Source organism: Thunnus albacares, chromosome 18 (assembly GCF_914725855.1).
Source record: "Thunnus albacares chromosome 18, fThuAlb1.1, whole genome shotgun sequence".
In the NCBI taxonomy this organism is placed as follows: Eukaryota; Metazoa; Chordata; class Actinopteri; order Scombriformes; family Scombridae; genus Thunnus; species Thunnus albacares.
The window spans coordinates 26,304,047-26,360,913 of record NC_058123.1 but is presented as its reverse complement, the minus strand read 5'-3'; the positions used below and the strand labels follow the sequence as shown (position 1 = coordinate 26,360,913).

Sequence of the window (56,867 nt, the reverse complement as noted above, 5' to 3'; positions counted from 1 at the left end):
TCCACGTAGTCTGCCATGTTATACTGCCATGTCTCTACAGCAGCCCAGAACGGACAAACCAAACACTGGCTCTAGAGAGGGCCTTTGCGTTTTTCACAAGTATCGTGGCCATCGTAGGTTCTTCTACATGCTTGGAAGGGGAAGGGGAGGGATATTCAGTTGGTTTCAATCTGCAACCTTAACACTAGATGCCACTAAATCCTACAAACTAGTCCTTTAAGCTAAAATAACAATTACTACAAATATGAGGTATATTTCTAATATTTTCTAAGCTTACAGTAGTGTGACAGCACTGACAGTTTAATCAGTGTCATGGAGGCTAATACATACCAGTAATGTGCTTTATTTACAATAGACCTGTCAAAAATGTATTATACTTACAGTTTTCCTGTACCTTTAATCCGATTATTCTGCTGAACATCTCTCACCAGATTCATTTGTGTTTTTATACGCATCTTTGATTTATTGGGAACATGACTGATTGCTTACATGCTTTTATTGTAGAGACAATATTGCCACATTTCCGGTATGCTACTTGATGATTGTGGTTCGCTTGACGCACAGCGTTATCTCAGTATGACGTCACAACTACGATGGTCTAAAAGGGACGATAACCCCGCCCCCGTCCGTGCTGGACACGCCCACACCGGAGACTGCGTGTGTGTGTGTGTGTGTGCGCGCGCGTGTGTGTGTTCATAGATAAAGTACTTTATCGGTAATACTGTTACAAACATACACTGTTTACCTCCGGCTTTAGCGATGTGTTACCTCCTTACCTCAAATCTGGCTTTAAAAGGAAACTACCTGCAAGTAATCAGATTAGATCAGATTAACTAAATGAATTAACACTATAATACCCCACTCTACCCACAAATTATATATATTTATGGTGGTCTAAAATACAAAATGTGCAATAAATTTCACTCACTACTGTATATGTGAACAGGCTGTATATACTGTGCTGTATATAGTCATTCCTTGTATATATTTCTGAAGATTGTTGTGTTGTTATTCTGTGTAAGTACATTGAGAGCCACAAAACCGAGTCAGATTCCTTTTATTAGACATAAAAGGAATCTGACTCTGACATACTCGGCCAACAAAGATGACTCTGATTCTGATAAGAATTCAAAGTGTAAAGGAAGATAAAATTAAATTAAATTAAATTAGATATAAATGAACTAATCCAGCCCCTTTTGGGCAGATTTTAAAACACTACTGAAGCTATACTAATACTGTATATATGACAATGTTTGCTCAAATAAAAAAACTTTAAAAAATACTGTATGATGTTGGCAAGCAGGCTGATGACTTTCTGAAAATAAAGCAGTACTTCAAGGACTTCAATTCACCCATGTGACTGTCTGAGTTCACAAAACAGCTTCTTTGAAAAAAGACATTGTGAGTCTTCCTGGAAAACATTTGTTCACACAGTTTCTTTACAAAGGGTGTTGTTTTTAAACTGCTCACATTTCTTTTAAATGGTACCAGTTATTCTAGATGCCTTTCCTTCTTCCTTTTAAACTCATTTTGAAAGAATAAAGCCAAAGAGGAACCAGGAAATATATGTAGCAGACACACACACACATACACACATACACACACACACAAATTACCAGAAGCAAAGAAAATATGTGAAACAAAGTGTTTATATGTAAATTTGAGGACCAGGTTTCAATGACATTTGGAGAAAAGTTTGGCCATGAGCCGAAAGAACACGTTTTAACTTTTAGTGTTCATTTGGAAATTAAAAAAAAATACATAAAAAGTATAAAAATGTACAAAAATGTAAGATTTTCTCACAAACTACCGCACTTGAATGACAAAACTCTGGCACATATCCCAGTATGTCTATCATATGTACTTTACTACTGTCTACTATTATTTTACTACTATAAAACAAATATTATAATAATTTAACAGATTGAACACAGTTTTTTGTTTTCATTTTTGGCTCAAACACTCAACACTAAAATTCACTGCACCGACAGTGTGGTTCCATTGTGTCTGTGGTTGAGGGGATGGGGGTTTCCCATTAACGTTGCCTCAGTCAGTGTTCTTGGAGTACCGTCTAGTGGCCAATAGAGGAACTGCAGCTGAGTACTCAGGTGCTGATTGGTCACTGCTGGTAATGATAATACAGCCAAGAGCTAACAGCTAGCTGTGCAACCTCATCAGTTTTTAAAGACGAATGATAATAAGGCTAACATGATTTAGGAATAAATGTATCATTTTTTCCTGTAATTCCCCTATAAATATTATTAATTTCTCTTTTATTACCAAAATAAAAATTGTTTTTCTGTACTAATTTTATACTTTTATGGTAGCATATCATTCATATTCATCAATTATGAAACATATTATTTACTTTCTTACAGTTATGAGATACTAAGTCATAATGATGTGAAACAAATTTTGGTCAATGCAATCTATTAGCTGACAATGCAAATTGTAGAAGCAAAGCGAGAAGAGCTAATGATAAAGTGATATAGTAGTATTCAAATTTTTGCAAAGCACATTTACAAGTCAACATAAATTGTATTTAACCATTTTAATTATATGTACCTGTATTAATACATAAATAAAAATATTGATTAACCTAAGTACTGTTAAAAACATTGTTTATTAGTGTATTTAATGTTTTATGGGCCGATTATGACATGTTCACTTCAACTTTATGTACGGCACACTGAAGTATACTAATTGAAAGTATGCTATTTAAAAATATACTTTTAGATAAATTTAAGAATATTTTTCAAAACTGTTCATTCCTGCATTACATTAACTTGACTACAACTTTATAAAACTGAGTTGTTCTCTACTTTTGTAAAACACCCACACTAAATGATTAAAAGGAAAAGCAAATGTTTGGAACAAAGATGTAAAACACCCAACCTGAAGAAAAACCCTCTGACAACCATCTGTTTGAATCAGGTTTTATTTAAGTGCAGCTTGAGTTGAGAAGTTTTTTTCAGAAGACACAGCGGAACAACCAGATGAGAATCAGAGCCTACACATCATAGTTCTAAACCACCGATGACGACCATATGATGGACAGACCGCCGCCCACGTCTTTGTATCCATCTTTGATTTCCTGAGCCAACTCTTTTTCCTTTTATGAAAGAAGTTACATATTCCAGAATACATGAAAAGTGCACAAAAGCGGCATTGTTGTTTTTGTGATTGGAGTTTGATCCAAACATTGACAGAAATAAGCTTTAGCCAGCCGCCTCGAGAGTTAGAATGATGGTCATACAGTACAGTGAAGAGAGTATCTGTGTGGCAGCGCTGTAGTAATCATGATACAGAGCAGAACATGTTGAAACTTGTGCTTGTGTGATTTGTCGATACAACTTTGGCACTGCATTTTTTTTGACTATAATTACGACTGATCTTTTTAAAGCTAATGACAAGAGAAGAAATGCCAATTACTGGGAAAAAAACAAATACTGAAGTAGTGGTATATATTTAATGTGGCTGCTGGACAGTGTAGCAAGATTTTTCTTCATTCAACTTATTTATTTTTGTTTAATTGTATGTTCTATAATTTTCCATGTGTTAACTATATTTCTAGGGTATTGTCTACCAATTCCTATGGACAATTTGAATATAATAAACAATACACTGGGAGAAAAGAGACTTTTAATTTAAGGTGGAAAAGGTTATTTAACAGCATGTAAGACCACATTTGAGACATTCTTATATTTTTCATAACAGGAAACTGCAGTGTTTTTATTACTGGTTAGATTATTAAGAGCACGAGCAGAGGCGGAAATGATCAGATTTAGTTTTGAAGCGACAGAACGAGTGAGTGGGACAGGAGCTGAGCTTCAGAATAGAGGTCTATTACAGTAAATGAAGCTGCAAAAGGTAGCAATATTGAATTAAGGGTTATATGATTTCATATTGTAGTTTTCTATTACTTTTATTTTGAAATATATGATGGCTCAAAGAGCGCTGCCACATGTCAGGTCCAGATGTGCTGATAGCATGTGTGTGTGTTCAGGGTCGGCAGCGCTGGATGAATCTTGGGTACAGGCAGACGTCTCTGATGTGATGTCTGTTCAGCAGCCAGGTGAGGAAACGCTCCAGACCCAGACCGTAACCACCGTGAGGGCATGTGCCGTATTTCCTCTGAAACACACACAAACACACACACACAGAGCCGCCTGTTAATACACACCGCTACACAAACACAGCAACACATCAAGGCCAAGTTCTCATCCATGAATCCACAGGTCAGCAGGGTCTCTTCGACGCCCCGCTGTTATCAAGATTCAAACATTCTCTGCGTCTTTTTTCAATTTTTCATATTTTCATTTCAACACCTCACTCAGGCATCTTGTACAGCTCATCTCTATATCATCATCTGTACATCGCGACATATGTCATTCTTAAAAAGGAGATGAAAAAGAAGACTTGCTGGTCTGTTACCTGGTCAGTATACCAGTAGTACGGGGTTGAGTCAATTCCCTCTCTCTTGTAACCATCCAGCAGCTCCTCAGCGTCCCAGATACGCATTGAGCCTCCGACGATCTCACCGACATTTGGCATCAGCACGTCGACCTGCAGATACACACACACACACACACACCAGCCGAGTCGGTCAGTTAGCCTCACACTCACACACCGAGGCAGCGAGTTAATGTCAGTCAGTTATTCAGATAACAACCTCAGGGCTTCCTGCACGGCTTTTAAGTGATAATCCGTCCAAAATACATGGCCGCACTCCACTAATCCACTAATACACCTCCTGATTTTGTGGCCAAAGTCGAACTAGATTCGAGTTTGATCTCTGAGGTTCGTACCGACTCGGTGAGGCGTTTGTCCTCGGGGCAGCGCTGCATGTAGAAGGATTTGATCTCAGCGGGGAAACGACACAGCAGGATGGTCTCGTTGATGGTGTCGGTCATCAGCCTCTCCGGAGCCTCAGGAATGTCCTGAGACAACAAGGAAAAAAAAGAAGAAAAGAAGAAAAAAAAAATGTAAAAACAGAATTAACTATCAAACTGAGGACAATAATTAAAAGGGGAGTTCATGGATTAAAAAAAATAAAAACATAAAACCAATTTTATAGGTTGAGCAATAAAGATTTGGGGAGCTTGCAGACGTCCTCTCCTTCTCCATTGTAAATGCTCCTTTAAATTGGATGTAATCTGGACCGGACAGCATATTCAATGGAGGTGAACTGTGGGCTGCCGGTTCAGTAAGGAGTCGAGAGCTCTGGAGAATGTGTGTTTTTAGATATTCTGATGGATGTGTCTCGTTCAGTCGTCACCTCTCCAAACTCGTAGAAGGTGCCGTCCTCCTTCTTGATGTTGTGCGCTTTGAGCCACTCGATGGCATCGGTGTAGTTCATCCTCTTGAATGGCCTCTTGGGAGGTTTGAAGGTCTGGAAAAATACATTAAAAAGAAAATATTAACTATCAAATATAAAATATCTACTCCTAGTGAAGATCATGCAATCAAAAGGCTTCAGAATAGATACACAATGGACCATGAGAAGAGATGGTTTAATCAACTGCTGTTTCCACGGTCAAGAATGAACTTAAAAGCTTGCGTTTATCAATCATTAAAAAAAAAAAAAATGTAAAAGACACCCAGACACACCAAACTGTCTGTTCTGTGAAACAAATCAAGTGTGACGTACGGGGTTGATGTCATACAGCAGCTCAGCGGCGGGAGATTTGAGCACTCTGTCCACCACGTCACACACCAGGTCCTCCAGTCTGTTCAGCAGATCATCAAAACTAATGAAGGGACACTCGGCCTCGATGTGAGTGTACCTGAACACAGACAATTAATTCATTAGACATCGATAAATAATTATCAGAATGTGGGAGGGTTACATGTTCAGGAGATAAAGGGGGGGGGCAGTGTAGAGCTGTCTCAAATTGTAATAGATTTGGCCAAACATTACTGTACTACTTGTAATTTAATATGCTGCTAAACGTTTTCATATATTAAACCCCAATTTCCCCCCAATATTTAGAAATTTTCTAAATGTCGGTATGATACATGTGTAGCGAATGAACCCGCCGGCAACGGTCAAAAGGGAAATTTCCTTTTGTCGCTCTGTGCTACAAGCACATCAATGTATCACTTATTAATCTGAATCAGGTCAAGATTAAGTGAGGAGAAAGTTTATGATCATAGTAATAAGGTCACAAGATTATAAAGACATAAAAGCTAAGATGCAGTAAAATACATTGATGTTGCCAGATCGTATTATATTTCTCTATCACTGCTTCCCGCACTGTTCTTTACAAAGCAGGTGAAAATATCACTTTCCTGATGTTTTGATTCAGTACTTGTTGGATTTTTACTCACACGGGATTTATTACACATACAGTAATGAGCACAGTTGTAGTCAAATCGAGGAAAATGTTTAACATTTTTTCCACTTCACCTAGTTCGCGCTCCACCGTGGGTGTGTGTGTGTGTGTGTGTGTGTGTGTGTGTGTGTGTTGCACTGCTTCAGTATAAAACACTGTGTGTAAAACAATGTCCTAAGTGCATATTCAGGTCATTGCCGTCCACACTGAAACACAGTGATCACCTCCAACCACTAATTATATAGTGTAGTAAAACCTGATGGGTGCCTCTAAACATGATTACCAGTCCCACCAGTTTACCCAGAGCATAGCTGACCCGATTGACAACTACGTCTGTTCTGTCCTCTGTAAAGTTTTGTAGTGATGTACTGACAGTGGTGTGTGCTTAATCCCATTAATTACAATATTAAACAACATTTGGACCTGATCAAACTAACAGTTATACAACAGTTCCCATATTTTATTTGCCAGTGATCCACGCAAAGTCATGCTAGCTTCTAGCATCTTCGCCACTGTCACCAGATTCAGGTTGGGTACGTTTAAAAAAAAAAAAAAAAAAACACGCAGATATTTTGGCCTGAATTTCCTTAATATCACACTATTAAATAAGAAGAATTTTCCTCTGGGTTTAACTATATTTGTCAACTTTCACTGATGCCTGAAGTGAGGTTTCTCTGCCGCTTCTCTGCTAGTTAAACCACACTGGGACATCACAAGAGCTAAAAACCTAAGAGTAGAATAGCATGCTCACTCAGACAGGTGCCTGCGGGTGCGGGACTGCTCAGCCCGGTACGACTGTGCAATGCTGAAGGTGTCACCCAGTGCAGGTATGCAGGTCTCCAGGTAAAGCTGGGAGGACTGCGTCAGGTATGCCTGTTCCCCAAAGTAGTTGAGGTTAAACAGCGTGGAACCGCCCTCCACCTGAGTCTGCACCAGGGTCGGAGGAGTGATCTACATCCGGAAAAAAAAAAAAAAAAAAAAAAACAAAACCCAAAAAGCTAGGTTAGAGGGCCTGTGAGGACAACATTGTGTGTGTCTGCAATCAGATTCAACCTTTGGGTTCTATAGTTGGTAAAATAATTACCCTCAACTCTAATGAATCTTCTTATCTAATCTCTTATCCCTCCTAGTGATTTGTAGGCTTTTAATTGGCTATCTTTACTTTCACTTTCAAATTAAACTTCATCAACTCTCAACTTTTGATGCAAGGACACCATTGGCTGATAAGTTACAGGAAACACTTCCTTCTGCCGGACATTGATAGCATTCCGCCGGAAAACAGGGTGTGGATTCTATTGTGAAGCTTACAGAACGTTTGTTGTGGTATTAAACCCAACTTCCTGTTACCACGCTATCAACTGCGACCGAAATCCTGAGAATTAATAACTAACTTTTACCTAGATATGTTCTATAAGGGATTTAGCTTTTATAAGCAGATCTGGTCATAGGTTCAGGTTTGATATTTACTACTGTTTACTCTTTCAAAGACATCAGATGAGACGATAAGCTCGAGACTACAAACATAGATGAGCTTAGAGAATCTCGTTATTTAAATCAACCTGAAACTGAATCCAACATGGAACCAAACCCCAACGACTTTTTTTTTTTCTTTCTTTCTAAAAGTTAAAAACAATATTCACAATAAATCTGCAAATCACTGAGGGCTGAAAGTGCTTCACCTCATAGTATCCACGGGCGAAGAGGTGGTCTCTGAAGCACTGCGTCACAGTGGATCGCACTCTGAGGATCTTGGAGACGTTCTCTCCTCTGATCATCATGTGTCGGTTGTTCAGCTGGACGTCGACGTCGGACTCTTCGTTCACCAGGTTGTCGGCGCCGCCTGCTGGAGCTAAGCCAACCAGCTCCCAGAAGTCACAGTTCAGCTCGTGGCCTCCGGGCGCCTGAGAGAGGAAGATGAGAACATGTGCTGTTAGATCCATTAACGGGTTGCTGTCTGATTTCTGCTGTAATATTGTTTCTTAAATGTGGGGCAAAGATGAAACTTTGTTTCTGTGATCATGTTAGAAGATTAGAGAAACCTGATTTCTCCAGCTACGTTTCTGCAGGAGAACACAGATTTCTTGGTCATGTATACGTGTAACCAAGTTTCTAATCAGCTCTCCATAGACTGTATAAAAATATGGACGTGGTTACCGTGACGTCACCCGTTGCTTGACGTCAGCCGCTCCGGCCGTCGCCAGTACGTGACTCTGCCTAACTCCCAGCCAATCAAAAATGGGCAAAGAGGCGGGCCGAATGGCTGAAACAAGCCACCTAGCGGCTGGCGGACCTGTCACTCAAAGCAGCCATGTCCTTCATTATGCAGAACTTTACGGCTTCATAAAATATAAACGGGTGAGTTATAAAAAAAATTCACCCCCGTACAGTTGTTATGAAAGGGGAAATTAGCTATAGCAACATGGAGGTCTATGGGTTTGACTCGCTTTTGGAGCCTCAAGTGGCCATTCATGGAACTGCAGTTCTTGGCACTTCCGCATCGGCTTCATTTTTTCAGCCCCGGAGGTTGCCGCTTGATGTCATTAAATTCAAAGATTTATAAAATTCTAAACACATTTATTTGCCATATAATAACTTGTATCACTAAAATACATCATATAAATTGTTAGCCATGGTTCCAATAATATCATTTAAGTGAGAAATGATTTCTGAGCTGCTGCATGTATACATGGATTTTACAATAAGCAGGTTACTTCAATGTCTGTAAACATGTCTGATTTCTTGGAGGAACTTGGTTTCTTGTTTGCATGTACATGTACCGCAGGTGTGTTTACCTGTTTTCCCTCAGGAACCTCAGTAACAGTCCCGTACAGACCTACGGTACTCTCCGTGGACAACACCATGCCATTGTAGCACTGGCACTGAGGACAAGAACAAGAAAGGAAGTCAGTGGTACTGTACGTGGCATCGGAAAGAATGCGACCGTTACATTTGTCTTTGTATGATCGACAATTTCAACTTCGACAGATGTGATTCCCTCTTGTAGCTGTACATCACTCAGATATTCCGTTTCACTGGACAATATGTCACAGTACAGAAGCTGAAGACGCTAACTTCCGTTTCACTGGGACTTCAAGTGCTCCACACTCAACTCATGAGTGGAATACACAACAAAAACTGAATTGCTTTTCCTGTCAGTACTTCAGAATAAAATTACTCAGAAGCTTTGAGTTGTTTTATAAAATTAAAAAAAAACAGAAAATTTAAAACTTATTTATACCTTCACATATATACACTTAGAGCTGCAACCTATTAGTCAATTAGTTGCCAACTATTAAATTAATCACCATGATCGATTAATAACTTAATTTTTTTGTAAGAAAAAAAAAATGCCAACGTGCTCTGATTCCAGCTTCTCAAATGTTAAAATATTCTGGTTTATTTCTATGATGGGACACTGAGTATCTTTGGATTATGGTCAAAACAAGACATTTGAACCTTAACCTTAACCACGGGAAACAGTGATGGACATTTTTCACCATTTTCTGCAACCAAGCAACTAATCAATTAATCAAGAAAATAATCAACAGATTAATTGATGATGAAAATAACAGTTAGTTGCAGGCCTAGTTCTCACAGCTTAATTTTTATATAACATGACTAGAGACTAAAAATAACAGCACAGCAATAGTTGTAACAGTCAGATTAATGATAAAGTTATAAAACTGTACCAGTTTATCAGACAGGACACACTGGAGGAAACCAGTTCCATCTCTCAAAACAAGGAACATCAGATTCTTCCCTGCAGACAGAAAATATATAGTGTTCAAAAATAAGAGTTAACATTTCTGTGGATTCTTAAAAAAAAAAAAAAAAAATTAAGTTTTATTTTCCCGTATCAGACTCCTCACCCTGTCTTCTGAGGCGATGAACCCATCCGAACACTTTGACTCTCTGACCTCTCTTTGATGCCAGTTCATGGATTTTAACCTGTATGAACACAGTCAACACTTCACATCAGTCAGACAAACCCACCCTTGTAATAAAGATGCCCTTCGGAGCTTCTTACAGCTCAAAACTGTCTCCATTCCTATGCTAAGCCATACGAAGCTATGGAAAGTTTTATTGGTTATTTGAAGAAACATGCAATGAGTGTGTCGAGACTACTTTGCTGGTAGAAACAATGAAAGATGTGAGAGACGGACCGGTTTAGGTTCAGGCAGGCTGGCGTCCTTCTCAATGATGATCTTCTTGGCTTCTTCCAGGTTCTTCTCTCTCCTCTCGATGTCCTCTGCCTGCACAACAAACATGGAGCAAACATTTAAAAAAAACACTACAACTGCCCTCTTTGTCATACAGACTTATGAAACTGAGCTGAACTAGAACATACTGTAAAATTCAAACATCCTGGAGTGAGTTTTGATGACTCAAGAAAAAACAGACAGTGAGACACACACACCTCCCTTTTGTCCTTGGAATCAGTCTTCATCTGCTCGCGGTTAAAGGCCTTCTTTGTGTTCTTCATCTGCGTCTTAGAGATCACTGCCCAACGCTGACGAAGAGAAAGACGAGCAAATACGAAGAGACAAAAGACAAATCAGGTGAATTCGTGTTATATGAAGACAAAATGTTAACCAGGTTCTGACCTGACAGAGTGTCTGTTTTTTTCTCGGGCATCCAGAGTCAAGTCATCGTTTTTTTAATTTATCAGTCAGGGTTTTCTACTGTTTTATCTACTGTATTGAGCAGCACCGATTCTGCAGGTTTGTACTGCAGCAGCTGACCACTGTGAGATGATAAACTAATAAGTGAAAACAGATCCTGAAGCTTGACGAGCTAATTTCCTGCGTATAAAGGAATGAAATATGATGAATATGAAAGTAAAAAATAAAGATTTTAACTAACCTCTCCTTCGTTCGGTGAGTCTACATAGATGGTGGGGAACGGCTCCTTCCCGGCGAACACCAGAGCCTGTAAAGATTTGATCGTAAACACAAGACAGACATTTCAGTGCGACTGGATCAACCAATGGAGCAAATATCAATTATATCCCTGCTACTATTTCAACTACTAACAATGAGTCCTGTAGCGCAAAACATTTTGAACAAGATATGCTTGAATATGATTAAAGTAAAACAACAGAGGTACTTTAAGCGACATGACCGCTCACCTTGAGGGCAGTTTTGAAGGGTTTCTGCTGCGAGCCGTCTCCATCCTGGTCGCTGCCACATTTCTCCGAAACATAGAGCTCACCTGAGAAACAGAAGCTCAGTGAGATGCAGCAATCCCTCCCAGCATGTACAAAATATGTGTGGGAACCCTGGATTTTGAGTATTTACTATTGATACGTTTGATAAGTTACTAAGTAATGTTCGTGAAAAACTACCGTTTCCAGCTAAGTCCGTCATGATATCTACTTTTGTTGGACGATGTATTGTCCTAGAATAAGTTACCAGGCTAACTGTTAGCTGCTAGTTATTATATATTTTATAACTCAGTGTAAATATTAAATATAGATTCAGGAATCAGTGTGGTGATTAAAAACAGGAAGACAGATTATTTGCCTCCCATAGATAGACACACAATAAATTATGCTGTTTATTCTGTTATCCTGTTAGCGACATTCTTATGTAAAGACAATGGGCAATACCGAGGTCAGCAAAACAATTGAGGTCATGTCCGTATATCGTACGATAAATCAATAACGTAATTATCAGGACAGACCGATTTCCAACTGTTTTAGAAAATTATTGAGCCTTTTCAAAATATTTGTGAGCCGTTTTCAAAAAGATTCACGCCTCCAGTAGCAACCAATGGGTTTGGTGCTGAGTGTCATCGACAGTGTTAAGAAACTGCCTTGATCAGAGTAGTCAATGATTTACTAATTATTGTTGATTTTTAATTTAAAATCAAGACTGAAAACCTACCTTTAGTCACTTCATTACAGCCTATGCTAGACCTTAGTCAGGTCCATCACTTTTTTACCATCCCTTTAACATCACTGGTTGGAAGTTTTTAAATGCAGTTGTTTGATTTTAATTATTTTATTTGCTTGCTATATATTATGTCCTATGTATTATTTCTAATTGTAAAGTGTATTGGGACCATGCTGCATGGTGATTCGGCATTTTAAATAAAATTGATTGACTGATTGATTGAAGAGACAGACTAACACATTGTTGGTTTTGGTAGAAAAGGGTTCCCGTAAGGTCACTCTTGATGGGCATAGTGGCAAGACAAGTGAAAGTAAAAGTCCAGAAATTTCCAGTTCTCCATTTGAGTGTGGTTTTGAACTCTGTTTTGCCTACTGAAGTGCTTTCTCATCAACATCTGCAGCGTGACCGGACTAGACATAGATAGTCATAAATGTAGCTTAACTTAACATCAATGTGATGTTGGCGATGACACCCACAGGTTTCAGCAGGGAAGGCTTGAAGGTGAAAGTTTGAGTTTACTGCTCATTACCATTTCTGTCTGCTGTTGGAGCCAAAAACTCCACATTTTTTCAAAGTGCCAAAAGGTTACACCGGTCAATCTAGGCAAACACACCCAAAAACATAAACTACACATTCAAAACTATGTAGACAGGTAGTGTGGCGTATTTTACCATTACTTTATGGAGCTGGCTTTGTGCACTGGGGCATTGTTGAACAGAGGCAGGAAAGGACCTTCCCAAAACAATTTCCACAAAGTACACTGTTATCTAACATATTATTGTATGCCATAGCATTAGAATCTCCAAATCCCATCTGAAAAACCCTACAGGGAGTATTTTTTTTTCCACCCAGTTATCCAGCAAAGACTGAAAAATGTTTGCTTGGGGTGAAACTAATGTTTAAATTCAACATTTCCACAGACTCCACTATTTATCAGAAATTCTGGATCTAAACACTGGTTTCCTCCTAGGAAAACCAAATCACTGAGGAATAAGCAAAAGTATGTAGACAAAGATGCCCACAATTTTTGGTCATAGAGTGTACCCCTCTTTAAATCTTAAGATCTTTGTAAAGACAGCATTAAATCACCACCAATATTAGCAGAAACTTTAATAATTGCTGGACTATCTTGACCTTACATATGTGTCCACATTAAACAAAAGTGAAACCACCTTCTGCTTATATAACAGATCACAATTGATTACAAGGTGTGGCCCTGCTGCCTATTTTATATGGTCAGTTCCTGAATAAACACTGAAATCAGAAAACATTTGTTTCATACACCAAGGAAACTGAATGACATAGCCCCTTAACTGACAGCTGTCATAGCTAAATATAAGCCTACAGTTCTCTTCTCATGGCTCACATTTTTATTTTTGACTTTCATTCAAAGTCACACATAAGTTTAGTGGCTGTCTAAACCTGCTCCGTATATGAATGGATATCAACATTTTCGCAGACTCCACTGTGCTCTTCTTCTTCGCTGTGCTAGTTATGGCAGGCACGCTTTGAAGAAATATTGGATGTAACCACTGGTTTCTTCCTAAGAAAACATTATTCTAGGAAGACTGTAAATGTCTGTGGGAGTGCAAACATACATTTCAGTTAACAATCTCCTGCTGATAATCTGTAAGTATGTAAGCAAACGTGTCCACATATTTTTGGCCATAGAGTGTATCCCTCTGTAAATCTTAAGGTCTTTGTAAAGACACCACAAAATCACCAATATTGGCAGAAACTTTAATAATAGCTACTGAATCAAAGTTAATTTGTTTTGCATTTTTGTTCATTGCAGTCAGAGTTTTAGGGAGGCAGCACCTATCAGACATTTGAAAAACTGAAGCTCGTCACATTTCAGCTTTAAGTTGGTACATAGACATCTAAAGGCCGAAAAACGCCCCTTAGCTGTAATATAATCAAAATATACCCCGGCCAGTCGTTAGATATTGATTAAATATACCCAATTGGTGTCTCTGGGTGGATCCAGACTACTTTGATCTTACACATGAGGCCAAGTCGAGAGACGAAAGTGAAACCACTTTCCGCTTTTCCTAACGGATCACAAATGATAGAAATCTCGGTTACAGGATGTGACCGTGCTGCCTATTTGACGTGATGTTTCTCTAAAAACACTAAAATCATAAAACGAGGTCGGTTTCATAGACCAGGTTCACTGAATGACGCAGCCCTTCGACTGACAGCTGTCGAAGATAAATCTTAGCCTACAGTTCTCTTTTCATGGCTCACATTTTTATTTTTGACTTTCATTCAAAGTCGCACGTAAATTTAGTGCCTGTCTAAATCTGCTCCAAATGAATGGATATCTACCCAGCGTCACAACCCAGTGTTAGCTCGCATGCTAACATCGTCCCTGCAACTGATGCAATATGCGAGACACACATGTCTTTGGGAGCTAACGTTACAGCTAGCTGAGCTAAAGCTAGCTGGCTTTAATTCATTTCTTCCTTACCAACTGAGACTTGTTCCACACCTTTAGTTATATCCGTCGCCATTATCAGTCCAGGTGCCGCTGCGCAGGGTAGACTTGAGACTTTGATTCAAAACTAGGTATTAAACCCAAGATGCGTCTGCCGGTGCTGTATATTTGGACTCGGACACGCAGACTTGCATCAGCCCTTTTTCAATGATCTGGACGTGAACACCGTGAACCGCATAAGAGGAGGCGGTGATTCGCATGGTAGATCACCAGCGCTGATTGGCTGGTATGGAAACGTCACTTCCTCAAGAGCGAATCCCATTGGTTCTTCTTTTTCTTACTTGGTGGCGGTTGGCGTGCAAAATATCGCATTACCGCCATCTACTGGATTAATCTAAAACCTCCAAATGAAATAATGATAACCACTTCCCACCCATTTCCCACTCTGCTGTAATTTCTCTAGCTATATTTCTGTTGTTTGTTGAGCTTTTCTCAACAGCTGCCTCTCACCCTCTCCAGAAACTCCCACAACACCCAGAAATCTCCTTTCAATTTTCTCTCTTCTCTTTAAATCTCCTTGCATCAACTCTGTGAGAGACTCCATCAACAACACTTTTTATTGGTGCTTTCTTGGTGAGCAGAAAACATGTTCAACCCAGTCGCCAGAGGAAAACGTTGGCATTGAACGTTGCTGCAAACCTAAGAAACATTGAACATGCCGACGATTGAGCCGATGTCTCACTAAAAAAGCCGGTTTTCTCGCCAGAAAAACGGCTGCAAAAGTCGTGACGTCCCGCTTTTGCCAGTTGAAACGGAAAGCGGACATTAGTTTCGGTTTCGAGGTGGTCAAACTTACTAGCCATCCACCTGCCCCTCTTCCTCCTAATAGGAAAGTCAGCTCATATAGCTTGCATGTGAATTACGTCACTTTAAAAATGTTGAGATGATACGTATTTTGGAAATGTTGATAATAATACGTTTTGTTGAAATGTTGACATAATACGTTTTATTGACATTTTCATATGATACGTATTGTTGAAATGTTAATATGCTACTTTTTGTGGAAATGTTGATATGATACGTATTGTTGAAACGTTAATATGCTACGGATTTCACGTGTTGAAACGTAGATATTCAACGTTTCTGTGGATTGCAGAAACATACAATGCCAACGTTTTATCCTGGCGACCAGGCTGACATGTTACTGGGTACATATCCATCCCAGAAGCCAACATCAAGATATTCAAGGCTTTTTCCATCTGTGTCTTTGACATACACTCAACGACTATCAAGTTTAACTTTGCTTAATCCATCTTGCCACAGTGTGCTTTTCTGACAAAGCTCCACATCCAGCACTTTCTTTCAAACCCCGAATCCTCATTCCAACCATATAGGTTTCTTTTTTATGTTCATTCTCACTATGACTCGATGAATCAACTTTCTGTTTCTTTTTCTTCCCTGAGGCTCCCACCTTCCATTTCCCATGTTCATTCTCCATTTTGCAACTCCATCCCTCCATATCCAAATCCCATTGGTTTTCTTCCATGACAGTAAAAACATGGGTATGCCCCAGTCAATTAAAAAAAAAATGCTCAATCAAATCAATTGGCACTTCAGACAAATCTGTTTTTAAGCTAAACAACAACAAAAAAGGAATGTGGAAGTGAGGTGTTACAAATGCAGAAATGTATTGTTTCATTATCTGTTGAAGTGAATGATTATATTTTTTTCAAACAGACAGAACTGTAGATTACTAGGAATGACTCCTCTTCACTCCTTTATCTTTTGAATTTATGTAGGCCTACTTCTTTCAAAAGAGACTTGCAAAACATATTCAGTTTTACACTGATACACGACACACAAACACTAAAAATACAGTGCTGGCAAAAAACCTTTGTATAAAATGCAAATGATAACCTCAATCCAAGGAAAAATATTTGGATCAGTGTTTATTCAACTGTTGAGCAATGAACAGTAATATACAATATATAAATGTCATATATATTATGTGTAGGCATGTCACATCCTGAGGGAAAACTATATGAGTAACACATGAAATGGTAATGAAATTATTCAAATTCAGACTCCACTTTTTGATTTTCTGGTTCTCATTACATTACATTGTATCTCATATCATATATATTCTTTTCTTTTCCAAATAATTAGTTTGTGACAATTTATTCTCCCTTACATTGGGTATACTATGTAATATATTAAAATAGTTGTATAGTGTAAGGTTATGTATTGTTGTATAGTGTATACTGTATTATTTAATAAGATGCATACCATTTGATGTTTTAGATACATTCAGAATTATCATGATTACATTGTAAACCCTGCACAACATGCTTTGACAATCAAAATGATTTGAATTTAGTGATAATATGTAGCACTTATAGTACATATTAAGTGAGTAAATATAGCAGCAGCAAAGTAGTATAGAGCTATGGACTTGAATCAGAGTTATGAGGACTTGGTCTCTTCCATTGTGAGACTGAACTTCAGATCTGAAAACAAAAAGTCAGTAATTTGTCAGCAGCAGGTGGGATAGTTAGAGGCCTGTGACCATGTCACATACCTAAAACTATTAGTCTGAAAGAGATGAACACATAACTCACTCAGTGGTGGTCCAACCCATTGAGGGACCCTAAACAGGATTTGATAATAAACAATTTATAAAATGAACCTCGCTCAAAAAAGGTCATTTTCATGGAGACTGCAAATGGTGAATAAAAAAAAAAAACCCAACAACTTTAAGATACTTCCTCTGCTTTGATGCCAAAACATTCTATATCACCTACCATACTCAGTCTTGTCATAGCAGCCCCAAACCTGAAAATTTGGTGTAGCATCCATGAAATTTGTTCTTTAATGCAAAGTGTGTTACACTGACCCTCAAAATTTACAACATTTCATTTTACAGGTAAAGAAACAAAGAGATATTTTGGTAAGAGTTTAGCTGTTTTCAGTTAAGCAATTGTTGATTTCCAGAGGATTTTCTTCAAAGAACTGCTCACTTTTATTTCTTCATATTTCAACTACAGTTGGAAATTTGCATATATTAATAACATATTTATATAATTTCATATATGTTGAAGTCTGTGCTTGTCTGTAGACAAATTTACATTTTTGCATGCCCAGCTGACCTGTGCTGCATAGACTGAAGAACTCCGTAGGTCACCTTATCAATTAAAATGAATTGGAATTAATTAATTGAAGATGTACGTTTCCATTTCATTAGTACTAATGACAGTAGTTCTTTCTGGGACAATAATGTACAATAATGATTTATTTTATTACATCTTTATGAACACATTTACAAAGTAACAGGATCAAACTCAACATATGATCAGCTTTTCAGTTGTGATGAAGAGAAGACTTACAGTATGGTGCTGATCCATTAAGTCACATGCAGAAAAATGGCAACAGAAAATATTACAGGAACTATACAAATGTATATCAGACAACAGAAAAACAATTTTATTCATACAACATGTTTTAGGTAAAATGGTGAAACCAAAATTGTTACAACAGGCAAGTGTTATTTCAAAGAAATCTATATGATCATATTAATTGGGATCAAATTATTTTCCAACAAATACCCAATAATCCAACAAAGTCAGACAAGTCAGTTTTCATATTGTATTTATCCTGTCCAGTGCTAAATATATGATTTTTAATCCCATACTGCTTTCCTTCAAATAACAGAGGCCTCACAATCCTTGGATCCACATGGATTTAAAACAAGACTTAACATACCTACTTTTTTACTTCCTTTATCATTATCCCTGACATGTTTTTCAGGTTATCTACTTGTATTTTTCAGTTCTGTTGATTCCTGTGCAACTGTTTACCAAGTATAACAAGTTTTAGTCTAAAGAGTAATTAATAAAACAAGAAAAAGAAAAAAGATGAAAACTCTTAAATCATCATGAGCAATGATTGACACCATGGCTGAAAAGAGAAAGATCACTACATATAGAACGTCTAAATAAGTTGTCGCATGTGTGGTGGTTTGTCTCTGTAGCTTTTAAACTTTGATACGGGTCTGTGATGTCTATGTATCTGCGATACAGATTTCAGCTGAGGCTCTATCACCATACAAACCGAGTCCAGGACAGAGCGGCTGAGTGAATGTGGTCTGGACTCTGTGGAGGAGAGTCATGGTTTCAGAGACTCTGTAGAAGGACAGAAGACCTGCTCTGTGATCCAGGTACACTCCTACTCTGGATGACTGAGGGCCTGAGATGGAAGTTCTGATTTTGTTATGTCTGAATTCATAACTATCATCTGAACATTGTATTGCCCAAGAATGATCATTTTGTCCAAATATACTTTCATATCCTGTTCTGCTAATATTCTTGTATGCAACTGCTACAAAAACTTGTCCATGACTCTTCACCTCCCAGTAACAACGTCCAGTCAGACTTTCTCTACACAAAACCTGAAACCAGTCAGTGAATCTGTCTGGGTGAAACAGAGTCAAAGATAAGGGACCGTTATAGTGCCTCAAAGATACTGTTCTTATATCATCGACACTTAAGCATTTGTGTGTAGTGTTTCGATCCAGGGTGATTTTACGTGAATATTTCAGGAATTCTGCTCTGGTTCTGGGCTCTGGCTGTGGCAGTAAAGCATCCACTTCAATCTCTGTGAGTGAGATCTTGGTCCATCTCTCACCAAGAATGCCCTCTAGTTTATCTCTGACCTCTGAGACAGCTGCTGTCATGACCTCAGTGTACCTCAGAGGACGGATATTGATGCTGGCTGAGTCTGTAGATTCACTAAGACGTGCCAGCAAGGTGTAAATGCGTAGAAACTGAGTGTGATCCTCTGTGTGTGACAGCTGCTTCAACTCCATGTATTTCCTCCTCAGCTCAGCGATCTCTTGCTCCAGCTCAACCTGAAGCTTGTTGACATGAGTCACTTCAGTTTTCTGATGAGATCTGATCTGCTGCTTCACATCTGTGCAGATCTTCTCACTGTCTCTCACGGCTTTATCAGCAGAGCAATTGATATTCTCCACCTCGTGCTGAAGCATCTTCACGACTTTCTCTCTGTCATGGATTCTCTGCTGGATTTTTTTCTGACTCACCCCAAGCTCTCTCTGCTTCTCAGTCATCTCTGCTGCAGCAGAAACTGTGTCATGGCCTTTATGTTCATCCATTGAGCACAGATAACAGATACATTTTTGATCAGTGCGGCAGAAAATCTTCATCACCTCATTGTGACGAGAGCAGACGTTCTCCTGAAACTTCTTGGAGGGGTCGACCAGCTTGTGTTTTGCAAAGGCAGGAGATTCATAGTGAGGCTGGAGGTGTTGCTCACAGTAAGAGACCAGACACTGCAGACAGGACTTGAGAGCTTTCAGTTTTCTCCCAGTACAGACATCACATGTCATGTCTTCAGGTCCGGCATAGCAGTGATCAGGTGGAGCAGCTTGGATTCTTGTCTTCTTCAGCTCCTCCACTAAATCTGCTAACATGGTGTTTTTCACCAGGACAGGCCTCGGTCTGAAAATTTGTCTGCACTGAGGACAGCTGTTGATTTCCATCTGATTCTCTTCATCCCAGTAGCTTTTAATACAGTTCATACAGTAGCTGTGTCCACAGGGAATAGTCACTGGATCCTTCAGTAGATCCAAACAGATCGAACAGCAGAGTTTTTCCTGGTCCATTCTTTGCTGTGCCATTTTACCTCTCAGAGACAGTGATAAATGTAGCCCTCTGATCCAAACTAAAACTCAGTTAATTCATATACACTTGCTGATCTGCAGTGTATGGGGCTTGCTAGCTCTTGCACATAGCAGCATGTTGATTACACCCATCTGTACACTGCCAGATCTGTGGAGGCGGAAGTAAGCAAGCAACACGTGGTCTAGCTTTGTTTGAGAGCAGGAAGAAGAGGGAGGGGTTATCAGGGTTTGACTCCTTCTAGGGAGAGGAGCGATTTCAACAAGGCAGTGTGTGTTTTTAGCCATCGCATAGTTTACTACATGCAATGAAGGGTACAGGACAAAAATGGACAAGGTCGATGTAAAAACAGGTTCTGCTTACAATACACATTTGAAATCAACCCTACAAAGATGGACTCTTTTTTTGTGTCATACAGTGTTGCACCGGTGAACTGGCATTTTCCTGGGATGGGCTCAGATTATTTGTGGTGCAGGAGACACTGTTCAATGTTCTAAATAATCATGATTCAGACAAATCTGTTCCATTCATCAATAATTCATCACTATAGAAAAGTGAACAGTGTCTCATGCAGAAAATGTGTGTCCTGTTCATTGGCAGAGCTCCTTTTATCTTCCAGGATTCATTACTGTTAACTAAACAGAAAGGTTTAATTTTTATAGTAATGATAGTATAGTAATGATATGACATGTTTTGAGTTGATGACAGATTTTAGCAAAGCATATTTTGATGACAGCCATATTGATCTTGAGACCATCATCAGTAGAGACAGCAGTCATGAGGCGGCCGATGAGGGTGACCGTGAAGATAGTTCCAATGAAGAAGAGGGAAGTGCCCATCCGTGACAAACAGCAAGGAATTCAGGGAATCAATGTCTCCCTTATCAGGGCCCATATGTACAATGTACTCCTGGTGACCTATAAAACCTATAAAATTATTCAATGGGTTCTGTGCTGTCTAAAACATGCAACTGATTATTCTGTGGTGCCCCTCTTGTGGGCACAAGTGCTTACATCATTATAGAGAAAAGCTACTAGCCTACAGATGTGACAATACAGCACACGCCAGAAAGTCAATCACTGTTTTACACATCCACACAGACCTGAGCAGACGTCTAATTATCCAGAGTAAGTGAGACGATCCGTGTCAGTTTGTTTAGAACTATATCACAGTCTAACATTAATGTGTTCTGAATGACCACTTGAATACATGTAGCTCAGCTCTCAGGTCACTGCTTTTGCAGCAGCACCGCCTGCTGTCCAAATTTAATGACTACCAGTTGAAGTAAAACGTCCCCTACATCACTTCAAAATGATGCATCAGACATCCTCCATGTTCACTGGTGTGCGTGAGTCGTCGCTGATCACTTACAGAGGCTGTGGCCAAAATCACATTTATTTTTAAATAAATGAAATAGTTTTACCAACAGAACACCATTACTCTATACATTTGCACATACAGCATTTATAATACTTTTCTTGATTAAAAAAAAAAGCTTTATTCATTGACTTTGTTCACATGTGCAGTCATATCCATATTCACACATATCAGCCTGTTAAAGCAGTATGTTAACACTGTGGAGGAAAACTTCAAAATTGACAGGAATAAAATCTTCATATGATCAACTTTTCAGCTGTAATTAAAGGAATGTTTGCACTGCAGCTCCATTAAGGCCCATGAAGAGAAACAGAGACAGCAGAAATATTACAACAACTATACAAATAAACAACAAGCAGGAGACCTACATTGACCACAGAACAGGTTATAGCTTACATAACAAAAATGAAATTAAGATTGGTAAAAAGTCTGGTTATTTGCCTATACAATATATTTATGCTAAATATTGTACATGAAAAGTACTGAAATTCCTTTCTGCTGCTATTACCTTTAGTAATCAAAGGTCACTCTTCAGTTTGCTGAAAAACATTGTTCCTTATTATTATCTCACTGCACAGATTAAAAAGGTAATTCCTAAAATGATAAGTGTTTTTTAAATCATCATTACATTATTACATAATTTCTTTCCATCATTTATTTATTCATTTTACATCACATTTTATTTACATCATCACATTATTTTGTTATTCATTTGTATTTTGATTGTTTTAGCCATTATTGAAGATGAATATTATTTCCCCTTATTTTGTTCATTTTGTTTTGTTTCCTGTGCAACTTTCACTCCTTTTACAAAAAAAACAACAAAATGAAAAAATATTAACAAAATGTCAGCAACATACAAGCAAACCTGAAGTTGTCGTGAGAAGTGATAGCTACCATGGCTAAAAAGACAGAGACTAAATTGCCACACTGCATCAATAGAAAATCAGAAACAGAAGTGGTAGTCATGCCTACACTATTGTGCAGGAGATCTCTTGAAACTATAGCACAAAAACAACACATTAAACAATGAAAATGGGAACAAAACCCATTCTGAAAGTAAAAAGAGAATCTTACCCTTCGCCTGTTCAATAATAATTCTTGTCTACTCAAACTCACACAACTCAACTGTGGCATCATAAACAAGCTTTAACCCAGCATAGAGCGGCTGAGTGAATGTGGTCTGGACTCTGTGGAGGAGAGTCATGGTGTCAGAGACGCTGTAGAAGGACAGAATACCTGCTCTTTGATCCAGGTACACTCCTACTCTGGAGGGCCGACAGACAATATAAGCGTTTCTTTTGTCATGTCTCAATGTATATTTTTTGTTGACACAATGTAATGCCCAAGACTTGTCATTTTGTCCAAATTCACTTTCTTCTTGTGTTCTTCTAATATTATTGTATGTGACTGCGATTGAAACTTCTTCTCCGCTCCACTCAACCTCCCAGTAACAACGTTCACTCAGACTCTCTCTACTCAGGACCTGTAGCTTCTGAAAAGCAGATGTTTCTGGCTGATTAACAAATGACTTTATTACCCAACCCACTGCAGTTGATAATGTTAGTTCCTTTACTGTTACTTTTCTGTTCCCTTCAGATAATATCAACTCTGTGTTTGCTGTGCTTGGATCCATCGTGATCTGTTGTGAATATTGTAGGAATTCACCTCTGGTTCTGAACTCTGACTGTGGCAGTAAAACATCCACTTCAATCTCTGTTGATGAGATCTTGGTCCATACCTCACTAAGAATGCCCTCTAGCTTATCTCTGACCCCAGACACAGCCGCAGCCACATTCTCAAAGTAGCTCAGAGGACGGTTATGGATTCTGGGTGAGTCTGTAGATTTACTGATTTGTGACAGTGAGGCGTACTTTTGGAGAAACTGACTGTGATCTCCTGTGTGTGAGAGCTGCACCAGTTCAGCATCTTTCCTCCTCAGATCAGTGATCTCCTGCTGCAGCTTCTTCTGAAGCTCTTTCGCCCGACTCACTTCAGTTTTCTGCTGGGATCTGATCTGCTGCTTCACATCAGAGCTTCTTTTCTCAATCAGACGGATCAACTCATTGAAGATATTCTCGCTGTCCCTCACTGCTTGATCAGCAGAATTATTGATGGTCTCCACCTCCTGCTGAAGCATCTTCACATCTTTTTCTCTGTCCTGGATTCTCTTCTTGATTTTTTGCTGACTAGCCTTTAACTCTTTCTGCTTCTCATTCCTCCCTGCTGCAGCAGAAACTGTGTCATGGCCTTTATGTTCATCCATTGAGCACAGATAACAGATACATTTTTGATCAGTGCGGCAGAAAATCTTCATAATTTTACCATGATGAGAGCAGATGTTCTCATGAAGCTTCTTGGAGGGGTCGACCAGCTTGTGTTTTTCAAAGGCAGGAGATTCATAGTGAGGCTGGAGGTGTTGCTCACAGTAAGAGACCAGACACTGCAGACAGGACTTGAGAGCTTTCAGTTTTCTCCCAGTACAGAAATCACAGGCAACATCTTCAGGTCCGGCATAGCAGTGATCAGGTGGAGCAGCTTGGAGTCCAGTCTTCTTCAGCTCCTCCACTAAATCTGCTAACATGGTGTTTTTCACCAGGACAGGCCTGGGTCTGAAGGTGTTTCTGCACTGAGGACAGCTGCAGATTTTCTTCTGATCGTCTCCATCCCAGTAGCTTTTAATACAGTTCATACAGTAGTTGTGTCCACAGGGAATAGTCACTGGATCCTTCAGAAGATCCAAACAGATCGAACAGCAGAGTTTTTCTTGGTCCATTCTTTGCTGCGCCATTTCACCTCAGGCAGTGAGACAGTGAGTGCCAAATAGTTTCACTTCGCGATAAATGATCCAAACCAACCAAATCTCAATTCCTTTGCTCCATTTTCACTTGCTGATCTGTAGTGAATGGGGATCATCAGTTATGGCACTCCACAGCATGTCGGTTATACACATCTGTACACTGGTAGATCTGCGATTGGGGCAGGAAGCAGGAAACATCTCAACTGAACGGGACTGGCTGAACTTGACAGCAGGAAACAGAGGGAGGGTGTTTACATTTGGTTTCCTCCCAGGAAGAGGAGTGGTTTCTGCAAAACAAGGTTTTTCAGCCCCACTAACAAGATAAAGTGAGGAGTGTGAGACATAAAACTAAATGAGCATTTATGTAGACTACAGCAATGCATTTTTTAAAATTTTCCTTTTATTTGTTGTTATACTTGTTGAGCTTAAAATTTCATTTTCAAGAACGACTTGGCCAGGAGGGCAGCACTGAATCATTGTTGTAAAATAAAATATAAACAACATAAACAGGTAAAGACAACTGTCACACACTAGGTATGCCACAGTGGGGACATTTTCCCACCGACTAATAAACACGTAACAACACCGATGTTGACATTTTACAAAATAAGATATTCGTCAATGATGCTCATCCGTAGAGCTCTTACTTTGATCTTTAACATTAGATTTTTAGTGTGGATGTTCCCCTTATATGAGAGTTAGTGACAGCGGGCTTCAGGCTGCTGCCAGCGGGTCGTCCTCCGCATACAGCCGGGTTGCGGCATATACAGACGGGGATAAGCCAGAGGACGACCGCCGCTTAGAACCGCCTGCCATCCGGAGACAGACAAACTGAGAGCAGGCTGAGCAAGCAGAGAGCGGGAGAGTTGCTGCCGAAAACAAGCACCGAGAACCGGGGGGACATGAGAGCAGCTGCTCGTAACGGCTTGTTACGTTACGTTTGTTACGTTACAGCAGCAGGACGGAGAACAGATGTCTCACTCTGCTACTTTCTGCTGCTGATTAGGCTGCTGCAGATCGTACGACGAAGTATTGATAACACGCTTGATACTTTACAAATTGGAGTTTTTTTTATATGATGAAGGTGGGCGCTGATACGCGAAAATGACATCAATGGGGTTGTTTCTATATAAAAAGCAAACCTACGGTATGGGCGTTGGGCAAGAAATGTAATCGTTGTGTGTTCCCACACTGTGTAACACCAGTGACTCCGACCACCGCAGCTGTCATATATAGGCCTATGTGTCAAACCCAACTCCTGACAGGAAGTTGGATCAGCCAAACTCAAATTATACTGGAAGCTGTAGGCCAGAGAGGCTTGCAGAGCTGGCGTGCACATGTCCAAAATCTACAAATAGGCTGGGATATATACGTAAGCAAAGGTGTGCTAGTATTATATAGAGGCATTAGCATTATTGGTTTTGTATGATTTTGGTTTTTAAGACAATATGTCTGTTTCAAACTTGGTTGATGTGTGTCCATGTCTGCTCCTCTGCAACCTGCAGTTACCTAAAGCACTTTTCACTAAATCATATCTGCAGAGATGGGTATGTTTATCCTCACAGATACACATTTGACTGAGATGTAAAGGCTCAGTCCCAAAACAGGCCAAGGTTAAAAACTACTTAGGCAGGCAGAATAAGAAGACAAAGCCTGAAACAAAACAGCAGGACACAATTTGGAAGTAATTGAGGCTAGAGGCAAAATATGGAAGTACCTTATGCATTTCAGCAGTTGCTCAGTCTCTGATGTTTTGTCCTTTAACTTCCTGTCTACACCTGAAGAGGAAATGTATCACATTGTGTATGTTTACTTTTGCTGCTTGTGATCAACTTGCACCTTCATTATAGCAAATATCTGACCAGTTTCCCAACAGAATGTACAGCACGAAGCACTGCCATAGCTGGAAGAAAATAAAAGACTTTATCCTACAGAAATTTGATAAACATTGACCATTATTTATGATAGTCATGGTGTCTGGTCAGAATGTGTTTGTTTTATTATGTGTATATACTGCATAGACTGAATGGTTTTGTTTTTTGTTTTTTTTTTTTTGATGAAAATATAGTCCTGAGCAGTGTCACCCTGTATAGCCCAGCCCTGCTCCTTGTGTCTTCCCCAGTTTATCTGCTCCCAGTCTGCCCATGTGTTGTGTCACCTGTTGTCTGTTTACTTTAGTTCCTGTTTTTTTTAAAAAATATTTTCTCCTTGTGTCTTGTCACCTTTACTTCCTGTGTTCGATTACCTCGTGTTTAACCCGTGTCTCGTTTCCCTCACCTGTGTCTAGTTTGCAATCACACCCTGTGTATTTATAGTCCAATTTTCAGTTTGGTCTTTGTCAAGTCGTCTGCTTTTGTTCTGCTTATGTGAGTTTTTTCCTGGTCCCAGTTTCTCATGTGATTTTTGAGTTCATTCATTAAATATTCAGCATTGTATCCAACCTGCCTGCTGTCTCTGCATTTGGGTCCACCTGTTCCATTCACCCACTACCCTGACACAATGTTTTTGTTTCAAGTGAGCCTCTTTTCACTTAACAGAAAAAAACAACAGCAAACAAACAGCACCAGTATTAAATAACAATAAGTGCAACTTAAAAAAAATCTCCAGTGCTTTTTCTTATTATAACACCAAAACAATGTTTTGTCTTAAGTGAGCCTCTTATCATTTAACAGAAAAAAACATCAAACAAACAGCACCAGGATTAAATAGCAATAAGTGCAACTTAATAAAAAAAAGTCTCAATAGAATGCTTTTCACTTTTTCTGCGTTTTGGCGGTGAAACCATATGCCTGAAGCTTGGCTACACCTGATACTCTATGGGTGATGGGTTTTCTCTGTGGGACTAGCTACAGCAGCAGTGCCTCTTGCTCCAGGAGTGAAGGTGGAGGCTGCTGCCACAGCCACCAGTGGCTTGTTCAGGAGGTGAGAAGACGAGGAGGAGGAGGAGGCTGTGGCAACAGTGGCTCTGGCTCCAGGAGTGAAGGAGGAGGAGCTGTTGTCCCAGAGACAGTAAAAATAGCACCCGGGACCATGGATATATAAAGAGAACTGGATAGAGGAACAGCACCAGGCTTTGAAACAAATTTGACATAGCGGCCAGACTGTGTAATTACAATGTCATGTGATGCACACTGGCCCAAAAATACTTCTTCCCATGGACTTACATTGTGAAAGAGACATCTGTAAATCATCATAATCATATTATATCATAATCATAATTTGATCCATTTGGTCCAATCACATTTTGAAAGTCTAGACGAGCTGTACGATTGAATTGTTATATCCCCATTCAAGTTAGCTGGAGGGCTAAACTGGAAGTAGCTGGCTTGGTTGGTGAAAATCACTAGGGTGCTTGCTCCCCCACAGAAGAGGAATCAATGCAGAAGAAGCTGAACTTTTTTGGCTTCATGTGCCACTGAGCAACTTTCATAGGAGTGAATGGGGCCCCGACACGGTCTCCAGTTCTCTTTATACGTCCGTGCTTGGGACACAATGATACGAAGTCTGGGACAGTAGAGAAAACGCTTGAACAAATTTCAAAATAGGAGTTATTTGGATAAACTGACCACATATGGGAATCTAAATGGTTACTTTCTTGCCTGAAAAAATGGTAAAACTTAATGAAGTGACATATTAACAGCAAACATTTAACAGCTTTTAGCCTGACACAATTTAATCTCCACCATGATTGGTGACCCATCACATTCTGTGACTTTCCATGATATTCATCTCAGTCCTCATGCCTAAACCAACCTAACCAACACTGCAGATCACAGAATCTAAAGGCTCACCATATTCCGTGTATCACCTGTTGGTTTAAATGCTTTCTGGGATACCCAGTTAACTCCTGATGTAGTAAAAAGCCAGTGGTCAAAAAATGCTGAAGTGGTTGAAAAACACCGGCAGTAAAGCAAGTAAGCTCCCTGAAGAAAACCACAGAGACAGCTTAAAACCACGAAGACGTCTAAGTATCTTCCTCCCACAGCTCCCAGTTGCATCCACATCGTCTATCCAACACAAATGTGGTTGTGATGCCTTGCTTAGCTATATAAAATGTGGCCCACAAAGTGTCATATTATTATTATTACAGTGTAATAATGACATGAGATATGGGGAACAGGAGAATGTCAAAGAAGAAGTGCAATTTATTTCATCGATTTTCTCCAACAGCACGAGAACAGCTGTCATTAATGTTACACACAACCATTACACACAGCTACAGATTTAAAACAATACAATAATCTAACTTAAAGATTAAATAAACCATCATCGCAGTGATATCTCAGTCATCATTATTAAAAATCAGAAAGATGATCAATGATTAATTTTATAGCACTCATACTGAAACAGATGTTACAAACAGCTTCACAATTTAGAATAACATGGAAAGATTATTGATATGGAGAAATAATGACTTGAATTCATCACTATAAATAATTTAGAAGTCTTTAAATGCACCTTTGATTGACATTTCACTAGTACGCAGTGGAGGCTGTACATAAAAAAAAACAAAAAACGGTATAACGGTATAGCAGTGCACCCAGCTGCCATACTGTAGTGGGACCAGCTTTGTATTCCCCACGTACATACCACTCTGGAGGGGCACATGCAAGGGTACCTGGAATACACAGAGACAGAATGAAGAGGAGCTTTGTTCAAACAAGAAAGTAATTATACCAGAAACTGGCCAATGAGTGAATAGCAAAAGCCAGATATCATACCAGAGAAAGTATGGTGGGGTCTCTCCTGAACAAAACTGCCACATCCAAAGTTCACCAAGCGGACACACGGGACACTGGAGCCAATTTCAACCAAGATGTTGTCTGATTTTATGTCCCGGTGAAACACACCTTTATGGTGCATTTCATCAGTTGCATCCACCAACTGATTCAGGAAATTCTGAGATAGAAACAGAGAGAAATAGATGAGATGGTAAGGGGGAGGAGGGGCAGGATTCACAACCTCTAATTGTGACCCTCACACACACACACAGCTTCAGTACCTTAGCCTCTTGTTCCTCAATAATGCCTCCTTGGGAATCAAGGTACGTTGTGCGGACTTCAGAGGGAACTGGTCTTTCTGTGACTAAGATAAGATCCTGGTCCAGATAGTACCAGTCTAAGAGGGAGACGGCGGCAAACTTCCCGACTGACTCCGGTCCGTCTGCAGCTTAATGCATGAGTGCCACTTCTACAGGGATCTTGTAGATCTGAGAGACCCAAACAAGAAAAAAAAAAGATTGGTTGTTGACCTCATCCATGATGAAGAGCAGTTCAACATTCCGATGATAGTGCTGCTGATGGGACAGAGATCAATTTACTCACGTTCATTTCATATGCTACATTGCCACATGTGGCCCTTTAACATATTTAATAGCTACCTATAAGACAAAAACACAAGTACTTTGGTTTATACTCTGAGGATGTGGAGAATGATCCATTGTGTTTGTATGTGTGTGTATGGGAGAGGGAACGTGTATGTGATGCTTACTGGTGTGTAATCAATTGATCGGAAACCAGCATACACAGGTCCACAGACATCTTCTCCAATCTGGCGGAACTGCATATACCGCTCCTCAAAATCAGCTGCACAAAGACACACAGATATTGATTATACTATACATTAGCTTTGAGAAATGTGTATTGCTCAGAAACCTGACTCCAAATGAATTCTCTTGGCAAGAGTGAATAGACCTCAAACTATTCCTTTAAAGGAGAGCTTCAGATTATTTTCAAATCTGTCATAATACATCACCCACATGCACACACTGAAAGGGTCACTGGTCACTGTAGTCTTTGTCTTTACTGGTCTGAAATGAGGGAATTTGGTACTAAAAAGACAAAACTTAAGAAAAATACCAACTTTACTTGTCTAACTCACTCACCTCTGCTTGTGATCACTTCAGGGAGTGTGCTTCCATTCTTCCCTTGTGAAGATGAAGAGCTGCAGGAGCTCTGGTTGAGCTCAGAGCTCTTCTGCATTTTTCTGGGCGTCTCCTCACAAGTGCTGGCCTTCCTCTTCCTGGTTAGTAGCTCCTGGACATCCTCTGCAGACACTTCCTTGCATTTGCTGCTGCTTGTGCTGCTATTGGTACTGGCCCTGTATCTCTTCTTGGGGATCTCTCGTTCAGTGTTGGCTTTTCTTTTGCCTCCTCTACACCAGTAGCAACAGCTCCTGGTACTGCTGGGACTGCTGCTACTGGTGCCGCTGCTGGTGCTGCTACTGGTACTGCTACTGGTACTGGCCTTGTATCTCTTCCCAGGAAGCTCTTGTTCAGTGCTTCTCTTTTGCCTCCTCCTGTGCTGACCTCCTCCAACAACACGTAGCTGGGTTCACTGGTGTTAGTGGTTTTGCAGCTATGCTTGTGCCTCTTCTCTGGAGCCTCCAGGTCAATACTGGCCTTTCTTTTTCTGCTCACACTGCCTGACTCAGTGCTTTTGCTTTTGTTTTCTAGATATAAGAAGAACCTAGTGAAAATCATTTAATTCTTGGTTGCATGTATTCTTATTGTGTTAACTATACTGGCACATATTGGCCACTGGTATTCCAGTGGCAGATCCATTCATCTCAACCAAATGTAGAGATTGTTTCTAAAAAACCTCTGGTTGAAAATTCAGGAAGTCAGCACTGACTTGAAGCGCAAGACAAAACAAAAACTTAATACTCTGAATACTGCCCTGAGTGTCTGCAGGGACTGAAATGTTATGAAATGAGGGGACTGAAATGATAATGACTGCTGAAGTGATCCATGGGATAACTAAGTGATAGACTTGTGTCTGTTGGCTTGTTTTAGAATGCAGACATGGCGGATGTCAACACAAATTCTATGTAAGTTCAATTAAAGACAGATTTAACACATTTACATTGTGTGTAGCTAAACCATAAGTCATCTAATCTAATTGAGAGGGTTGTTAGCCATCAGTCCTGTCTGATCAACAGAAATATAGCAGCATTAGCATTGCTGCTCTCTCATACAGAAACCATATGACTTACCTTGGGATAGCTGTGTTGCTGAGTCCCTGCTGAGTTGCATTTTGCCGCACAGTATGCCCATGGTGCTGTTTCTGAAACCATGCAGCAAACAGTATACCAGTGCACCCAGCTGCCATACTGTAGTGGGACCAGCTTTGTATTCTCCACGTACATACCACTCTGGAGGGGCACATGCAAGGGTACCTGGAATACACAGAGAGACAGAATGAAGAGGAGCTTTGTTCAGACAAGAAAGTAATTATATCAGAAGCTGGCCAATGAGTGAATAGCAAAAGCAAAAGCCAGATATCATACCAGAGAAAGTATGGTGGGGTCTCTCCTGAACAAAACTGCCACATCCAAAGTTCATCAGGCGGACACACAGGACACTGGAGCCAATTTCAACCAGGATGTTTTCTGATTTTATGTCCCGGTGAAACACACCTTTACGGTGCATTTCGACAGTTGTATCCAGCAACTGATTCAGGAAGGTCTGAGATAGAAACAGAGAGAAACAGATGAGCTGGTGGTGGTGGTGGGGGGGGGGGGGGGGGGGAGCCTCTTGTTCCTCAATAATGCCTCCTTGGGAATCAAGGTACGTTGTGAGGACTTCAGAGGGAACTGGTCTTTCTGTGACTAAGATAAGATCCTGGTCCAGATAGTACCAGTCTAAGAGGGAGACGGCGGCAAACTTCCCGACTGACTCCGGTCCGTCTGCAGCTTAATGCATGAGGGCCACTTCTACAGGGATCTTGTAGATCTGAGAGACCCAAACAAGAAAAAAAAAGATTGGTTGTTGACCTCATCCATGATGAAGAGCAATTCAACATTCCGATGATAGTGCTGCTGATGGAACAGAGATCAATTTACTCACGTTCATTTCATATGCTACATTGCCACATGTGGCCCTTTAACATATTTAATAGCTACCTATAAGACAAAAACACAAGTACTTTGGTTTATACTCTGAGGACGTGGAGAATGATCCATTGTGTTTGTATGTGTGTGTATGGGAGAGGGAACGTGTATGTGATGCTTACTGGTGTGTAATCAATTGATCGGAAACCAGCATACACAGGTCCACAGACATCTTCTCCGATCTGGTGGAACTGCATATACCTCTCCTCAAAATCAGCTGCACAAAGACACACAGATATTGATTATACTATACATTAGCTTTGAGAAATGTGTATTGCTCAGAAACCTGACTCCAAATGAATGCTCTTGGCAAGAGTGAATAGACCTCAAACTATTCCTTTAAAGGAGAGCTTCAGATTATTTTCAAATCTGTCATAATACATCACCCACATGCACACACTGAAAGGGTCACTGGTCACTGTAGTCTTTGTCTTTACAGGTCTGAAATGAGGGAATTTGGTACTAAAAAGACAAAACTTAAGAAAAATACCAACTTTACTTGTCTAACTCACTCACCTCTGCTTGTGATCACTTCAGGGAGTGTGCTTCCATTCTTCCCTTGTGAGAATGAAGAGCTGCAGGAGCTCTGGTTGAGCTCAGAGCTCTTCTGCATTTTTCTGGGAGTCTCCTCACAAGTGCTGGCCTTCCTCTTCCTAGTTAGTAGCTCCTGGACATCCTCTGCAGACACTTCCTTGCATTTGCTGCTGCTTGTGAAGTATGGTGGGGTCTCTCCTGAACAAAACTGCCACATCCAAAGTTCACCAGACGCACACACGGGACACTGGAGCCAAGTTTAACTCCGAGGGGGGGGGGGGGGGGCAGGATTCACAACTTCTAATTGTGAATCTCACACACACACACAGAGCGTCAGTACCTTAGCCTCTTGTTCCTCAATAATGCCTCCTTGGGAATCAAGGTACGTTGTGAGGACTTCAGAGGGAACTGGTCTTTCTGTGACTAAGATAAGATCCTGGTCCAGATAGTACCAGTCTAAGAGGGAGACGGTGGCAAACTTCCCGACTGACTCCGGTCCGTCTGCAGCTTTGTGCATGAGTGCCACTTCTACAGGGATCTTGTAGATCTGAGAGACCCAAACAAGAAAAAGAAAAAAAGATTGGTTGTTGACCTCATCCATGATGAAGAGCAATGCAACATTCCGATGATAGTGCTGCTGATGGGACAGAGATCAATTTACTCACGTTCATTTCATATGCTACATTGCCACATGTGGCCCTTTAACATATTTAATAGCTACCTATAAGACAAAAACACAAGTACTTTGATTTATACTCTGAGGACGTGGAGAATGATCCATTGTGTTTGTATGTGTGTGTATGGGAGAGGGAACGTGTATCTGATATTTACTGGTACATAATCCATTAATCGGAAACCAGCATACACAGGTCCACAGACATCTTCTAAAAAGACAAAAGAAACGCTGATTTATGTGAAACTGCTTTATTTAGTGTTTTTACCTGTTTTAATCACTGGGTCTGTTTGTTTCGGAGATCTCTGTGGATAATTCAGCTCCCAGAAACTAGCTGAGCAAACGTTAGCAGCAGCTCAGCTAACAGCCCCTACCAGACATCCCGTGCCCACTGAACAGCATCAAAGAAACACTGATTTTTTATGTGAAACTGCTTTATTTAGTGTTTTTACCTATTTTAATCACTGGGTCTGTTTGTTTTGGAGAAGAGGAGACCTCTGTGGATAATTCAGCTCCCAGAAACTAGTTGTGCAAACGTTAGCAGCAGCTCAGCTAACAGCCCCTACCAGACATCCTGTGCCAACTGAACAGCATCAAAGAAACACTGATTTTTTATGTGAAACTGCTTTATTTAGTGTTTTTACCTGTTTTAATCACTGGGTCTGTTTGTTTCGGAGAAGAGGAGACCTGTGGATAATTCAGCTCCCGGTAAATCCCTGCTGAACGTCTGGATCTTAAGTTACCACAGAAACAAGCTGAGCAAACGTTAGCAGCAGCTCAGCTAACAGCCCCTACCAGACATACTGAACCTGGTGAACATGGTCAGAAAAGCACTGATTTTTTATGTGAAAACTGCTTTACTCAGTGTTTTTTCCTGTTTTAATCACTGGGTCTGTTTGTTCTAGAGAGGAGGAGACCTATGGTAATTCACCACCCAGTAAAAACATCCTTAACGATGAACACTTAAGTAATTCTAACCCAAACGAGCTGGCTGTTTAATAATGAAGACAACAACTCTCAACTGAACGTCACCTGCAAGATGAGAATCTGTCTGCTGGTTTCTGATTCTTCTTTTCACTCTTTGGGAACATTTTGTCTGTGCTGGAGTCAGATAATACTACTTGAAGAGTTACAAAGGCTCCACTTCAACCTGATGACCTTGTACATAGAACCAAAGTGTTGACAAATGTAATTTCAGCTATATGCATTTTTTTCAGTTCTTAGCTACCAGCATTATAGTCATTGTACTTGAGCATTTAGAATTAGCTAATGTTTATCACTAGGAGGACTTAAAGTTTATGTTTGAAGATGAAACAATGAAGTTCATTATTCTTGCTCATATATTTTTAAGGTTTAATCAAGACTACAATCTGGAAGTAATTTTGACTCAATTGTATTTGTATAGCTCAATATGATATAGAGTGTCTTAATAGGCCAGCAACAGTTCCTGACCCAGCCCAAAGCTCTCTATGAAGACAAGGAAAAACTCAATAACCATAAGGCAATTGGAAGAAACCTCGGGAGAGGCAATTCAAAGAGAGATCCCCTCTCCTCGGACGGCAGAGGGTGCAACAGGAGGTGCTGTTGAGAACAAGTCCAATATGAAAACAGTCCTAATTGATAATTATGTAAAAAGGTAGGATTAGGTTGGAGATGGAGAAAGAGGTGACGAGGGGTGCAAAATGGGTAATGAGTGGGGAAAGGATGGGGTAAGGGTAGAGAACATGGTGGGGTACGTTTTGAGGTAGTTAGAGAATGAGTGGGGGAAAAAAGTCCAAAGTGAGGAAAAGGCCTGGTCACAGTGTTGGTGGAATTAGTTAAGCCAGGGGTTTAGCTGTAGCTGCTACAGAGTGGCGCACTCCTCAGGGTTTTTCTTCAGACACAGTTGCAAGAAGTCGAGGCAGTCTGGAATGAAGTAGAGAAAACAAATTAAAGATGATAATGACTGCTGAAGTGATCCATGGGATAACTAAGTGATAGACCATATGACTTACCTTGGGATAGCTGTGTTGCTGAGTCCCTGCTGAGTTGCATTTTGCCGCACAGTATGCCCATGGTGCTGTTTCTGAAACCATGCAGCAAACGGTATAGCAGTGCACCCAGCTGCCATACTGTAGTGGGACCAGCTTTGTATTCCCCACGTACATACCACTCTGGAGGGGCACATGCAAGGGTACCTGGAATACACAGAGAGACAGAATGAAGAGGAGCTTTGTTCAAACAAGAAAGTAATTATACCAGAAACTGGCCAATGAGTGAATAGCAAAAGCAAAAGCCAGATATCATACCAGAGAAAGTATGGTGGGGTCTCTCCTGAACAAAACTGCCACATCCAAAGTTCACCAAGCGGACACACGGGACACTGGAGCCAATTTCAACCAAGATATTGTCTGATTTTATGTCCCGGTGAAACACACCTTTATGGTGCATTTCATCAGTTGCATCCACCAACTAATTCAGGAAATTCTGAGATCGAAACAGAGAGAAATAGATGAGATGGTAAGGGGGGGGGCAGGATTCACAACCTCTAATTGTGACCCTCACACACATACAGCGTCAGTACCTTAGCCTCTTGTTCCTCAATAATGCCTGGTCTTTCTGTGACTAAGATAAGATCCTGGTCCAGATAGTACCAGTCTAAGAGGGAGACAGCGGCAAAATTCCCGACTGACTCCGGTCCGCTTAGAGCTTTGTGCATGAGGGCCACTTCTACAGGGATCTTGTAGATCTGAGAGACCCAAACAAGAAAGAAAAAAATTGGTTGTTGACCTCATCCATGATGAAGAGCAGTTCAACATTCCGATGATAGTGCTGCTGATGGAACAGAGATCAATTTACTCACGTTCATTTCATATGGTACATTGCCACATGTGGCTCTTTAACATATTTAATAGCTACCTATAAGACAAAAACACAAGTACTTTGGTTTTTACTCTGAGGATGTGGAGAATGATTCATTGTGTTTGTATGTGTGTGTATGGGAGAGGGAACGTGTATGTGATACTTACTGGTGTGTAATCCATTAATCGGAAACCAGCATACACAGGTCCACAGACATCTTCTCCGATCTGGTGGAACTGCATATACCTCTCCTCAAAATCAGCTGCACAAAGACACACAGATATTGATTATACTATACATTAGCTTTGAGAAATGTGTATTGCTCAGAAACCTGACTCCAAATGAATTCTCTTGGCAAGAGTGAATAGACCTCAAACTATTCCTTTAAAGGAGAGCTTCAGATTATTTTCAAATCTGTCATAATACATCACCCACATGCACACACTGAAAGGGTCACTGGTCACTGTAGTCTTTGTCTTTACTGGTCTGAAATGAGGGAATTTGGTACTAAAAAGACAAAACTTTAGAAAAATACCAACTTTATTTGTCTAACTCACTCACCTCTGCTTGTGATCACTTCAGGGAGTGTGCTTCCATTCTTCCCTTGTGAAGATGAAGAGCTGCAGGAGCTCTGGTTGAGCTCAGAGCTCTTCTGCATCTTTCTGGGAGTCTCCTCACAAGTGCTGGCCTTCCTCTTCCTAGTTAGTAGCTCCTGGACATCCTCTGCAGACACTTCCTTGCATTTGCTGCTGCTTGTGCTGCTATTGGTACTGGCCCTGTATCTCTTCTTGGGGATCTCTCGTTCAGTGCTGGCTTTTCTTTTGCCTCCTCTACACCAGTAGCAACAGCTCCTGGTACTGCTGGGACTGCTGCTACTGGTGCCGCTGCTGGTGCTGCTACTGGTACTGCTACTGGTACTGGCCTTGTATCTCTTCCCAGGAAGCTCTTGTTCAGTGCTTCTCTTTTGCCTCCTCTTGTGCTGACCTCCTCCAACAACACGTAGCTGGGTTCACTGGTGTTAGTGGTTTTGCAGCTTTGCTTGTGCCTCTTCTCTGGAGCCTCCAGGTCAATACTGGCCTTTCTTTTTCTGCTCACACTGCCTGACTCAGTGCTTTTGCTTTTGTTTTCTAGATATAAGAAGAACCTAGTGAAAATCATTTAAATCTTGGTTGCATGTATTCTTATTGTGTTAACTACACTGGCACATATTGGCCACTGGTATTCCAGTGGCAGATCCATTCATCTCAACCAAATGTAGAGATTGTTTCTAAAAAACCTCTGGTTAAAAATTCAGGAAGTCAGCACTGACTTGAAGCGCAAGACAAAACAAAAACTTAATACTCTGAATACTGCCCTGAGTGTCTGCAGGGACTGAAATGTTATGAAATGAGGGGACTGAAATGATAATGACTGCTGAAGTGATCCATGGGATAACTAAGTGATAGACTTGTGTCTGTTGGCTTGTTTTAGAATGCAGACATGGCGGATGTCAACACAAATTCTATGTAAGTTCAATTAAAGACAGATTTAACACATTTACATTGTGTGCAGCTAAACCGTAAGTCATCAAATCTAATTGAGAGGGTTGTTAGCCATCAGTCCTGTCTGGTCAACAGAAATATAGTAGCATTAGCATTGCTGCTCTCTCATACAGAAACCATATGACTTACCATGGGATAGCTGTGTTGCTGAGTCCTTGCTGAGTTGCATTTCGCCGCACAGTATGCCCATGGTGCTGTTTCTGAAACCATGCAGCAAACAGTATAGCAGTGCACCCAGCTGCCATACTGTAGTGGGACCAGCTTTGTATTCTCCACGTACATACCACTCTGGAGGGGCACATGCAAGGGTACCTGGAATACACAGAGAGACAGAATGAAGAGGAGCTTTGTTCAAACAAGAAAGTAATTATACCAGAAACTGGCCAATGAGTGAATAGCAAAAGCAAAAGCCAGATATACCAGAGAAAGTATGGTGGGGTCTCTCCTGAACAAAACTGCCACATCCAAAGTTCACCAGACGCACACACGGGACACTGGAGCCAATTTTAACCAGGATGTTGTCTGATTTTATGTCCCGGTGAAACACACCTTTACGGTGCATTTCATCAGTTGCATCCACCAACTGATTCAGGAAGGTCTGAGATAGAAACAGAGAGAAACAGATGAGATGGTAAGGGGGGGGGGGGGGGGGGGGGGGGGGGGGGGGGGGGCAGGATTCACAACCTCTAAGAAAAAAAGATTGGTTGTTGACCTCATCCATGATGAAGAGCAATGCAACATTCCGATGATAGTGCTGCTGATGGGACAGAGATCAATTTACTCACGTTCATTTCATATGCTACATTGCCACATGTGGCCCTTTAACATATTTAATAGCTACCTATAAGACAAAAACACAAGTACTTTGATTTATACTCTAAGGACGTGGAGAATGATCCATTGTGTTTGTATGTGTGTGTATGGGAGAGGGAACGTGTATGTGATACTTACTGGTACATAATCCATTAATCGGAAACCAGCATACACAGGTCCACAGACATCTTCTAAAAAGACAAAAGAAATGCTGATTTATGTGAAACTGCTTTATTTAGTGTTTTTACCTGTTTTAATCACTGGGTCTGTTTGTTTCGGAGATCTCTGTGGATAATTCAGCTCCCAGAAACTAGCTGAGCAAACGTTAGCAGCAGCTCAGCTAACAGCCCCTACCAGACATCCCGTGCCCACTGAACAGCATCAAAGAAACACTGATTTTTTATGTGAAACTGCTTTATTTAGTGTTTTTACCTATTTTAATCACTGGGTCTGTTTGTTTTGGAGAAGAGGAGACCTCTGTGGATAATTCAGCTCCCAGTAAAAACCCGCTGAATGTCTGGATCTTAAATTATCAGAGAAACAAGCTGAGCAAACGTTAGCAGCAGCTCAGCTAACAGCCCCTACCAGACATACTGAACCTGGTGAACATTGTCAGAAAAGCACTGATTTTTTTTTTATGTGAAAACTGCTTTACTCAGTGTTTTTTCCTGTTTTAAACACTGGCTCTGTTTGTTCTGGAGAGCAGGAGACCTATGCGGATAATTCACCACCCAGTAAAAACATCCTTAACGATGAACACTTAAGTAATTCTAACCCAAAGAAGCTGGCTATTTAATAATGAAGACAACAACTCTCAACCGAACGTCACCTGCAAGATGAGAATCTGTCTGCTGGTTTCTGATTCTTCTTTTCACTCTTTGGGAACATTTTGTCTGTGCTGGAGTCAGATAATACTACTTGAAGAGTTACAAAGGCTCCACTTCAACCTGATGACCTTGTACATAGCACCTGCCATACTGTAGTGGGACCAGCTTGATATTCCCCACGTACATACCACTCTGGAGGGGCACATGCAAGGGTACCTGGAATACACAGAGAGACAGAATGAAGAGGAGCTTTGTTCAGACAAGAAAGTAATTATACCAGAAGCTGGCCAATGAGTGAATAGCAAAAGCAAAAGCCAGATATCATACCAGAGAAAGTATGGTGGGGTCTCTCCTGAACAAAACTGCCACATCCAAAGTTCACCAGGCGCACACACGGGACACTGGAGCCAATTTCAACCAAGATGTTGTCTGATTTTATGTCCCGGTGAAACACACCTTTGCGGTGCATTTCATCAGTTGCATCCACCAACTGATTCAGGAAGGTCTGAGATAGAAACAGAGAGGAACAGATGAGATGGTAAGGGGGGGGGACACTGGAGCCAAGTTTAACTCCGAGGGGGGGGGGGGGGGGGGCAGGATTCACAACTTCTAATTGTGAATCTCACACACACACACACAGCTTCAGTACCTTAGCCTCTCGTTCCTCAATAATGCCTCCTTGGGAATCAAGGTACGTTGTGAGGACTTCAGAGGGAACTGGTCTTTCTGTGACTAAGATAAGATCCTGGTCCAGATAGTACCAGTCTAAGAGGGAGACAGCGGCAAACTTCCCGACTGACTCCGGTCCGCCTGCAGCTTTGTGCATGAGTGCCACTTCTACAGGGATCTTGTAGATCTGAGAGACCCAAACAAGAAAAAAAAAAAAAAGATTGGTTGTTGACCTCATCCATGATGAAGAGCAATTCAACATTCCGATGATAGTGCTGCTGATGGAACAGAGATCAATTTACTCACGTTCATTTCATATGCTACATTGCCACATGTGGCCCTTTAACATATTTAATAGCTACCTATAAGACAAAAACACAAGTACTTTGGTTTATACTCTGAGAATATGGAGAATGATTCATTGTGTTTGTATGTGTGTGTATAGGAGAGGGAACGTGTATGTGATACTTACTGGTACATAATCCATTAATCGGAAACCAGCATACACAGGTCCACAGACATCTTCTAAAAAGACAAAAGAAACACTGATTTTTTTTTGTGAAACTGCTTTATTTAGTGTTTTTACCTGTTTAAATCACTGGGTCTGTTTGTTTCGGAGAAGAGGAGACCTCTGTGGATAATTCAGCTCCCAGAAACTAGCTGAGCAAACGTTAGCAGCAGCTCAGCTAACAGCACCTACCAGATATCCTGTGCCAGCTGAACAGCATCAAAGAAACACTGATTTTTTATGTGAAACTGCTTTATTTAGTGTTTTTACCTGTTTAAATCACTGGGTCTGTTTGTTTCGGAGAAGAGGAGACCTCTGTGGACAATTCAGCTCCCGGTAAATCCCTGCTGAACGTCTGGATCTTAAGTTATCACAGAAACAAGCTGAGCAAACGTTAGCAGCAGCTCAGCTAACAGCCCCCACCAGACATCCCGTGCCCACTGAACAGCATCAAAGAAACACTGATTTTTTATGTGAAACTGCTTTATTTAGTGTTTTTTTTTTTTTTTTTTTTAACCTATTTTAATCACTGGGTCTGTATGTTTCGGAGAAGAGGAGACCTCTGTGGATAATTCAGCTCCCAGAAACTAGCTGAGCAAACGTTAGCAGCAGCTCAGCTAACAGCACCTACCAGACATCCTGTGCCAGCTGAACAGCATCAAAGAAACACTGATTTTTTATGTGAAACTGCTTTATTTAGTGTTTTTACCTGTTTAAATCACTGGGTCTGTTTGTTTCGGAGAAGAGGAGACCTCTGTGGACAATTCAGCTCCCGGTAAATCCCTGCTGAACGTCTGGATCTTAAGTTATCACAGAAACAAGCTGAGCAAACGTTAGCAGCAGCTCAGCTAACAGCCCCCACCAGACATCCCGTGCCCACTGAACAGCATCAAAGAAACACTGATTTTTTTATGTGAAACTGCTTTATTTAGTGTTTTTTTTTTTTTTTTTTTACCTATTTTAATCACTGGGTCTGTCTGTTTCAGAGAAGAGACCTCTGTGGATAATTCAGCTCCCAGAAACAAGCTGAGCAAACGTTAGCAGCAGCTCAGCTAACAGCCCCTACCAGACATCCTGTACCTGGTGAACATTGTCAGAAAAGCACTGAATTTTTTTACGTGAAAACTGCTTTACTCAGTGTTTTTTCCTGTTTTAAACACTGGCTCTGTTTGTTCTGGAGAGCAGGAGACCTATGCGGATAATTCACCACCCAGTAAAAACATCCTTAACGATGAACACTTAAGTAATTCTAACCCAAAGAAGCTGGCTATTTAAAAATGAAGACAACAACTCTCAACCGAACGTCACCTGCAAGATGAGAATCTGTCTGCTGGTTTCTGATTCTTCTTTTCACTCTTTGGGAACATTTTTGTGAATGAAACTTGCCCACAAACAGAGTGGAACAGGTCACCTTATATGGACATTTTAGGGGCATCGATGATGCTAATGATGAAATCTCAGGAACGTTCAGCTCGTCATGAACAGGTGACATTCATCAGTCTGAAACCAGAAATTTATAGCAAATTTGTCATGTTAAGAGAGTTTGTCGGAACACTTGTGTGAACAAATCTCGCAGAGAAAAAACAGAGATTTAGATGAGGAAAATGTTCTTGCATGAGGCCCATTGTCAACAGTTTTCAGCAGAATTAAGTTATAATATCCTGTAAACTACAAGGTCTGTTGAGTTTTTAAAGGCCATTTTCAGTGTTGTAAGCACCACAAACTAAATAATGATTCACCTCCACTGCATTGTGTCGGTGGCAGAAATCTCATACAGATATCTCAAAACCTGGAAAAATAAAATCAATACTATCTGCATGACTAGACACTAACAGAGGTGAGTGAGAAAAGGCTTTCAATCGACCCTTTCAGGGAGATGTTTATCATAAGTTATCTGGATAAGATCATGATCTAAATAACCAAATGATGTAAAGTGGTCAGTGACAGCCTTATTTACATGCAAAGTCAAGATGATGTGTTGGGTGTTGGTTGGACAAAAAAAATTAACCTTGGCTTTAGGAAATTGTGTCAGAAATTCTTCAGTTTCCTGACATTTTAAGACTAAATCATTAATGGATAATTCGAGAGAATAACCAGCAGATTAATCAATAATGAAAATAAATAAATAAATGTGTTCATGTAACTTTCAGCACCCTGTAATGAGCAACAAACAAAAACAGTGGAGATTGTACGACAAAGGTATCCATCATTTACACCCTGTAGTGACTTTATTATTGGTCCAGTTTTTATGTATTTACATGATGACCAACTAAACGTAAACAACTGGTAAATGTGCAAGTTGACTAATTGATTGTTAGGGCTGCAAAGCATAGAGAACTTACTTAGTATATTTTTTTTGAAATAACTGTGATTCAGAAACTGCCATGTAACACTGTTGTCCAGCTACCTAAAGAGGAGTAGTGTCATGTAGTTCAAACTATCCTATTGTGTTAAGAAAATACAAATGAATCTAAACATTAAATCTAAGTAAAAGAGGAATGATGCATATCATTTTGATGCCGAGAGCTGAAAGAGGCACACACACCGGACCACTCTGGATCCAACTCACATTCAGGGCGTTCTTTCCAACAGCCAAAGTGTACGGTTTCAGATCAGTCACTTGTTTGATTTGCATGTTCACAAAGCCTTGGGTCAGTGGGGACATGTTTGCTGTACATACTTTGCCTGTAAGCTGTTCCTTCCAAGATAACAGATGTTCTGTTCTTAGTCCTCTTGTAAAATATAGTGTTATATTTTCTGTATGAAGGAAAGGACGACAGATGCCGCTGTGAGAGATGTGTGGATCGATCAATGGTTCGGTTGTTTTGGTTGAGATTCTGTGGCAGTTGATTTGTGTTAAATAAGACCAGCATGGAGCCCGTTCCTGAGTAAATATAACTTTGCTGTTACAAAGAATATTGCCCACTTTCAGCCTTGTGTCCTACAGCTTTAAAGGTTTTTAATGTTTCACATCCCTGAAGGGGAAGAAACAACAAGAAACAGAGCTCTGTATTGTGTCACCAATCAAACAAAGTGACTGGTAACTTTGTCATCTCAGCTTCTAAATATCCATAGATATTGGGATCCATCTTATCAAACTCCAGACAAGAAGCAAAGGAGAGTATTTCCCAAAATGTCTATTGCTTGAATTTTTTAAAGCCTAGTAAAATAATAATGTAAGATTACAAATGCAATTTAAAGCTAACATTATAGGTATCAAAATATTGTACAATGTTAAAGAAATCTGCACTGGAGTCAGATAATACTACTTTAAGAGTTACAAAGGCTCCAGTTCAACCTGACAGCCTTGTACATAGAACCAAAGTGTTGACAAATGTAGTTTCAGCTATATGCATTTTTTTCAGTTGTTAGCTACCAGCATTATAGTCATTGTACTTGAGCATTTAGAATTAGCTAATGTTTATCACTTTATGGCCTTCCATTGGTTGATTTTGCTGCCAATCAAATGTGTCTACTGTTTTTTTTTCCTTCTCTCTCAGGCAGTTTAACTGAGCAAGCCCGTGTGCCTTTGTCCCGCTCAGCAAATCGGAGCCCACAAGCCGCTGTGATGTGACAGTGTTATATCAAACAGCCCCCTTAAACACGGAGCTGAACAGCTCGCTGTTCACTTGTTTATTCAGAGCTTATTAATATTAAACGTGTCGTGTGTCCAACTTACACCAAAAGAACATCTGTCTCCACAGTAAATCACCTGTTGAGTGTTTGATGGTTGTTCATTTGTGCTTTAGAAAGTAACAGCTGTGAAACAATCAGAAAATAACGTATTTCTGTCATTCATGCTCATGCTCTCAGCTCACTATCCCCCCCCCCCCCCCCAATTTTTTTGACAGTGGACACCCACAACAAAGCCTGACTGGCCTAATTATCAAACAAAAATAGATGTCCTCCTCTCCTATCTCTCATGGCAGGATGGTGCAGCTCTGATCCTGACATGCAGAGCCCAGAAGCCCTGCCCTGCTGCTGCAGAACTGAGCGGCTTCCTGATCAGTTGTTTATTCCAAGTTAATTAATACTGAATGTTGCGTGTCCAAATTGCATTAAATTACACTCCCTTGTGTCCCCAACAATACACCCACCAAGTGTGAAGTAGATCGGATGAAAGGTTCTTGAAAAATACAAAGGAAAAACATACATACATAGAGACAAAGATTCCTTTATATAGACACTGAAGTCCATGGTTCTTGTTCATATATTATATATACATATATATATGTATGTATATATTCATATATAAGCTTTAATCAAGACTACAAACTGGAAGTAATTTTGACTCAATTGTATTTGTATAGCTTAATATTATATATAATATTAGTGTCTTAATAGGCCACAACAGCAACAGTTCCTGACCCAGCCCAAAGCTCTCTATGAAGACGAGGAAAAACTCCTCAATAACCATAAGGCTATTGGAAGAAACCTCGGGAGAGGCAATTCAAAGAGAGATCCCCTCTCCTCGGATGGCTGGGGGTGCAACAGGAGGTGCTGTTGGGAACAAGTCCAATATCAAAAGAGTCCTGATTGATAATTATGTAAAAAGGTAGGATTAGGTTGGAGATGGGGAAAGAGGTGATGAGGGGTGCAAAATGGGTAATGAGTGGGGAAAGGATGGGGTAAGGGTAGGGAACAGGATGGGGTACGTTTTGAGGTAGTTAGAGGATGAGTGGAAAAAAAAGAGTCCAAAGTGAGGAAGAGGCCTGGTTTCGGTGTTGGTGGAATTAGTTAAGCCAGGGGTGGAGCTGTAGCTGCTGCAGAGTGGCGCGCTCGTCAGGGTTTTTCTTCAGACACAGTTGCAAGAAGTCGAGGCAGTCTGGAATGAAGTAGAGAAAACAAATTAAAGATGATAATGACTGCTGAAGTGATCCATGGGATAACTAAGTGATAGACTTGTGTCTGTTGGCTTGTTTTAGAATGCAGACATGGCGGATGTCAACACAAATTCTATGTAAGTTCAATTAAAGACAGATTTAACACATTTACATTGTGTGCAGATAAACTGTAATCATCAAATCTAATTGAGAGGGTTGTTAGTCATCAGTCCTGTCTGGTCAACAGAAATATAGCAGCATTAGGATTGCTGCTCTCTCATACAGAAACCATATGACTTACCTTGGGATAGCTGTGTTGCTGAGTCCCTGCTGAGTTGCATTTTGCCGCACAGTATGCCCATGGTGCTGTTTCTGAAACCATGCAGCAAACGGTATAGCAGTGCACCCAGCTGCCATACTGTAGTGGGACCAGCTTTGTATTCCCCACGTACATACCACTCTGGAGGGGCACATGCAAGGGTACCTGGAATACACAGAGAGACAGAATGAAGAGGAGCTTTGTTCAAACAAGAAAGTAATTATACCAGAAACTGGCCAATGAGTGAATAGCAAAAGCAAAAGCCAGATATCATACCAGAGAAAGTATGGTGGGGTCTCTCCTGAACAAAACTGCCACATCCAAAGTTCATCAGGCGGACACACGGGACACTGGAGCCAATTTCAACCAGGATGTTTTCTGATTTTATGTCCCGGTGAAACACACCTTTACGGTGCATTTCATCAGTTGCATCCACCAACTGATTCAGGAAGGTCTGAGATAGAAACAGAGAGAAACAGATGAGCTGGTAAGTGGGGGGGCTGTAAAAATTTCCCTTAAAACAAAATTCAGACTGTTGTAGACAATGTGGCTTCTGTGGCTGTTTGGACAAGTAAGAACAAAGACATGTGACACTGCTGGTACCAACAGATCCCACTCAGTATGTTCACATGCATACAAGACACCAGGTTACATAAGTATTTGGAGAACACATTTAGAGTAACCTGGTTACTGTAAATCTGAGTAAACATACACCATGTCATTAATCAGATTTCTCCCCTACCTCGACCTTATTTTGGAAACATAGAGGCTCTGTGTTAGTTTAAGTTTTAATTAATTGATTGTTGAAAGCCAGCAGTTCCTCATGCTGAGTAAGCGCCGCATAATAAAATTAACTTTAGACTCATATTATTCGATGATGACCCAATAATGTAAATTACTACAATAATATGCCAATTGCTAATTGTGAATCCATGTGTCCTTTATGTTTAAGCAAGGTCATTGCTGTCACTGTGGACATGTCCTTAGTATTGTTTCAGGGAATTTGGGATTTTTAAAAGCCTGGCTTTAAAACAGCATTTAGACATGTATCATGTAGGGAGTTGAAATTTTCAGAACACATATTTCAGCAGTTAAATTAACATAGAAAATGTGGAAAAATAACATTTAACTTAATTTAACTTAACTAAAATTTTGGTGGCTGGTCCAACATTTTTTAAGATTGCACACACACAAACACACGCACACACACACACACACAGCTTCAGTACCTTAGCCTCTTGTTCCTCAATGACACCTCCTTGGGAATCAAGGTACGTCGTGAGGTTTTGAGAGGGAACTGGTCTTTCTGTGATTAAGATAAGCTGCTGGTCCAGATAGTACCAGTCCAAGAGGGAGACGGTGGAAAAATTCCCGACTGACTCTGGTCCGCCCGCAACTTTGTGCATGAGGGCCACTTCTACAGGGATCTTGTACGCCTGAGAGACCCATATAAAAAAAAAGATTGGTTGTTGTCCTAATCCATGATAAAGAGCAGTTCAACATTCAGATGATAGTGCTGCTGATGGGACAGAGATCAATTTACTCACGTTCATTTCATACGGTACATGTGGCCCCTTAACATATTTGATAGCTACCTATAAGACAAAAACACAAGTACTTTGGTTTATACTCTGAGGACATGGAGAATGATTCATTGTGTTTGTATGTGTGTGTATGGGAGAGGGAACATGTATGTGATACTTACTGGTACGTAATCAATTGATCGGAAACCAGCATACACAGGTCCACAGACATCTTCTCCGATCTGGCGGAACTGCATATACCGCTCCTCAAAATCAGCTGCACAAAGACACACAGATATTGATTATGCTATACAGTAGCTTTGAGAAATGTATACTGCAAATACTACAACTAATTTATTACTAATAACACTACTTGTAATTGTAAGCCTTCTTATATTTAGACTAATTATAAATGTATTCTTAACCTTGAAGGAATAGTTCAACGTTTTGTAAAATGCACTTCTTTGCTGTTTTGTTGAAAGTTAGAAGACTGACACCACTCTCATGTCTGTGTGTTAAAGCTGCACTAATCAATATTTTTATATTAACAACAGAGAAAAATTACTACGACTAGTGAAAGGGGTTGCTCATAGTGATGAATTCATGGAGAATTAGCACCTAGCTTTAGCAACATGATGGACTTGTTTAGTAGCTTTCAGCTCACTGTTTTGAGTTTATAGCCTAGCATCAAACAGCAGACTGAAATTAGCTGGGGAGAATACTTGAGCATTTAGCAGCTAAAGAGGCAGATACTTTTCTCAGAAGTTGGTGGACACCAAACCAGAGCTAACAGGAGTGAATAATGGACTCAAGTTCATCAGATCAACAGACACCTGACTCCAATTGAATGATAATGTTTCTGCTGTATGTGTAAATAGGCAACTGTTTGCTAACATATTAACCATAACAATTTTATAAGGTGATAATTTGTCAGTGTTGTGGTTACAGCTTGTTGTGCTTCCCCCAACTGGCCAAAGAGAGAGAGAAAAAAAAAAAAAAAATAGAGTTTTAAGTAGCTAGAGCTAGGAGGCAATTAGCTATGCATGAAGACATCAACCAGGAGGAAACAGCTAGCCTGGTACAAAATTCCTCCTTCTTGTTTGCTCAGTCTGTACTTAAATGTAAACGTAAAAAACAGCGTGTGGTTTTATGGAGAGTTTCATGCTCAAAGTGTTTCTTGTCAAACAACAGCTAGGCACAATAACTTCCTGGATTCTTGTCATTGCTGCAAGCTTGCCAGGAGATGTTGTTCAGGTGGGCAGATGAACAAAATGTTGTTCACTGGGAAGTAGCTGTAACTCCCCCTCAAAAAACAGGAGGGTACAGTGTGTTAATTAATGGGATTTTGGTAGTCTTTTTGTCACTAGTTCTGTGCTAAACTAGGCTAATTACCTCCTGACTCCAGCTACATAGTGGTATTAATTTTCTCATTTAACTCTTGGCAAGAGAGTGAATAGACCTCAAACTATTCCTTTAAAGGAGAGCTTCAGATTATTTTCAAGTCTGTCATTATACATAATCCACATGCACACACTGAAAGGGTCACTGGTCACTGTAGTCTTTGTCTTTACTGACCTGAAATGAGGGAATGTGGTACTAAAAAGACAAAAGTTTAGAAAGATACTAACTTTACTTGTCTAACTCACTCACCTCTGCTTGTGATCACTCTAGGGAGTGTGCTTCCATTCTTCCCTTGTGAGAATGAAGAGCTGCAGGAGCTCTGGTTGAGCTCAGAGCTCTTCTGCCTCTTTCTGGGCGTCTCCTCACAAGTGCTGGCCTTCCTCTTCCTCGTTAGAAGCTCCTGGACATCCTCTGCAGACACTTCCTTGCGTTTACTGCTACAAGTGCTGCTGCTGGGGCTGCTACAGATGCTGCTCCTGGGGCTGCTGCTACTGCTGCTGCTCCTGGTGCTGCCACTGGTCCTGTACCTCTTCTTCTGGATCTCTCGTTCAGTGCTGGCTTTTCTCTTGTCTTCTATGCACCAGGAGTGCCAGGAGCACTGGGAGCACAAGCTCCTGGTGCTGCTGCTACTGGGGTTTCTGCTGCTGGGACTGCTACTGGGGCTGCTACAGATGCTGCTCCTGGGGCTGCTGCTCCTGGTGCTGCTGCTCCTGGTGCTGCCGCTGGTCCTGTACCTCTTCTTCTGGATCTCTCGTTCAGTGCGGGCTTTTCTCTTGTCTTCTATGCACCAGGAGCACCAGGAGTGCCAGGAGCACTGGGAGCACAAGGTCCTGGTGCTGCTGCTACTGGGGCTTCTGCTGCTGGGACTGCTACTGGGGCTGCTACAGATGCTGCTCCTGGGGCTGCTGCTCCTGGTGCTGCTGCTACTGCTGCTGCTCCTGGTGCTGCCGCTGGTCCTGTACCTCTTCTTCTGGATCTCTCGTTCAGTGCTGGCTTTTCTCTTGTCTTCTATGCACCAGGAGCACCAGGAGTGCCAGGAGCACTGGGAGCACAAGCTTCTGGTGATGCTGCTACTGGGGCTTCTGCTGCTGGGACTGCTACTGGGGCTGCTACAGATGCTGCTCCTGGGGCTGCTGCTCCTGGTGCTGCTGCTACTGCTGCTGCTCCTGGTGCTGCCGCTGGTCCTGTACCTCTTCTTCTGGATCTCTCGTTCAGTGCTGGCTTTTCTCTTGCCTTCTATGCTGCTGCTGCTGGGGCTGCTGCTGCTACTGCTGCTGCTGCCGGGGCTGCCACTGCTACTGGTGCTGCTGCAGGGGCTGCTGCTGGGGCTGCTGCTCCTGGTGCTGTCGCTGGTACTGGCCCTGTACCTCTTCTTCTGGATCTCTCGTTCAGTGCTGGCTTTTCTCTTGCCTTCTCTGCACCGGGAGCACCAGCTGCTGGTACTGCTGCTGCTGGGGCTGCTGCTGCTGCTGGGGCTGCTGCTGGGGCTGCCACTGCTACTGGTGCTGCTGCTGGGGCTGCTACGGGTGCTGCTGCTGGGGCTGCTACTGGTGCTGCTGCTGGAGTTGCTGCTCCTGGTGCTGCTGCTACTGGGGCTGCTGCTGGGGCTGCTGCTCCTGGTGCTGCTGCTACTGGTGCTGTCGCTGGTACTGGCCCTGTACCTCTTCTTCTGGATCTCTCGTTCAGTGCTGGCTTTTCTCTTGCCTCCTCTGCACCGGTAGCACCAGCGCCTGGTACTGCTGCTGCTGGGGCTGCTGCTGCTACTGGGGCTGCTGCCAGGGCTGCCACTGCTACTGGTGCTGCTGCTGGGGCTGCTACTGGTGCTGCTGCTGGGGCTGCTGCTGCTACTGGTGCTGCTGCTGCTGCTGGGACTGCTACTGCTGTTACTGGTGCTGCTGCTCCTGGTGCTGCTGCTGCTACTGCTGCTGCTGGGGCTGGTACTCTGAATACTGCCCTGAGTGTCTGCAGAGACTGAAATGTTAGTTGATGACATTGTTACATGTAAATTACAAGTCACAACCCATAGATAACCCATTAGAAAACAAAAATATTTTAAAGATTAAAAAACAGTAGGAAAACAGGAATGTGAGCTATAACTCCCATATAAATCCACATCATGGATTATCATTTAATGGAGACTGCATCTTTACTTTGGATTTCACACTCACCTTGATCTCTCGCAAGGCGCAGAGGTTCATGAGAGTATGTAGACGCCATCATATGGTTGAAGTAGTTTCAAACAGGATATTTTGACAAACAAAGTCACTGTGAAATCCAGAGCTTGTGTAGATCTAGTCAACAGTCTCTGTGTGTTTGTCCTTTAGGTTAACTGTGCCTCAGAATGTGATGACCAGAGTTCCTTTGTTGCATCACAGATGGAATGTGGTCACTTCCACCAAACTCATAGAATATAGTCATCATTAAATATACACATATTTCTTACATTATCTACATATTGATACACACAAGTAGGGCATCATTTAAATTTTAAATTAAATTTAAATGAAATATTGATTAAAAAAAAACAAACATTGGTGACATCAGATAGTGTCGTCCAGTGCTGTATACAAGTGCATGTAGAAACACACACAAACCAATATTCCAGTTGCAGATTAATCATGGCAGGGATATTTTGGATTGGGTTTTGAAAAAGTTGTTACATATGCTAATATGTAACAATATGTTATACTTTTCTCTTCATACTAAGTTTAATCATTGTTTTCACCTCATTTAATTCTCCATGTGTTCCTCATGTCCTCATGTACTGATGTAGCAGTAAAGTCGATCCGTGTCTGATCCTTTGTCAATATCCGTTTGCTGGGTCTTGACAGACACCCTCAACCTGACCAGTCTGTTTAAATACTGACGTGTATTGCCATGATTTTATCAAATAATTAGACAATTTCATCCAGCATTAGTGCAATTACTTAATTCTGATAAATGTTATGCCTAACCATTATGACATGTATTTTTTAAAATATGTTGATGTGCACAATAATAATCTTTCACATTGTAAGCCCTTTATTTGTAATGTTTTGCTTGTTTGTGCGCTGCTGCGCGTCTGTGTGTGTGTGTAACAAGCAGAGTTACGTGCGTTGTGCACCCGCCTATGTCGGTGCATATTACTATCTTGATAATGTGCAATGTAATGTATAGTGTAATGTAACACTGAAACACTGCGCCATTGACTTCAGACCAGGTTTTTGTACGTCGATCCCGCAATCGCTCTCTGCTGCCTCAAAACAGCAATGCACCTGACCACACCTCACTTTAAGACCAACAAGTCCATGGGCGCGAGTACAATTGCCATTTAAACAACGTGGGCGCTAGACAGGAAATTGACAACTGCGTCGGTTAAACTAGCAAAGACACTTGCATTGCACTTGCTGCCCCTTTGCACCAGGCGTGAGATAAGGCCCCACAGAGTAATATGCATATGCATATAAATGTTAATTAATGTTCTGTGTTCTTCTACACATCCAATAGGTCAGCTGTTACACACACAGTCCAGGTTCATACTGTTTGGAGTGAAGCAGCTGTCCTCCTGATAAATACTGAGCTCCATTAGCAGCGCAGCAAAACTAAAAACTGTAGTTAACTTGACAGGACAGAGGAAACTATCGAGCGATGTTCAGCTTCTGAAATATGTTTTTAGACAGACAAGTGAAAAACTTTGAAGATGAAAACGAGATAGGGGAACGGGGAAAACAGGAAAAAACAGGAGGTGGATTACATTTTTTTAATTGACATGAAAAACTGAAAAACAAAATAATGCACTTGTTATCCTGTTATCAAACAAGTTGATCACAGCTTTGGACCAGGAAGCAGTAATGCAAGTCCCGTGTCTAGTCTGTCGGAAAATAAAGGACATCAGTTGAATAGGCAGTCCCACAATGTGGCCCAGGACACGTTGTGTTTACATTGCCAAATGAATGTGGCCACATGCGGCCCAGACCACCTCTGAATGTGGTCTGAGGTCCTGTTTACACCTGGTATTAACATCTGTCTCGGGTGATGCGTTCACAAGTGGACAGCTCTAAGTACAGGTGTGAAGACGCATTGAGATCCGATCACTCAGACCAGATTTGTGTTTATTGATTGGTCATCTGACAGGACAGTAAACAGTCGGGCTGTTGTAATACAGCAGATCAGCAAAACTACCTGTGGAACAGGAAAGAAAGCACCAACAGCATCTGATCATATTTAGTCATAAAATGAAAAGTATTGAATCGTGAATCAATCACAAAAAACACTTGTAACTTTACATATTTTTTCTTCATAAGCCAAAAGGCTTCTCCTTCTACGTTTCAGTGCGTCTGAGCTCCTTCAGGAAAATATGAGGCTGCACAGCTGCGTCTCCTATAAAATCATCCTGAGCCTGAAAAGCACATCAGACTTTCACAAACTAAATAAGCATCATTTTATTTAGACATATTCTCTTGCAGCAATCACGATGTATAAATTATTAAATAACAGTGTAAAGTATTAATTAATTATATGAATGACTTTTAAGCTGAAACTTTAGAGTTTAAACTGTTACATACTAAGTTCTACATATTAATAGCTGACATCTACATATCCGACAGTTGAGGTGCTGTGTGTCATGAGTAGTTGTCGTCTCCTCAAAATGACACTGGAGTGAGCGAGGACGTCCGTCCCGTTTGGTGAATTAAATTCCTCTGTCCTCGTGTCCTCCTCTCTCATCCTCGCTGGAGTTAAGACGCGAGGAAGAGACACCAGTGAGGGAAAGAGACATGTTAGTGTAATGAAAAGTACTCTCGGTTCAGGTTGGGTTATTGTGGAGGCCAGGTCATCTGATGCAGCGCTCCATCACGCTCCTTCTTGGTCAAATAGCCCTTACAGAGACTGGAGGTGTGTTTTGGGTCATTGTCATGTTGAAAAAAAAAGATGGTGCCACTAAACGCAAAACAGATGGGATGGCGTGTTGTTGCAGAATGGTGTGGTAGTCATTCTAGTTAATTGGTGATTTCTGACGCTGGTAACTAATGAACTTATCCTCTGCAGCAGAGGTAACTCTTGGTTACTATATAATTGTCCCCCACCTGATGAAATCAGAGGGGGCAATTTTATATGCCAATAAAACAATTTGCTTTCAAAAATAAAAACCCCTGAGTGGTGAAAAGGCTGCTTCTTTAAATACATTTAGCATATACATATTGTCTCTAAACAAAGAAGTGCTCATTTTAGCCGTGGAGTGGTTCAGGATGTGTCATTTTACCAACAAAGTGAAATTCAAATTTATAGTATTGTTTTATTGTGACAACAGATTTATGTTCTCATCGAAAACAGACAACATATCACATGATTTACACGTGTTTCCTATGCATTTTCTTAGTATGCAGAAATATATGAAGTAGCACAAAGCTTATAATGTGATACAGGTTCAGATCAGTGCTGAACATTAGAAAGATTGACCTCTTAAAACATTCACAGATCTAAAAGTGTAGGTTCACATTAGAAAGTATTAATGCATGTATCAAATACATGACTTACACACTCTTATCTATATGCACAACATACAAAATATAGTCTACAAAGCTGACATGTTAACCCTTGTTATTCTAGTTACTTTAAGCTTATTACTCAATATACGACTCAGCTTGAAAACGAACTGAAGATATTGTTACAACAAGCAGCAGAAGGAGATAAATTCACACAACAGCCACAAGACATTTAACCATCAGAGATGAAATTAGTGACCCAAGAGACAGAGAGAGAGAAGCTGTATGTGACTCAAGTTATCTGATGTCTTCTTCTTTCTTTCATGGAGATGAAGTATTCATGTCATAACATCCATTTGTAGCTGTTGGTCATCTTGTTTGTTAGTTAACAGAACTTTGTGGCTGCTGGTTAACCAGTCTGATATCATTAGCAACAATGACAAACAAGCTAACTCTCCTGGTTGTTTCTCCAGTTGGTTCTCTCCCCAGCTGCTCCCGGTGGCGTCCTGCCACTGCTGCGCTGTCCAGTCCAAATCCATCCTCTAGTTAGCTTAACAACAGTCCTTAACAGTCCTTCAGGGCTGCTACAACAAGCTAACTGTTGGCTAAGGAAAGCAGCTATCTACTACTCGATAAAAGAAGTGAAACGTAACCTCTAAATCTGAAAAAAGGAAATTTGGTTGTTGCTCAGCCCTCCTGCTAACAACATTCACACCAACTTTTCTGTAAACACTGCGAAATACATCAAATACATCAACTCTTCTCTGTTCGTTTTGCTGTGATAAACTGCATTAACCCACAAAACTCCCCCCAAAAATTTATTTGCTGCACTTCCCAGACAACAACTACAGACCTTATAGTGGTATGAACCCAAAATAAACTTAGATTTTACTATGATTTAATTGCAATAAACAAATCAAAAGGATGGCGAAATAACTACAACATGATGCCAATTTGTAAAAAGTCTGAATTCATCCTGTCTGGTCTGTCCACAAGACAACAAGCAAACAACTTTTAAAATGCTTATTTTCTGAATGGAGTTCGGATCAATCAGAGCTATGCTAACATTGTAGCTGCTCCATCCACACAAAATAATGTCATCTAATACAGCAGCGACACGTTTAAACACAGATATCTACAAGTTTAAATTTAAAGTTATGTGAAGTCACAGGCATTTAGGTTGTTACTGATGACAGTAGCCGAGGGGGGTGTGTGACTCTGGTGTTAGCTCCGGTTGGGTTGAGATGCGAAAGTGATAATGCGAAAAGATAAATTAGTTTAAAAGTTAAAAAAATAAACTCCTCCCGCCGGTAAACAGCTCAGGATTACATCAGAATCCGGTGCGACTCGTGTGGTGGTCCGGTGTGTGTTTATCCCTCCAGAAATCAGCAGCAGCACCAATGTGCTCCCCGGTTCTCTCCTCCAGAGCTGGCCGCCTCTCAGCAGCTGTCTGTCGGCAAGCCGTGGCTGAATCCCCCGGTCCAGCCCCATGATACACGTGAAATTTTCACTGAAGTTGAATATTTTCAACTAGTGCGAATACACGAATTTCGCATATTCGCGCCATTGGTGTCGCGTCATTGGCGTCGGATTTTTTCCAAAAAAGAGAAAAAAATAATAATACTGAGATTTAGTAATGGTTTATTTCAACCAAATAGTCTTTCTCATACTTTGATCTCCCTCTTGCCTCTCAAAAATAGAGGAGGAGCAACCTCCTCTGTCTCTATGGACCAGCCTCCATATATGTTGACTGATATGTTCAGATGAGCATGTGATTGAATAGACAGCTGGACTACACTAAAACATCTGACATGTCACAGGGAGCCCCAACTAACTAACGTGATCCTTTTTTACAAGGGTCACAAGTCAAAAAGGTTGGGAGTCACTGGTTGAATCTTTAACAATGCACTGTATTTTATAAGCTGATCATATGTTTAAAAAAGTGAAATCTTAACCTGCAAAGTAACTAGTAATAGTAGCTGTTGGATGTGGAGTGGAGGAAAAAGTACAATATTTTTTTCTGTAATGTAGTTGAGAAGAAATATAAAATAGCATAAAATGGAAACACAAGTAATGTTCAAGTACCTCAAAAATGTGATTTAAGTACAGTAGTTGAGTAAATGTACTTTCCATCACAGTTTAAAGCTATATGTATTTGGTGTTTCTTTAGTGTAAACTGACATAGTGGTTGTACAGCTCCAAGTTTACTGTAATGGGGAAAAGTAAAGCCATTAAACAGAGTAAGGATCATTATTGTCTGACTATGGCAAAAATTGTCTTTATCACTGATTGTGGACCAAAACAACTGCACGAAGAACCTTTGGGGAAGTGGTCTTAGACTGGTCCCAAATGATTCTGCAAGGGTCCATTTTTGGTGGGAACATGATCCGACTAGGCAGCATGGTCGCCAAAATAAAACGTTGGCATTGTACGTTTCTGCAAACCACAGAAATGTTGAATATCTATGTTTCAACACGTGTAACACGTTGTGTATTAACATTTCAACA

The 56,867-nt window shown here is 40.8% G+C and overlaps 5 protein-coding genes across 6 annotated transcripts; all 5 read right to left on the bottom strand.

Moving 5' to 3' along the window:
• Window positions 1-2,922: 2,922 nt before the first annotated feature.
• On the bottom strand, window positions 2,923-14,899 carry nars1 (asparaginyl-tRNA synthetase 1). 2 transcript variants are annotated; one of them, XM_044333748.1, is made up of 15 exons: window positions 14,700-14,899; window positions 11,464-11,546; window positions 11,199-11,264; window positions 10,753-10,845; window positions 10,499-10,588; window positions 10,205-10,283; window positions 10,025-10,095; window positions 9,128-9,214; window positions 8,015-8,236; window positions 7,087-7,286; window positions 5,651-5,786; window positions 5,279-5,392; window positions 4,809-4,940; window positions 4,435-4,566; window positions 2,923-4,134 (listed from the first exon to the last, which is right to left on the bottom strand). In XM_044333748.1, the coding sequence occupies exons 1-15, from the start codon at window positions 14,740-14,742 to the stop codon at window positions 4,003-4,005; spliced, it is 1,680 nt and encodes a 559-aa protein (XP_044189683.1). In that variant the 5' UTR covers window positions 14,743-14,899; the 3' UTR covers window positions 2,923-4,002. The 2 variants fall into 2 exon arrangements, with proteins under 2 accessions (XP_044189683.1, XP_044189684.1); XM_044333749.1 differs by having other exon boundaries at window positions 14,721-14,899.
• A 1,246-nt stretch (window positions 14,900-16,145) lies between these two features.
• On the bottom strand, window positions 16,146-20,683 carry LOC122968753 (tripartite motif-containing protein 16-like). Its single transcript, XM_044334208.1, has one exon. The coding sequence runs from the start codon at window positions 20,356-20,358 to the stop codon at window positions 18,724-18,726; it is 1,635 nt and encodes a 544-aa protein (XP_044190143.1). The 5' UTR covers window positions 20,359-20,683; the 3' UTR covers window positions 16,146-18,723.
• Window positions 20,684-21,690: 1,007 nt separating this feature from the next.
• Window positions 21,691-24,852, bottom strand: LOC122968752 (tripartite motif-containing protein 16-like). The gene has a single exon (XM_044334207.1). The coding sequence runs from the start codon at window positions 24,525-24,527 to the stop codon at window positions 22,842-22,844; it is 1,686 nt and encodes a 561-aa protein (XP_044190142.1). The 5' UTR covers window positions 24,528-24,852; the 3' UTR covers window positions 21,691-22,841.
• A 5,174-nt stretch (window positions 24,853-30,026) lies between these two features.
• On the bottom strand, window positions 30,027-36,703 carry LOC122968758. Its single transcript, XM_044334213.1, has 8 exons — window positions 36,642-36,703; window positions 33,626-33,681; window positions 33,301-33,507; window positions 31,824-32,001; window positions 31,681-31,712; window positions 31,530-31,608; window positions 30,421-30,986; window positions 30,027-30,121 (listed from the first exon to the last, which is right to left on the bottom strand). Exons 2-7 carry the CDS (start codon window positions 33,629-33,631, stop codon window positions 30,562-30,564), a joined length of 927 nt encoding a protein of 308 aa, XP_044190148.1. The 5' UTR covers window positions 33,632-33,681; window positions 36,642-36,703; the 3' UTR covers window positions 30,027-30,121; window positions 30,421-30,561.
• On the bottom strand, window positions 34,546-50,411 carry LOC122968757 (serine/threonine-protein kinase kin-29-like). Its single transcript, XM_044334211.1, has 12 exons — window positions 50,309-50,411; window positions 49,148-50,131; window positions 47,680-47,774; window positions 47,522-47,569; window positions 47,204-47,410; window positions 46,251-46,428; window positions 45,957-46,139; window positions 40,797-40,849; window positions 40,305-40,511; window positions 39,983-40,160; window positions 39,784-39,871; window positions 34,546-34,791 (listed from the first exon to the last, which is right to left on the bottom strand). Exons 3-12 carry the CDS (start codon window positions 47,752-47,754, stop codon window positions 34,779-34,781), a joined length of 1,230 nt encoding a protein of 409 aa, XP_044190146.1. The 5' UTR covers window positions 47,755-47,774; window positions 49,148-50,131; window positions 50,309-50,411; the 3' UTR covers window positions 34,546-34,778.
• Between the last annotated feature and the right edge of the window lie 6,456 nt (window positions 50,412-56,867).

Excerpts from the sequence above, each read along its gene's own strand:
- nars1 (XM_044333748.1), bottom strand. The coding sequence starts at position 14,742 with ATGGCGACGGATATAACTAAAGGTGTGGAACAAGTCTCAGTTG. Across the intron at positions 11,547-14,699 it reads TGTGGAACAAGTCTCAGTTG|GTGAGCTCTATGTTTCGGAG; the intron begins GTAAGGAAGAAA and ends TCTGTTTCTCAG. Across the intron at positions 9,215-10,024 it reads GTGTCCTGTCTGATAAACTG|TGCCAGTGCTACAATGGCAT; the intron begins GTACAGTTTTAT and ends TCTTGTCCTCAG.
- LOC122968753 (XM_044334208.1), bottom strand. The coding sequence starts at position 20,358 with ATGGCACAGCAAAGAATGGACCAGGAAAAACTCTGCTGTTCGATCTGT.
- LOC122968752 (XM_044334207.1), bottom strand. The coding sequence starts at position 24,527 with ATGGCGCAGCAAAGAATGGACCAAGAAAAACTCTGCTGTTCGATCTGT.
- LOC122968758 (XM_044334213.1), bottom strand. Across the intron at positions 32,002-33,300 it reads TTGAGGAACAAGAGGCTAAG|ACCTTCCTGAATCAGTTGCT; the intron begins GTACTGACGCTC and ends TTTCTATCTCAG. Across the intron at positions 31,713-31,823 it reads ACCCCACCATACTTTCTCTG|GTACCCTTGCATGTGCCCCT; the intron begins GTATGATATCTG and ends TGTGTATTCCAG.
- LOC122968757 (XM_044334211.1), bottom strand. The coding sequence starts at position 47,754 with ATGCAGTTCCGCCAGATCGGAGAAGATGTCTGTGGACCTGTGTATGCT. Across the intron at positions 46,140-46,250 it reads ACCCCACCATACTTTCTCTG|GTACCCTTGCATGTGCCCCT; the intron begins GTATGATATCTG and ends TGTGTATTCCAG. Across the intron at positions 40,850-45,956 it reads AGCAACACAGCTATCCCAAG|AAGATGTCTGTGGACCTGTG; the intron begins GTAAGTCATATG and ends TTGTCTTTTTAG.